Genomic DNA, 72,089 nt, shown 5'->3' with positions numbered 1-72,089 from the left:
CTCTCCTCTTATGTAACACAACCAAATCTGAGGTGTGTTAACGTGGCAATGTAATCTGAGTTTGAATTTGCAGTTTTGCAGTCTAGTTGGAACAGGGAGTAAAGCATGACCAGTATCCTGGAACACATATTCAAGATTTTAACAGAAACTAATACATTGAGTTATTGATACCCTATGCTTCATTCAGAAAATAGGAAATGTAAGAGAAACATAATGACAGAAATATCAAAGGAACAGTTAAAGAATGACATTCACATTTAGCCAGCCAGTACAGTGGGTCAAAGGTTCCAGTTGTCTCTAGCTGAGCCAACCCCAAACAGCAGAATGCAGTGGGGAAATGAAATATGGAGGGGGCAAAGCAGTAGGGTGTGATTGACAAGGTGTAAAACATCCATCCCAGGAATGGAATCCTGAAATGGCTGGATCCAATCCTATGATTATTCCTCAGTTTATATCCTCCTAAACAGGAGAGCTTTGAATACAGCCAGCTACTTCATGGCCTATGTTCACTCAATGTGTGCCAATGGTTAGTCTGTCTAATGAAAGGAGAAATTGTTTACAGCTCATCTGAGGTGTGGTGTGGTGGGGCACAGTCCATCAAGGAATTAGACCCATAGATAGGAATACGTGCTTGTCAGAACAAGACAGGAAAAAGTGCTTTGAGCTCCCCAAGGAAGTGACTTCTGGCAAGGAAATGTTCTTGACAAAAGTAATTTTCTTTTACCTCACACAAATTTAACAGGATTTTAATAACAGCCAAGATAACCTTGATGGTACACTAAAAGAATGATTCACTTGTGCAATCTCCTTGGAGTAAACAGGGCACAAAGTGGAACCCATCTGTGTACCCTTGAGCTGAAACACAGAAATATGCAATTTTCAGGGAGAAGGAAAAGGCCAGATTTATAAGCGTTTGGGTGATATACCCATATAATCTAGATAATTCTGTGTTGTGTTTTGGTCATATCCTGTTTGGGGAAATTGTGTTGCTACGTTGCTGTTGTGTTACATGAAGCTCTTCACAAATTCTTAATACGTAACCGTTTTAAATAAAGAACATATTCAATTTAGACTACTTTTAATATCATTTAAAAAAAATACACCAAGCACTTTTGTTACTGTCCCATGGAATATTAGGGGCCAAAACAGGCATTTCTTTAAACCCATATCTGGCAGCTTGGTCTTCCCCACTCCAATTTTACTCTAGAGCAGGCACAGGGGCCCTGATCTGTATCTGAAAAGCCTCCCCCATCCCTAACCCACTAAAGTCCTGATCAAAACTGGGACCCCTGCGCCTACTGTAGAGGAAAAAAAATATATCAGGGGAGAGGGTGATGTAGCTGCTAGATAGATGTTTCAGCCCCAAACAACATTTTTTACTTAGTAAGCATGATTTTAGAAAGGGTCGTCTAGTATAGAGTTCATCCATCCAGAATATGCAAGAATCCAAGTCACAAGAACAGCATAATACTGGCAAGTATTTTCCTACACACACACACACACACACACACACACACACACACACACACACACCATACTCTTAGGAACATAGGAAGCTGCCCTCTAGCTCATTATTGTCTACATCAAGTGTGAGCGGAAGGTTGTTTTAGACTTCAGCTCCCAGAAGCCCCTGACAGCATGGCTAAAAGTCAGGAATGCTGTGAGATGAAGTCCAAAACATCTGGAGAACTATGTTATACCCATCTCTGGTCTACCATAACTGACAGGGGTCTTTCCCAGGCCTACTTGAAGATGTCACTGATTGAAATTGGGACCTTCCACAACATGGAAAGCCTGTGCTTCACCACTGAGCTACAATCCACAATTTATTTTGATTCCATGCCACAGACAAACTCAACGGCTGAACAGTACATACCATTGGTTACTTCAGTTCATCAATAGTAATGAAAGAATAGGGTATGTGGGGGTTTGGATGTCCCCCCCCTTTAAATTTCATTATCTTTGAAATAAACCTCTACAACAGCAGCAAAGGCTTCAACTTCCTCTGGGTTTAAATTCAGCCTATAATAAGTAATACCTTTTATTAAATTCATTCATATTATGCCTTCTGAAAATTAATTACCACTTGAACTGACTTGATGTATAGTAATTATACATTCTTCCTTTTGTTTCCTGCAACAGCACCTTCGGAAAAAAAATTAATTACAACCAATAGTTTTAATTCAAAGGGGGATAATTATAAGGCAGTGGGGGGGGGGGAGTGAAGGGGGATGATGCCATTTTCTAGTTAACTGAAGCATTTAAAGATTCGCCATCCTGTTCTTCGAGCCTAATTAAGCCTTTCTATTAAAATGCCCATGAAAACCACCATTTATCCATGCAATGATTAAGAGTCTGTGGGGTTTTAATGGTACAAACATGCAGTCAACATTATTCTGAGGACGCATTCCAAGATTTTAGGGATGGATGAGGTATTATTATTATTATTATTATTATTATTATTATTATTATTATTATTATTATTCATCCACCTGATGTCAACACCTCAGCTGCATCTCAAAAATCCTGGGGTTTCTAGGAAAACATTAATATTTTGTTTCATGGCATGAGGGTGCTCAAAGTTCAGGTGATAACTCCCACCCATCCCCCAAATAAACATGCACAAGCAAGGTTCCACTTGTTCTTCTTTTAGTACTCTGACTCAGCAGCCCCAAAATGCAACTAAGCCCTACAGAAACCTTTCCCAACGCGTCCTGTACTCTCTGAGGTAAAATTCAGAGCTTTTTTGGCTGTGTGAAAAGAATTGGAAAAGGGATCTATTTCTACATAGGGTTGACAATTGCTCAGGGGGGAAAATCAATCTGGATAATTGATTTTCTTTGGAGACAGTTGCCATGTTAGAATAAAATGAGGCTAAGGCCTTACCTTTTTTAAAAAAAAAAATGTAAGAGAAACCAAGTCTGTACATCTTAGGTTGAAACTAGAGATGAATTGAAATTTCTCAGAAGATGCTTTCCTGAGAAACGTTGTGAGATTTCTATTTTTCTTACTCCCCTAAAAAAAGAAGGCCACATTGCAGAATTTTCTCCAAATAGTCTCCATCATTTTTTGTGGTGGCTACCATTGCTCCCAAAATGTCATGGAACAATGCTAAGATTGAGGATGCAAAATGGTGGCCATGCTCCAAAACAGAAAGCTGTTTCTTTTCCCCAAAGGAGCATGAAAATCAAACCAGGAGCTTTTCTCTCTCTCTCTACTTAGGGAGAGGGGAGAGAATAATGCATCACCAGTTCAATCTGGCACTTTGAGCCAGCTTGTAGGGGGCCTACTCAGTCCAAACAATGAAATACATTGATACCTCATGAGCCCTTCCTAGTTTGAATTGCCTGTGTTGGTTTTTCATAGCAATCTTCTCTACTGTATGCATCAGCATATAGTAGTTTCTTTCCATTATAACCCCCTGCAGTGGGAAACAACAGCAATATACAGGAATTTTATTACATGCTGTACATGTAGTGCTGCTTGCATTCCTTTGATCCATTTCTTTTCGAGCAAAAGAGGAGTAATCGCTAGGTGCTGACTTTATTTTTTTATATCCAATCTAAGCATATGCTGCCCACATGGCAGAAACCGCTGGGGGTGTGTGTGCATGGAGAGGGGGTAACATCTAAACACTATCTTTCCCAGTGAGTCACCCCTATCCACTTGAATGGTCTCTGGCTGAAAGTAAAAAAGAAAAAAGAAAAAAGCATCCTACCATTATAAAACGGTAATTGGGGGGTGGTCATTCTAATATTCATAAAATCTAAAATGTTTCACCAACCTTCCTGAAATTTACATGTACCCAGAGAGCTTCGGCTGTGGGGCAGTATATAAATGTAATAAATAAATAAATAAATAAAAGAAATGTTGGGTTTACATACCCTGAAAATTTCAAGAAGATTGGTGAAAGGTTCAGAGAAGAAGAGCAGTTTAAAGTAGAAAAAAACCCTCTCTAACTGTGATTACTGAATTTAGGCTGGCAAAATTTGTGCTCATGATTTTTGAAGTGTTTACATGCTTATTAATTAATTCAGTAGTGGTGTCTTTTTCCTCCTTCCTTGTAGTTGGTGGAATAGCTTTTCTTTTTTTTAAATTCCCTTCAGATTATTATTATTAATAATAATAATAATAATAATAATGGGGGAAAAGGTGAACACAATATTGTGACAATCATTTAAGTCTTATTAGATAGTTGACTCAAAAACCAATGTAAGCAAGTTAAAGCTGTGCTAGCAAATGACTGTGATCTGTTCAGAAGCACTGGGTTTATATATTCCCTCTGGCTGCAGGTCCTCCAGTTCATGTTCTCACTTGGATTGGTTTGGAGTAGGGATGTGCTCCGCTTCTCTTCGGTTCAGAGAAGCAGGAGCGAGGCGGCCTAATTCGCCTCCAAAAAAGGCGGAGGCGAAGAGAGTCAGGGGGGCTGCGGATCGAGGCGAAGAGCATCGCCTCAATCTGGACCTTCGCCTGCAGGTAAGTGGGGGGAGGGGGACTAATCTGGCACTGCCGGTGCCACCATCCATGCAGCGGCGGTGGCGGCAGCACCAGGTAAGGGAGCAGGGAGGAGGGACACTTACCTTCCTCCGTCGCGGGCTTCAATTGAGGCCCCAGTTGAAGCCAGAAGTGAAGGCCGAGGGCCCTTCCAGCTTCAACCGGGGCCTCAATTGAAGCCCGCGACGGAGGAAGGTAAGGGGGCGGGGACCTGGTCTACCTGGCGCCGCCATCCATGCGACGGCGCCAGGTAAGGGAGCAGGGAGGAGGGACACTTACGTTCCTCCATCACGGGCTTCAATTGAGGCCCCGGCTGAAGCCGGAAGTGAAGGCCGAGGCCCCTTCTGGCTTCAACCGGGGCCTCAATTGAAGCCCGCGACGGAGGAAGGTAAGAGGGCAGGGGCCTGGCCTACCTGGTGCCGCCCACGAAGCGGATTGGGGGGTTCGTGCACACCCCTAGTTTGGAGCAGAGTCACCTTTGGGGATTTCATTTATTTGTTAACTATTCTATTATTTGCTATTCATTTAGAAAGCTCAGAATAGTCTACATGGGCTATGCTTTTGATAATGCAGGGAGGCGCAAATAACTATTTCAGTGAGTCTCTACCTAACTTGGGCCATTTCCACACCAGCCCAGTGTAGAGGGAGGGAGGGGGGAAGATCTCGTAATATCTTGATTGCGAGATCCTCCCCTTAATCTAAATGCAGGTGCGACATCACCTGCATTTAGATTAAGGAGGGTGTCACGCCTGCCATTTTTTTAAAAGGAGCTGAGTGCAAGTGCGTTCCAATGAAAAGTGAGTTTTTTGTTTGTTTGTTTTTTAAAAAAGCCCCACCCCAATTTCTCCTGGCCCGGTTCCTTCCCTCTACTGATCCCCGCTACTCACGGGGAGGAGGGAAGAAGCCGGACGAGGCAGCCACACCTCCTGCAGTCTCACGACGATCCCGAGACTGCGGGAAGAATTGGATTTTCCCAGGGAGTACTTATCCCTGGGAAAACCCATTCTTGTCCCTCCTTCCTCCTGGGAGTCCCTGTGCATCATTTGGACAGGGACTCGGCCGTGATCAGCCCACATTTTTGGGCTGGTGTAGAAATGGCCATAGTTGAGCAGCCCTAATTTACTAGGTTAAGTCATGGTGGGATCCAATGTTTTTTCCCCCACATTTATATATTTATTTATTACATTTTTATACCGCCAAATAGCCAAAGCTCTCTGGGCGGTTCACAAAAATTAAAACCATAATAAAACAACCAACATGTTAAAAGCACAAATACATGAAAATCCATGCATATTTTTCAAATCTGCACATCAACTGTGCATATCTTTTAAATGTACACATTCTTATCCCATTGATCAAAGCATATTTGTGCACCTTTTTCAGAAGTACACATTCTTTCATGCTTATTTTTCTAAGAGACACGTGTTATCGGATTCTTTTTTCTTTTTGTCCACAAATCACTTTGAAAGCAGTAGAGCACCCTTTCCAAATCTGATGCCCTCCAGATATTTTGGACTACTACTCCCAGCATTCCTGACCATGGCTCATGCTGGCTGGGGCTCATGGGAGCTGAAGTTCAAAACATCTGGAAGCCACCAGGATGGGAAAGGCTGCCGTAAAGTGTTCAAAGTACTTGGAATCCATCATCTCAGTAATCCATTAAACAGCCCTGTAAGGCCATGTGGTAAATAGGAGGCTGAGGCTACAAGAATAATGGTTTGCCTGAAATCATCTAGGATACAATCCTATGCAAGTTTTCAGTTCCCACCCTGCCCCTGGTAAGATTTGAACCAAGGGTATCTTGTCTCACAGCTCATACACTTAGCCATGACAGTATACCAGCTCCATTTCAATTTTTATGGTTTTAATTTTGGGGGGTTTCTCATATCTTATATTATTCCTAGTTCCCATTTTATTGTGAATGACTGATTTTATGGATTCTCCACACACATCCACAGTGAGTGACATTTTAAACCACATCATCTTTTCATTTCATGAAGTGAAATGAGTTTCATATTTTGACGTGACTTATCAGTCCAAGGTTGCTCCAGATATCTATATAGGTCAATTTAATTCTGTTTAAAATGATAACATATTATCAAATCTTAATAAAAAATCACTTGTGGGTGGCTATTGTAGCTATATATCAAAGTCAAAACAAATATTCTGAGTAGTTCTATTCAAGCTAGAATCTCTGTGTTAACATCCCTCCTCCCCAAGAAGCCTGCAGAAATGTCATTACTGTAAACTGAATACTTTCCACTATTTACTCTACAACAAATAAATAGGAGAGAACCATACAGCTCCAGATGTCTTGACAGTGCCTCACCAAATCAATCCTTACTATTTCCTTTTCCTCAGCAATCACAGAATAGTAGGCTCAGAAGGGGCATATAAGGCCATCAAGTCCAACCCCCTACTCAATGCCGTAATCCACTTTAAAGCATACCTGAGCTTGTGTAGCTTTCCACATGTGCTGAGATAGTAGGACTGCTATAATGTGAGAAACTGTCTATAGACAGCCAGAACATAGCTGCTGTAGCAGGATCATGTAGAATATAAATGGCCTTCTGGGTAGGGTCCAGGGAGAGAAAAGGCAACACAAGACAATGACAATCAAAGGAAGGTTGAGTCAGTGAGGCATCAAGCCTCTGCAAACAAGTTTCAGGTCCATTTCCTAATTTTGCAACTTTCTTCCTTTTGTTCTTTCTTCCATTTTAAAGTAAAATATAAGGAGCAGTGAGTGAACTTCATTCCACCCAATTGCTCAATATAAGTGAATGTTGTTCCTGCCTTCCAAGTGTTCTTCTGGCCCACTGGTAAAAAGGTACCGAAATAAATAACAAGCACCAGCTTAATGTTATAAAATGTCCATTTTATTAGGGTGCCATCCTATTGGATCTACCCTGGGTACCCACAAGCCTCCAAACTTGGAGGCTTACAAGTATCCAATGCAAAGTGGCAGGTGCGTCATGCCTCCCATGCTGCATTTTAGCTATTGTGGATGGGCATTTCTGCCCATCTAGTGAAGGCTTCAGGGAGGGAAGGTGGCTGGAGATAGCTGGGGATAGCCTGGGTCCCTGCGCCCCCATTCTCCTCCTCTCCCTCCCCACCAGCTCACCCCTTTCACCCCTCTACAAGGTCACATAGAAGCAACTGCTCTGGTCCTCTCCATGCTAGGTGCGATGGGGCAGAGAGAGGGGGCGGGGAGCTGAGATTCCTGGAACCTACATTGGAGCGCTATCTCCGGTCTTGGATCCAGGCATCTGAAATATCCTATGTCTCCCAAACACAATCTAGGGGGCATAGGATTGCTCTCCCAGGACTTCATACTATTAACATACCTTTAAACACACTAGGCTACCTGTATTTCAGTCCCACCTGTATTTCTGCACTGATTGTGTACCCACACTTGTGTACCCTTTCCCCTCACCCCAAAACCTTTGGCTCTGAGCTTCAACCAAAGAAAACACAAACAAGGATGAGGCACAGGAGAAGTGCTCTAACTGCTAGGGATGCCAATCATCTTGTCAGTAGCCTCTACCAGACTCTTCCTAGAGAGGCTGCTGGGAGGCTGCCACCAAGGCAAGCAGGCAGGCTTGAGCTTCCCTTCTGAGGCAGATCAGAGCACAGGACCTATTCCTGATAAGAGTGTTGAACCTCAGGCCTGCAGGCCAAAGTTTGCCTGCCTGGAGTTCCAATCTGGCCTTCTAGGGTTCCTTAGATGGCCATGCTGCCTTCCCTGTGCCCATCACTTTGCCCTGTCTGCCAATTATTTGGTGGCTTCCTAGCTGTTGCACAGGAACTCCCCACCCAAAGAGCTAAAATGCTAAAATACAAGGCTTAGTAAGCACTTTAATCTACAGCTGCCATTGGGGGAGGGGATATTTTGGCCCTGCCCATTTTGCCTGTGTCTCCATCCATCGCTAGAATGGGTCCTCCACAAGAGATTTTCTGGAGCCCTGGTGCAAGAAGGGATGCTATGTCTCAGCAGTACACCGATGCACAGTGTCAACGTCAAAATGCTCACAAGCACCATGCATAAATGTCATATCACAGAGTAACTGTGATATCTTAGATGCAAAGCAAGCACTCCTCCTCGAAAAAGACCTCAATATGCACATGAACATCTTTGCTTTGATATATGTGGTTATTTGCATCTCAGACCAAATGGGGCTATTTAATATAGCCACTCGTTTACCTAAAGATGCCCAGATGGCATGAAGCTATTCTGTACTTCTGTGAGGGCTTTTCTCCCCTCCACAGTTGCTAATGATATGTATGCAACAACATTTGCCACTTCATTCACCCAGGACTTCTGTTTAATGAAGCTCCTTTTTTGTTTGTATGTTTCCACCAAGCAAGCAATGGGGATGTGCATGAAGAAATATTTGCAGTCCATTTAGAAATGTTAGTGCTCAGATTAATTCTGTAGGAAGCGGCCTTCCCGTGCAACTAGTAATAACCCTTCTATACAAGTCAGCATTCTTCCTCACTATCCTTGACATGGAAGATTCAGATACACTCTTTCCACCCAATAGAGATACTTAATGGAATGGTATCCCACCAACACCCAGTTCATACATCATGATAGCCCAGATATATTTTTTAAACCCTAGGTTGTTGTGAATGAGCACCACCTATTAGTGTCCACTAAAAGTGGGAGGAGCTAAACAACTCTGGGATGCTTTTATCCCTGGGTTGATTAGCATTGTGTGTGAACCAGGGATTCTAGGTTTTGAGGGGTGAGGCAACCCAGTTAATCCCTAGGTTTCAAGTTTGGCTCTTCCTCCCTCAACATCCTAGAATGTCCTGCTTGTTAAACAATCCAGGGATAGAAGTGATCAGGTGGTGGGAGCCGGTATTGTCGTTGCATCTGAATTGGGTCCCTGTCTTCAAAACAAAGCTCTCCTCACCAAAAACTTCACTCTTACACCATGGACCAAACTGTATGCCATCAAACAGTGATAAGATGTGAGAGAAGCCCAAGTCTGGAATGAAAAATTAAGCCACACATCCACTATTCCTTGCCCCTTGGAGTAGGGAGGTGCCATGCAGCACGGATCCTCTCTCCCTGTCTTCTCTGCCAATATATGGGGGGAAACCTAACTGATGGAGTAAGGCTGCATTGGGATTCATAGAATCACAGAACAATAAGAGTTGGAAGGGACCTCTTAGGCCACTGAGTCCAACCCCCTTCTCAATGTAGGAATCCTCAGAGATAGCCTATGTTCTACTTACTTTGCAGCCCAATCCTTGATTTTAATAGAGCTTACTTGCAAGTCAGTATGTATTGGAAACATCTAAATCTTTATGAATATGTAGATGTTTCCAATACAAATTTATGATTCATTTGAGAAAAGGGCCTTGGAAGCAGGAAAAAAAAAGCATAAAAGGAATTTTGTAGTCCAGCCCAATACAATGGCCTCAGTGCCAAAGCATCAAACTTGTAATGATCATGGCATTCATAGATACACAGCTTATATATAGTTATTGAGTTGCAACAGAGCCTATTTGTGGTCTGGGAACAGTGTTTTTCGTATGCTCTGGAAGATCTAGTGACCTACCATATGATACAACTTGCATACTAGCCCCTTATTCAATGATCTCAGTGCTAGTCAAAAGGCTGTCCAATTAGGGATGTACGAGAATTTTATTGCTGTTCACACATCACACGAACATATTTATGTATTTGTTTATTTATTTAACTTGCACCCCACCCTTCTACCAAAGATGGCACTCAAGGCATTTACAACCTCAAGCATGAACAGGAGTGCAATTCTCAGGAATTTTTTGAAATTTCCTGAACTTGCATTCAAATTCGGAAATGTGCACTTCGCAATTGAAAAATGCACACTTTTCCCAATTGGAAAAACAGTGTTTGCATTTGGTATCACAAATGAGCTTTGAAAAAGAATTTGGAGAACCATGAGCTTAAACACTGCATGTTCATCCATCTCTAGACATATTCAGGATTTGTATGTGCTCATGAAATAAATATGGCCCACAGACAGGTTAAATGTGACCATGCATTAAACATGACATATAGTTTGGTTGTGATGTTATTTTCACTGGGGCTTGCGAATTAAAAAAAAGCCTGTAGTTATACCTTGGCACGTGCATTAGAAAATAGCTGACAGTGCATAATAAGGGCAAGAGGAAGTTCTAAATATTAGCATGGATGCTGAAAGCTGAATGGTAAACCCCAGAGTTTAGTTGCTTATCCCTAATATATGACTTGTCAAAATGAGGTGTTATTTATTTATTTATTTATTACATTTTTATACTGCCCAATAGCCGAAGCTCTCTGGGCTAGCCCTACCATTAAGCAGAGCGAGATTACTGCCTCAGGCGGCAGATGCTGAAGGGGGGGCAAGGATGGTGCAAGGTCATCTATATGCCACACAGCCTGCTGCACTCTCCCCAAGCTGCCATCAGGTACCCTGAAGAACACTGTCCTGTTTCCAGTGTAGAAATGAGATTCAAAAACTCTACAGTCAGGTTTTGTGCTTAAAATTGGAACAGGGGGTGGAGAATACCATCTTGTTCTTCAACTCAGGCAGCAAAACATCTTAGATGACCCCTTCTCACTAGTTGAAACTTCACTCTCTTTGAAATCCAAAGAAAGCAAAATGAATCTAACAAATCTAGTAAACAACAACAACAAACACAACAACAAAACAAACAAAACAGAACAAAACAACTCTCGGGGGGGGGGGAGAAAGACACTTGTTTATTTAAGATAGCACAAGGAAACCCTAACAACTGTAGTCTCTGTTTGGTGAATGGTAAATTACCTGCAAAACACGTTAATGTTAATAAAACACACACCAATCCTTAAATTTTACAGGGGAGTTAAAATTATTTTCTGCTAAACATTCAGAAAAATGTTGCTGATCGGGAATTAATGTCCTTTTAAAATGCACAGCCCATTAATATTGACAAAATAATATCCCTGACCAGCTCTGGGATTTTACACTCCTCTTCTAAAGATTGATGAACAGAGGCTATTTAATAGGTATTCTGTCTTATCTCTGCATATTTTCCAAGGTGGTCTAAAGAGATATCTGCCCATGAGTACAACTGATTTGGAGGAAAAACAAACATACCAAGGAAATGAACAGAAATTGCAAAACGCAGCTGGACAAAAGATGAGTGGGAGATGAGCAAAAGTCCCCAGAATACCTTCAAGTATGTAGAATGCACTGCAAATGGAGCTTTTAAAGTCCATGAGTAACAAGCTCAGGAAATAGAAACTGCACTAATATGCAAGATAAAAGAAAAGTGCAGAGCTGATGTACAGACATATCCATGGAAAAGGCAAAAGCATCTCAGTATGTGTGTATGTACACACCCACCCACCCCACACACTGTAAGATTTCTCCATAGGGTATTTTACTTTGTACCCACATACCATCCACTTTCCTCATCTGTATTCTAACAAAGAGAACCTACCCTAAAGTACTGGCAAAGATCATATCCAAATGGTAAAATATGAAATGCTCAGTTACACAGGTTTGTTTATATGTCTGCAGAGCATCAGTGCATGGATGAATGAACCATTACAGATCTTAAATGACTGACAGAACTTCATATAACCTGGCATCACTTTCAGCACAACGTTTTCCCTTGGAGTCAATTCACACATCCCACAGAAAGTCAGCAAGTATAGAGATGTAATCAAGTGCAGCAAAATGAGGTTTGGTAAACATGTGGGAGCAAGTCCATAAGCGATTGAACTCAGTAGGTGGCCTGGAAATTGGAAGATAATCTTCATACAGATGGAGGATAATCTTAATACTAACTAAAAGGAAGTGTTTGGAATTGGATGTACTCAATGGCATTGGTGGTGCCGATGTAAGGATCAGAAAACAGAATTTCTGGAGTTTCGAACCAAGTCTGGAATCTGTCACCAAGTTCCATTTTGGATCCAGAGACTCTAGCCAGAACTACACCAAGCAGGATATTGCACTATGAAACCAGTATGAAAGTGGTATATAAAAGGCAGGAGCCACACCAAGCAGGATATAGCTGTATGAAAGCGGTATATGGTATGCATCAGTGGGCCCCAACAGTTGTCAGTGGACTTCAGTACTGCTATAAAGCAGTAGTGTGGCTCCTCCCTTTTAGATACCACTTTCATAGTGCAATATACTGTTTGATGTTTATCTGGCCTCCGAAGCCTGATTTGGTTGTAAATGGATCCTGTTTGGCCAGCTGTGGCATCTGCAGCTTTCCTAACCTAAGTGAGGCAAGGGTTGGGGAAATTCGTGAAGGCCTCCACTCGCTGGAACCAATGTAATTGTTCCTCTCAGTTAAGACTCTGAACTTTGCCACTAGGGTGTCCAGTGGCAGGACCCAGGGGTGCCACCAAACACTGGAATGACAGCTTATGGCAGCACGAGAACCTGCAGCCTGTGGCCACCAGGAGTCGTCTCCGCTGTTTTCTGCCTTGGCATGTTTTCAAAGGAAAAGAGGGATGAGGAGCTCTCAGCAAATACAAATAGGTGTGGGATCTGTAGCCTCCACATAAAATAATAATAATAATAATAATAATAATAATAATAATAATAATAATAATTCTAGCCCGCCTCTCCGTTCTGATCGAGGTGGGGAACAACAATAAACGATAAAATACATAATAATTAAAACATAAAATACATTTTAAAAACTTACTAAAGAACATTCCTAAAAACATTTTTAAAACATCTTAAAATTCCACTGGATAGGCCTGACATGCTTCTGAGGAATTTGTTTGATCTGAGATCAGTTTTCAATGCTTTCCAAATGAAACTAACCCTTTCTGAACGGCCCCACTCAGAATTGGACATAGGAAGATCTGCCCATGCCAATGTGTTATATTTGGGAGTGGGGGGAAGACATGAAAATGCATATGCAGTACCCTCCCCTCAACATGCTTGCAAGCATGACTATGCAAATACATGAACCAATGGATTTGGATTGACCATAGTTTCCTGCTATGTATAGACGAGTGCTAAGCTGAACTGTGTATGTGTGGAGTGGTTCATGAACATTTTTTCACCCTCTGAAAAGTGCACTCTGTTTTTGGCAAATGTACTCTCTGGCAAGGTAGGGAATCAAAAGGCAATATTACCTTTGTGGGAGGATTTATGGATTTGAAAATAAAAGAATGTAGATGAATGCACAGCAATGGGATTTTACAAAAATCTTGTCTTGATATGCATTAACATGCACATCAGCACATAGCCTAGGAAATAGAGAGTGCAGACAATGTACTTTCCAAGTAAGCTAAATACATAAATAAAGGTAAGTAGCAGTTTGGGGGAGGAATAACTACAACAGGCATGAAAACATATGGTTTCTCCCTGACCTTTTTACATCCTTAAAAATGGCTGTTTTTATACCAAAGGAAGGAAAGGAACCTCTCGTGCAAGCACTGAGTCATTGCTGACTCTTGGAGGGACGCCAGGTTTCGATGAAGTTTTCTTGGCAGGCCTTATAGCTGGGTGGTTTGCCATTGCCTTCCCCGGCCATTATTACCTTTCCCCCAGCTAGCTGGGTACTCATTTTACTGACCTCGGGAGGATGGAAGGCTGAGTCGACTCGAGCCGGCTGCCTGAAACCAGCTTCCGCTGGGATCGAACTCAGGCTGTGGGGAGAGTTTCGGCTGCAGAAACTGCTGCTTGAAAAAATCAATCCAGCAGAAGATTGACCATCCTGTGTTTGTGCCATGTAATGTGAATCCCCCTCCAAACAACTAAGCTTATAAATACAACTGTGAATGATATCATCTCATATTTACCTCATTTTAATGTAGACACATTTAATATTTGTATGTCAATAAAAAGACAGGAACAAAAATCAATAGTCATGACAGCTTCTTTAAAGAATTGGGGGAATGGAAATGGGACAAGAGCATAAAAGGAACAAATGGAAATTTCCTCTCAGACTGTCAGAAGCTAAGAATATGAAAACAGAACATATGGGCAAAGGTGTTCCTTTTAAATTTAGTTTTGCAGCATTCACATCAACAAGGAAGGAAAAACACACACACAAACACCACTTGCTATTCAGAATTGGCGGAGACAAATGATGCTAAGATTTGACAGCCTGAATTTGCTATGCAAGATTGCCTTCTTTTGAAGATTAAGACACTTATCATTCAGTTATCGTTTCCCTTTCCCTGGAAATAGCTCCAGGCTTGATGCATTGGAAACGTATGCACTATTTATAAAGGATTTGCACAGAGACTGAAAATCATTTTATAAAGCTATATTGTATTCCTGGGTGGCTTGTTTCTCCTACCCTTTTTCCATGGTGGCCATGTTTGTTCCAGAAAGTACACAGCAGTACACAGATCAAAAGGGTAGGTGGGGGTGGTGGATGCAAACCCATGAATGTCCATTTAAAAAAATAATGATGCTGCACTCATATTCTATGTGTCACAGTGGAATGGCTTGTTTCTGGACACTCAGCATCCATCAATTAAATGCACTCTTCAGAACAGGAAATACCTACCAAGACATGGTGAATACTGATGTGTCAGTCTTTTATGGTGAATTAAACAACAAGTAGAGACACACACACAAAGGAAGGAGCTGATAACATGGAATGCTTGAACACTTACAATGTACTGCATAAATGTTCAGGTGTCGTCCCCAATCCTCATTACTTTCAACTATGATAATTGGAAAGAAATAGCCTACAAACCTTTACTCAGTCCAGCTGATTTGGTAAGTTCTAACTCGGGCTGGTTCAAATGCATGGTTCTCACAAAACTACAATGGCTTCTTTCAAGGTCTGCACATTATGCGGTTGTCCATGACCCACTGATCTGCTTGACATTGAGATTCATTTCCTTTTTCTGTCTTGATGTTTACTCTAGTTGGGCCTCACTTAACTTCTGTCCTCTAAAAAAAAAAAAAAATGAACCACCTGAAATTCTCATCCATCCCAATCTGAAATCTAATCTCTATTTCTCAGCATCATCTATATCACGGAGAAACTATAAACACAAAATGAAATAGTAACATGAACGCGTGTGACTACGTCACACATTTAAATATTCTAACTAAATAAATATAGTGTCCAGAGTTAATGGGGGTTGGCAGGACCAGTGCTACCATAGAGGCCACTCAGGCAGCCGCCTAGAGTGCCAAGCTAAGAGGGGCACCATGCGCCGCGCAGCACTCATGCGCATTGTTGGCTGTGAGCCGGCCCAAGGGTTCAGCTGGGACTGGGTGGGCAAGATGGCACCCCGCACCCACCCAGCTGAAGCAAAGCCAGGGACGCTGGGGTTGGGAGATGGCTCCATGTTCGGACTTCCGCCTGGAAGCTGCCCTCCCAGAGCCACTCTAGCTGCCTGGAAGCTGCTCTCCCAGAGCCGGGAGGCCGCCGCCGCCGCCAGAAGAAAAAGCACGTGGCAAACTCGACCCTGGCCCAAGCCAGCCTCTGCCTTACTTCTGAGGAAAGGGCACCAGATCGCCTCGCCTCCCTCCTCAAACAGTCCACGATGTCAAGGCAGGCGGGCAAGCGGGATTCCCTCTCCCTTCCCTCAGGAAAGCTAGGGACTTGTGGACTCCTCGCAAGGCAAACACTCCTGCTTCCCGATCCTGCGCACATGGATCAACGGGACTTGCATCCAAGAAAGCGTTGCACCGGGAGGCACCAGTGTGGCCCGATCTGCCTATGCCTCCTTATTCGGAAGCCTTATTCCCCCGAGTAAACATGTGGAGGGGATCGGAACGCCAGGCTGCATAGCGGGTTGCGTTCGCATGGAAGTAAGTCCCCGTGAATTCCAGATGGCTCAGTCCCAAATCGAAGTGAGCCAGTCCCAGCTCTCCACCCGGCACACACGTTCGGACTTCCACGCAATTTGGGGTGTGTGTGCAATTAGCTCACCTTGCCTAGGGCGCAAAATAGTCTGGCACCGGCCCTGGGGGGAGGGAAAGGCAACGTACAAATGTGGAAATGGCTGACTAGTTGTTGGTGCTGATCTTCCTATGCAGAATCCTTCTACTGTCTTTCTACCTCATCACACAATCCACATATGGTTATCCCACAGAGAAGGAATTGTTCATTATTCAGGCATTAGCTATTCACATTCTTCTCAGCTTTCTTTCCTATAAGACCAGAAACCAATCAGCAGACCTTTTTCCCTCACTGTCTACTACACACTAACTTAGATTCATAGAATCATAGAAGAGTTGGAAGGGGCCTACAAGGCCATCTAGTCCAACCCCCTGCTCAATGCAGGAATCCACCCTAAAGTATTCCTGACAGATGGTTGTCCAGCTGCCTCTTGAATGACTCTAGTGTGGGAGAGCCCACAACCACCCTAGGTAAATGGTTCCACTGTCGTACTGCTCTAACAGTCAGGAAGTTTTTTCTGATGTCCAGCCAGAATCTGGCTTCTTGTAACTTGAGCCCATTATTCTATGTCCTGCACTCTGGGATGATCGAGAAGAGATCCTGGCCCTCCTCTGTGTGACAACCTTTTAAGTATTTGAAGAGTGCTTCCTGTCTCCCCTCAGCCTTCTCTTCTCCAGGCTAAACATGCCCAGTTCTTTCAGTCTCTCTTCATAGGGCTTTGTTTCCAGACCCCTGATCATCCTAGTTGCCCTCCTCTGAACACACTCCAGCTTGTCTGCATCCTTCTTGAATTGTGGAGCCCAGAACTGGACACAATACTCTAGATGAGGCCTAACCAGGGCTGAATAGAGAGGAACCAGTACCTCACGTGATTTGGAAGCTATACTTCTATTAACTGACAACTACTTAACTGTCATTTCTCAACCACTCTTTCCCACTTAGAATCAGAATCAAATTTACAAGGCCTCAAGTATCAAAACAGTAAGAAAACAAGGCCTCAAGACTACTCAAATACATTATTGGCTCACAGAGACTACACAAACATTACAGAACAATAGTTATCTACAGACATTTCTTAACACCCTGCCCTGTTCTTAATTTCCTGAACTCTTCTCCTATTTTCCTGTTATTCCTACAGATCACCATTTCATATCTTCCCTTCTTTGGTTTTAATGGCTTAATTATGTTGGCATGCTAATATGTAATTGTTTGTGTAATATTTATTAAAGTAAAAAAGCAAGCACTGATGTGAAAATAGATAGGCAAATTGACAATGATGACTCATTTGACTCTTGTCAATGATGCAATGATATCAGAATCCAAATGAGAAATTGTTACCCTTTATGAACGTGGATGTTAAAATTATTATGCATCTAGACATGTTACAGCTCCTCAAAGGTCTACTTCCTAATGGGTTTATATTGGTAGTGGATGACATCCAGAAGGTCCAGCTGCATTTAGAGTCTTTCTTCTTAGCCTTTTGAATGACTTGATGCCACATGGAAGAGCAAGAAAGGAGCTTGGATCCAGAACTTGACATTAAGGGACAGAAGGGCTACTTCCTTCTTCAGAGAGTTTTTGACTCAGTGGAGGTATTCCATTGGTGGAATGAAGGAGAAGGCAATTTTCAGCAATCCCCCTCTCCTCCTACCTCCCCTATATGCATCTTTAAAACCTGCTCTGGAGTGACTGATGATGCTCCAGAAAAACTTGCGATCTATTAACTTTGGAGGCTTCTCATTGGAGAGATGGGACATATGTTAGGGTTATTCTTCATACGCTTACATGTACTCACTGAAAATGCTCCCTTTGGAATTCATGCCATTCCAAGCTTTTATGACACACAGTTTTGCCTGTGCTTTTCTCCATTCGACAGCCTACTTCCAAGACACATTATTTAAAGAAGTGGGTATGAACAAAACATAAATCAGTATATAATGACAGTGCTTAATGACAAGAGGACAGGCACAGAAGGAGAAATAGGGAGCAAAAATGACAGAAAAACAGCAGAGTACAGAAAATCAAGAATGAAAAGGGAAGCGTGTGGGTGGAGCCATTTCTTCTTTTCTCCCTGGGCTTTGTTAGGACAAAAATCTTGAGTTTAATGCAGTGTGATGTGAACTGTCAAGAAAAGGAAATCTGAAAAATATATAGCCCCTTATCAACATGACACATTTCTTCTTATATATTGTGATCTGCCATTGCCTTTTAAGAGACGCTGTGTGCATGAGTGGGAGGCTCAGCCTCTAATACTGAGCCTAAGCAATACCAAATCCTGGCACAATATGTTCACACCACCCCTCAGAATGCTATTATTATTGCAGATATTACTGACCCTGAGAATTATGAATCATCATGTCAACACACCCTGAATTTCAGTCTAAAAATACTGCTTAAAAACCCAAATAAATCATTAAAATCAATAAATCATATTGCCACGTAAGGAGGGGGAGAACTTCAAGAGTGAGATGCTGATTCATATAAACAAGATGTTTATTTACAGAGCAAGCAGTCTGCAAAGACTTCCAAAGGGAACTCTCCAGATCAGACGCAGAAAGTGTAGCTAGGTCCAATGTGGTGGTGGTGGTGGGGGAAAGCCACCACAGTATGGTAATACCATTCTAGCGATTGGACAAAAAATGGCCAAAGATGTTGAGTGTAAGTAGAAATATATAATGTAAATTGTCATATAATGTAGAGTTATGTGTCATGGGGCAACTGAAGCTCAACTAGGGATGGATGAATCTGTAATTTTTCCCAATCTTAAATTTAGTTTGTCCCACTTCCACAGGGAAATGAAGCTTCAAAACAGGGAAATTTAGGAGGTACACATTAAAATCTGAACTGAAAAAAAAATCCCATCCCCATGCTGAACTGCCTTGAACTGATCTAGGAGGGAAAGCATCCAAGGAATTGCAGCATACCTATAGCTCTTATCATTCACAGCCCATTTGGCACATGTGAAACAATGTAGTCATTACGTTTTTAATTGCAGTGACCACTTGTCATTTCTCTCTTGGAAATAAAGTAATAGTTTTATTCAACTGTGTCCATCCCTGAGTGTCTCCTCCACCCCTCACTTCTTCGGCAAGTGACCACCTGATTATTTTATGATCATAGCAACATGACTTCCTTGCTATTTTCAGAAATGTCAAGCTCTTCACCTTTGGACACAACCACATTATGTCTTAACAGAGTATAATACAATGCTGGCTTTCATCCTTTAAAGACATTTTTCACATCGGTGTAATTTTTCTTTAAGCCCTCAATCACTTAAGCCAAAGCAATTTCAATCCCCAGAGTTCACTATTGAAATGACGCATGCCTCATCTACACTCAATCATTGATTTAATCTGTACCACATGGTTAATGAAGGATGGAGGGTACTGATACTTCAATTAGGTTACTGAAAAGTCAGGGTGCTTTAACATACTCTCCGCCATCTTCAAATAAGCCGCCCGAGAAGACTCTCCAAAATGATTGCTGATTTTTTTTTCTGACCAAAAAAAGCCACATAAAACATGAAGATTGTATTTCTGACTTCTTATGAAGGGAAACTGGATTGAAAGCCCTGCCATTTGAGACTTCAGTGTTTCATATTATCCTGAAACACCCACAAATGTTAATTGGATGGCTCAGGACTTCATCGGGAAATAGAGATCTGAGCAAAGTGATGTGTGAACTAAATGAAATGTCAGGTATTTTAGTGCCAGAGCACATCTTTCTTATGTTATATTCAGGCAGGCATGCTAAGCCTGCTCTCATCAGGCTGGAAATGAATTGGAGCTCCCCAAAAACAAGATAATAGTTTCTGCATGCTTGAGGGACTCCCCAAATATGCATAAGCATTCAATTTTGTAAATTAAAGAAAAGGTAAATAAAAATTGTAAATGAAATCAGATCACAAAAGACTAAGTATGCTCAGTGGCCTACAGGAACCATTAAAAAAAAACAATGGGAAAATTGGATGATCCTGAGGGCTTGACTCCTCCATCAGCAGAGGTTACCTGATGGCAGCAGTCAAGAAGGAGAGCATCACTCCCAGAATAAGGGATGCAGAGCCTTCCATGGACCAGATTAGGTTCATGGCCCTGATGTGCTGGAACTCTGACCTTCAGGCACAAGTAGCATGGTGATGTGTTACTTTTCCTGTTTATGGTACTTTTAAATCAAAGTGAATGGGATGGGGGGGTCTTCCAAGGCAGGTACGAACACTTGCTAGGATGTAGCAAGCCCCCATTACAATCAGTATACCAACATCTATTTTGTGTATGCCTTAATTTAATCAGTAGGATGAATATCAGCTTGCCAGGCCTTTCTGAAAATACTAATAAGGGTGACTGGGTTGCTCATGAGGCTTAAAACTGCCATCATTCGCTTCCTTGAGAGTATAAGGACTTCCCTTAGAAACTGAAAGCAGACCTCCTTGTGGCTCTTGTCCTTTCCTTTCCCTCTTATTCTGTCTAGCCCAGAATCCATAGCAGCATTGCGTCCTGTCACACAATTTATCGGTATCCTCCACCCTACAGTTTTGACTTGTGCAAGCTCAAATAACCCATTTATTGATTTGGGGAGGCTCACTGATCTAAATTTAACCTCATTTAACAACATGTGCTGAGTTTGTTTGTTTTTAATGGACCCCAGAATAGCTGTTTTTATAAGGATACTGATGTTTTTATGCTTTTTATGTTTTTTAAACTTTGTATATTTGTTTTTAATGTTTACTGTTTTTAACTTTTGTAAACTGCCCAGAGAGCTTCAGCTATGGGGCGGTATATAAATGCAATAAATAAATTAAATAAATAAATGGACACTTGTTGTTTTCTTTATAGATGATCCTGTCACCATAGGTGAAACCAGAGAAGGGGAACTCCCCTCCCAGTCAAGTACCTCATTTCCTACAAACTGCTGGACCCTGGTGGTTACTTGAGGAAAAGGCACCCCACATCTTCCCCAAAACAACTAAATCATAAAGCAGAAATTGATATAAGGCTGTATTTATAGTAAGCTTACTTGATGTCAATAGGACTTTCTTCAAGGAACATATGTTTAGTATGGGTGAACAAATGAAATTAGGGTTGGCCAACAGAGACACTTTCTACCAGTAGGCAGAGTGACAGGCAGCAGATGCTGGTAGTGATGGGGTGAAAATCTGCCTGGGCCTGTGAGGGGGCCAGATGCCCCTGCGTCCGGCCCTCTTGGGCCTCAATGGACATACCTAGTGGATTTTCACCCCATGGTTGTTGCGGGACAAAGGAAGTGCAGGTCCAGGTGGAAATCGCTTCTGCCCAGACCTCCTTTTCCCCCACTATATTAAAGGCAGCTTGTTACCATTTACACTGTGGGGGGAAATACACAATTGTGTGACCAGGGGAATCTGTACACTTTCCAGAGGCCTGAAAAGCATGCTTTCCTGTGCCCCTCCCCAACTCTCACCAATTGGGGTCTTTAAGGGCCTCTTTATGCAAACATCAAGAAGCATTTTCAGGCCCTGATTGGCATTGGGGGAGGAAGGGGAACCCTAATGGCATTCCAGGGGAATTGCAGACTTTCCGGAGGCCCTGGACTTGCACATCGCTGAGCGCTCGGCCGGGCTAGCCACCCAGAATAGGGCTGGCCAAGCAGCGCTTCTTCATTGCAGAGATGCTGGTGGACGTGGAGTGCTGGGCGGCAGTTGGAAGACACAGCAATGTGTGCCACTTCTTGGCCTGCAATGCTCAGGTGTGGCAGTAGATGCTGCCCTGTGACTAGGTGTGTTAGTGGATGGTGGCTCCGTCTGGTTTTTACTTGGAAGGGCGTGGTGCCATCTTGTGATTTGCAAAGTGTTTGGGGCCGATCCTGCATGAACTATATGGTGTGTGTTTTTCTTTCAGAAATCAAAGAAATGAGGCAAAGAACCATCCTTGATGGATTTGGCCGCTACTGTGCTCCTCCCCAACTTTTTTTTTCTGGTGCCATCACTGTCTGTCACAACAAAATGCACTAAAGGAGCTGTTCTTCATGACTCTTGTAATGCTATGATTCCCTGATGCATATGAAAAAAACCCATTAAAAGTACTTCCAAATCTAAAACAATATGTCAAGTGTGCTGAGGAAAAAAATGTGCAGAATGATATCAAATGTGCATCTGAGAGAAAAGACCAGTGGTGTATACCACCTCAGAGATGATACCCTTTAAAGAACAACTATGCTATGAAGTATAAAATAGTGTATATCTGGAATGTTCTAGATACTAACATTTAAAGGAGGTGTGCTTATTAAAAAAACCAGCACTTTGACCCATTTCCCCCCCCCCCCTGCTCCTTTGGCTCTGCCCTTGGAAAAAGTGAGCTATTTCAGGCAGGAGAAGATACTTCCACAAGATGAGAGGAAGACAGCTGGGAGGCGGGCTGAGGAAACAGCTGAATCGGCAGTTTTAGAGAGACTAGCGGTTTTTGGAGAGAACAAAACAGCTGCAAGGTGATTCCATGATGTATAAGTAAAGGAGGCTGACAGGTTTAAGCTGAGAACAGCCAACAACTGGCAGCAGGATGCCAGTTGTTAGAACAGGCACCAGGCCACCCTAGGATTTAAAGAATCTGGGGCACACTTCTCAGGGAGAAAAGTCCTGGAGCGAGAGCGAGAGGCGATCCAAGAGAGGCACTTCCAAAGAACACCAGTTCTTAAAGAGGGAATGGTTTACATGATTTTTGAAATGTAAAACATGAAGGGGGGGAGGATGTCTTTGCTACCCCTGCGGGCTTGATAGAAAAACTGATGAGATTGAAGGTGAGGCTTTCGGCTGAGAAATCTAATCTTTAGAAATGGTGTATTCTGCAAGGAAATACAACTTCTGTAGCTCCCAAAGATACAACTTCTGTAGCTCCCAGCATCTCATGAGAGGATGGATTCCAAATACCATCTCTACAGATTGCCTTTCCATTGACCAGAAGCCCCAAAGTAGATTTAACCTGCACTCTTCTGCATGTATGGTTTACTGAAAACTACACCACTCTGAGTTCAATGGGACCTCGTGTGTGTGTGTGTGTGTGTGTGTGTGTGTGTGTGTGTGTGTTTAGGACCATACTGTTTTAGGTCCCTGTCCACTGACTTTGGAGGCCAGGAAACCAAGTCATATATTTTCAAATTTACACATTTATCCAATTCATAGTCTTAAATGTTCTAGAAGGAAAAAAATAAACAAACACATAAATACATATACTTTATCATACTGCTCAGCTTGTGACAATGAAATCATTCAAGGAATCACATATCAGCCACTATGGGTCTCAGACATAATGTATGGCAGATGATATGTCTTCACTGAGAAACCAGGAGCAAAAGCACATGTGACTTTAAAGACATAGCAAGCAGCTATGTCTTTCTTCTTCTTTTTATACTCTAGGGCAGCCTTCCTCAACCTGGGGCGCTCCAGATGTGTTGGACTCCATCTCCCAGAATGCCCCAACCTGGCTGGGGCATTCTGGGAGTTGTAGTCCAACACATCTGGAGCGCCCCAGGTTGAGGAAGGCTGCTCTAGGGTACATGCAGGGGCCTCAATCCAGATGCAAGACCTAGTATGGTGGGGCAGGGGGGTGGTATACTTCTTTCCCTTTGCTGCAGTCCAAATCCCGATTGGGCCACCCACACCTGTCATGGATGTTGCCAAAGAGTGATCCATACTAGGACAGCATTGAAACAGGGGGAAAGAAAGTGCATGTCTTCAAAACCAATACGCAAAAAACCCTGGGCAGAACTATTGTAGCAGGAGAGCCAACTGATCCGAAAGGACTTGATCCAAGATCCCACACACAAAAAAGGCCTAGATCTGACAGAGAAAGAAGGGGAAAAGGGAAGGGGAAAAACTCCATCCAGTCCTTTCCTTGTGTGTCACCACCTGATACACCATTCTGAGTGAGAGATGGCCAAGGAAGCCAGTGGGTTGCTCCACTGCTGTTGTCAGATGTGATTGCCTAACTACTAGGGCTGTGCTCCACTTCACTTTGGAGCGTAGAAGCAATAGTGAAGCGGCCTGATTCACCTCCGACAAAGGCAGAGACGAAGCGGGTCAGGGCAAAGAGGATCGAGAGATCCTTCGCCTCGATCTGGAGCTCTGAAAAAAAAGGTAAGTGGGGGCTTACCTGGCACTGCTACAGTCCATGTGGTGATGGCGGCAGAGCCAGGTAACGGGGCAGAGGGGAGGGGGGCTTACCTGCCTCTGTCACGGTCCAGCAGCGGCTTCAGCTGAGGCTCAAACCAGAAGACCAGGCCACAACTGGCATAGCCTGCCCTTCCGCTTTGAGCCTCAGCCTCAGGTGAAGCTGCTGCCGGAATGCGACAGATGCAAGTAAGAGGGGAGGAGGGAGGGGGCCTTACCTGGTACTGCTGCTGCCACCGCAGTCCGCGCGGTGACGTCGGTAGAGCCACATAAGGGGGCGGGGGGAAGGGTCTTACCTGAGCCCGTCACATTCTGGCAGTGGCTTTACCTGAGCCCGAGGACTCAAACTGGAAGACCAGGCCGCAACCGGCGCAGCCTGCCCTTACGCTTTGAGCCTTGGCCTCAGGTGAAGCCGCTGCCAGAATGCAATGGATGCAGGTAAGGGGGAGGGGGGAGGAGGGAGGGGGCCTTACCTGGCACTGGCGCCGCCACTGCAGTCCATGTGGCAATGGCGACGGAGCCAGTAAGGGGGCAGGGGGGAAGGGTCTTACCTGAGTCTGTTGTGGTCCAGCGGCTGCTTCAACTTTGCCCAAGGACTCAAACCAGAAGACCAGGCTGCAGCTGCGGGCTGGTCTTCCTGAGTCCTCAGGTTCAGTTGAAGCACCCGCTGGACCACGACGGACACAGGTAAGGGAGAAGGAGGGAGGGGGCCTTACCTGGCACCGCCGCTGCCGTGGCGGAGCTCCGATTCGGATCTGGAGCTCTGCAGCAGAGCGGAGTGGACCATAGACGGATCGACACGGGTTGGAACGGGCCTGATCCGGAATTTGTGGATTGGGTGCGGAGCAGATCAGGGTGTCCGTGCACAGCCCTACTAAGTACTAACTTATCCTGCTTTCTTTTCTACCTGCTTTTGCTCACTTTCTCAAAGCCAGAGTACTTTTTTCAGTAATATCCAACAAGACAAGTGCAGGAGAAGCCACATTTTATTTCCCCAGTGCTTTCATATATTTAAATCTAGAAGTGAATTAATTTTGAGTACAGCACAAAGCGACAAGCCAGATCACAATGAAGAATAATCCACTGAGGGCCTTTGTGGCATAGTAGCTGGAATGTTGGTCTGGGACTCGGGGGACCTGGCTTCTTATCCCCACTCGACTATTTAGCTCACTAGGTGACTCTGCACCAGTCACTTTCTCTTACCCTATCCTATCTCACAAGGTAGCTGTGAGGATGAAATGGAGAGCAGGAGGATCACGTATGCCTCCTTGGAGAAAAGACAGAATACAAATGTAACGAACAATTTTTAAAAATGCAACTGCATATTTACCACTGACTCCAACAAGTTGTTGTATCAGTCTTTTATATTTTTCTCTCTTTGATGTTGTAGCAAAGCAAGGATGAGGGATATTATAGAGCAGCACAGGGAAAGGGCTTGTCTCTCTGCGTTCCTGTGGTTCACTCTCACACCTAACAACAGGTATAAATATGATGAAAGCCCTACTCAGGCGTTCTACAACTGAGTAAAATAAATGCATGATGAGGAAGAGGAGCATTCTAGCCTGGGATCTTTCTGTCATGATTTCCAAATTTCCTCTGGAGTTCAAAATGGTATGGAGAGCCTCCAAGCATACATGTTCCTCCGCCCCCCCACCATCAGATAGTCACCTTCCACATGTAGAGTGTTGTGGAACTGGAGATGGTGGGGTTAGCATGTTCCCCTTCGTCACATGTTTATTTACTCAGTTTCAAAAATGCTCGAAAAGGGCTAAAGCAGTGGTTCCCAAACTTGTTCAGGTAACCGCCCCCTTGGTTCCACAAACTCATGCCCAGTGCCCCCTACCCTACCCTATAAAAATCATTATTCAGAATAGTGGTTTTCAACAACCCACTAAGGAAGATAATAACAATAAAATTCAAAACAGTAACAATTAATTGAATCTTTATTCAAAATCCAATTACGTTTTTTTAGTTTATTCAATTAAACCTAATTGATCAACTTGATCCAGTGATATCATCTTTTCAAAGTCTGATAGTCATTTAGCAAGAATATTAGATATCACATTTAGTAACTAGGGTAGAGTACCTCACTATTCTGTAAATTCTTAATGTGATGGATGGGCTTGATGAAGTGATACCAGTTTCCCAATGTCTGGTTTAAAGTCACTTAACATGAGTCTTAAATCACCATGTTTAGTAATCTGGAGTTGATTTCTTTGTTTGGAGAGAAGTAGGCAGACCACACTAAAACCACATTCCACCAAATATGATGTTGGAAATGCAACCAGGAGCTTCTGAAACACTCTCCATAGTGCAGGATAGCAATCAGAAATTTCCTTCTGTAACCCAAACTCCTGGTGCGGAAAAGACCACCTCGAGCGCCCCCCTACCGCCCCTTTGCCTCTTAATACCCCCCTATGCAATCCCACCACCCCCAAGGGGGCAGTACTACCCACTTTGGGAACCACTGGGCTAAAGTGTCAATGTGGTGTTTAGCTTAATGAAAATAACCAGATTCATATCCTTATAAATATCCTTATCCTTATAAACTCAAAGGCTTTTTAAATATTACTTCAAATGGAAGGGGTATGTCCATTTCTGCATCTCCTTGCTCTAATGCCATATAGATTTTCATCATTTATATTCTTTCCCCTATGATCTGCATTTAACACCTAGTTAATAGACATTCTTGTACAACACTTGTAAGATGCAGCGATTCCACTGTTGCCGAATGTAAAATATGAGATATGCCTGCAGTCTGCATTTTGAATGAGAGCAAATGGAGTGTGTAAACTCAGACACTGTGCAGACTCTTGATAACAAAATTTAAGAGGGACCTGAAATGTCGGTGCCTTGCTCTTCATCTTCATGCCATTCAATGGGTTATTGACATCTCTTGGGATTCACTTGGATGCCAGTGGATTGTTTGGCATCTTATGTCAATCAGTGCTGTGGGTCTTTTTTTTCTTTTTTCCTTTTTGGCTGAACAGCAGCAGCTCTTGAATTTATGACAGGGGAAGGATATGTAAAGGCAGGGCTGTAAACAACATTTCCAGAAGTGCCAATGGAAAAAAAAATGCTGCTCCATCCCTACGAAGTGATGGTAGAATAACAAAAGGAACAGGATACATGTGAAACCAGGGGTTTAATCTTTTCAGAACATGCTTTCCCATGCTTTGCATTGAGCTTTGGCTTATACTTGGAAGGTGGTGAATTGGTAAAATCTGAGGTTCTTGAGGTCCTCCGAATTCCACCTCAAAGCTCATCCCAACTTGGGTCTGGCTCATAATGTTTGTCCTCAGCTGTATTTTTGTGTGTATTTTCTCAAATGAATGCAACAAACAAGCACATTTTGGGGGTGCATGCCATTTTTCTCTGTGATTAAAGTGTCTTTGTGCACATTTTTCCAAAGGTACACAGTTCTGGAAGTATCTGCTTTTTGTTCTGCAAATCACACCAAAAGCTTGGAAATGTATGGATTACAGATTGTCCACGTTTGACTTTGGGACTTATGAACTAGGCAAATTATGACCAAAACAACCTGAAATGAACTTCTTATGGCTTAAGGGAACTCAAGGTTACAGCTGGGCATCAAAAAGTACTAGGGTGTGGGTGTATTTGCACACTACGCCACTAAAGGTGTCCACACACTTAAACAATGGGCAGTAACCATCAGGGTCTGTGCCCCCACCGATTCTGTTTCACCCCTGTCTATTCCATTCCACAAGCAAGACTTATCACTTGTGCAACAGAGAGTTCAGCACTACCAGGAGTGGGGGCTACGCTCATTTCTGGAATCAGGCAGGTCAGCAGAGCTTGCATTAGGATGCTCTTCTGACTAGAGCTGTGCAGGGACCTCCCGAACCGCTCTGGATCAATTCAGACCGCTTCCAAACCGATTCGGAGGTCTGGATTTCCTCCCATAGACTTACATTGGAAAAGAAAAATGCCTATAACTTTTTTTGCTTTTCAAGATACACACATGTAACTGGGCACCATGATAGCATCTAAATAGATCCTTATTCATACTAATTTTGAATTAAATTGAATCATACCCTGATTTTTAGAGAATTTTTAAAGCTTCCACCCCATTTACAAAACTGCATTTATCAAGATACACACATGTAACTCAGCACCATGATAGCTTCCAAATAGGACCTTAGGCATGGCCACGTTGAAGGAAATTGGATCATGCCCTGATTTTTAGCGATTTTTTTAATGATTTAACCCTTAACTGTTCCCCCAATTTACAAAACTGCATTCCTCTCCATCATTTTTCAAGATACATACATGTAACTGGGCACCATGATAGCTTCTAAATAGATCCTTATTCGTGCCAACTTTGAAGCAAATTGGATCATCCCCTGATTTTTAAGAAATTTTTAAAGTTAAACCTCAACCACAATATCCTTCAGAAATAAAGTGTATTGGAAAGGAAATAGTGAAAGTGCATCTCAAGACAATATTAGCACTTCAAAGGGAACACAGTGCAAAGGGAACACTTCTCATCGCTGGTTTGGGTGGCGGAGGCGGGAGGCAAAAGTTACTTCAGAGTAACTTTTCCACTTCAGAAATAATTGTATGAATTGAAGTTCAGATACTCAAACCGAAGGCAGAGAATTAGCCCCGGGCCTTTTGTTTTTTACGATTTAGGATTGGGTTTTCAGAGATTAAGCACTCAGCATTAAAACACATAATTTCCCTTTAAAAGGAATACAATTCTAATTGCTGCTGATCTTTGTGAGGTCTAGTGGCAATTGTAAGGATTTAATCAGGAATCCAGGAGAATTGCTATTAGGTTATGCAATATTCATTGCAGAGAATTACACACTTAAACTTCTCCTCCTCTGAATATTTTTTTCCTCCCAGCATCCACTAGTGTAATGCTCTTCATTGTTGTGTTTTTGTTTTTGTTTTAGAATAATCAGTCTTGTGTAGATTGTACTTAAGGGGTCTGAGATGAGAAATTACCTAGTGAAGAGCACAGAGGGCACCCTGGATGGCCGTCTGCCATCACCTTTTGTTCTAACCGAACAAATTCTCGGCACTAGTCCAGCTTTGCTGGTAGAAGTTGTAAGTGTGGCATACTTCACACATTTTGGTCTCATCGATCAAAAAGGAGACATGCTCATTTGCTGAAAGACTACAAATGTGATGCCAAACTTTTCTCCTGTACAGGAAAATTGCTATACCCCTGAAGGAAGTACAGAGGTGCGGTTAGGTAATTTTAGAACCTGGGCCAGCTGTGTGTGTGTAGCTTGAGAGAGCCGTGGGTATTATTTCGGGTGTGAAGTGCACAACTAACATTTCTCTTCTCTCCTTACTACAAATGCCTGCTTTACCATTGTTCAACACTCGGGACATATAAGAGGACCGTCCCCGAACCCTGATTTTAAAAAGGAATGGAGAAATAGCCTGAGCATGTGCAACTTCTCATTTTAAATGCTCTTAAAACACAGCACCATCATTAGTATGGGAGTAAAATTGATCTAGCTTTTGCAGCCCTAATGCTAAACACATTTCCTTGTGAATAAGTACCATTTTGTTGGAGAGAGAGAGAGAGAGAGAGAGAGAGAGAGAGAGAGAGAGAGAGAGAGAGAGAGAGAATTTTAAAGTAAAAATAATAAATTGAGCATCTGTTCCTATATAAGATGTACAGGCCTGGTTGCCCACTCCCAACTATAAAACATTAAAAAATTACAATAAATAAATAAAAAGATGCTGTGGCATGTCCATTCCAGTTCTGGTGCCAATGCCGGGCTTGATTGTTGCTGCCCCATCAGTTTCCACTCTCTAGATGGTCATCTGGGGGGGGGGGGGGGTGGCTCTTGGCCAACCCTAGGGTTCTTCTCTAACTGCACCACTGACTAGGCATCTAACTTGGAAAGTCACTTTTAGCCATCTGGGGAACTCTTCAAAAAAGTATATTCTATCCCTTGCTATCAAAGGCTCTCATAAATGCAGTTATGGTTGTATTTTTTCTAAAACCTTGAATTGAACATTTATTTAATATATATATTTTAGCCTGTGATTTCTAAAGTTTTTAGGAGTTAGTAGTATTACCATTCTTAAAACTCCAGTTAGATGGAGCTCCCACCTAGGAACCACAGATGGTGGCAGCCCATTGAATTTTAAAATTTATTTACCTAAAACATTCCTACCCCTCATTTTAGGGCAAGTTGTCATAAATGCAGTTACAATAAAATACGTTAAAAAACACGCACAGTGCAATAAGAGAACACTGACATCTCATACAAGGAACCCCCAGCAGTGAAGTTTAATAAAATTAAGAAGATAGCAATGGAACAACACAGAGCTCTTAATTTGCCATTTCTGTTTAGGTACCAGCAGACAACTTGTATTGTCTTGCTGCTGTTTTAGCTGCATGTTTTGTTGCTTGTTAAGCATTTTCCTGCTTCTGCACAGCAAGCTACATTCTTTTTTGTCTACTATCATAAATTACTAGCCACGAGAGCGTCATTTCTCCGGGAATAAAAGAATAGGCTTCATGTACCCTTTCGTAACAGAGCATGGCACGTACTTCATTAAAAACGGGGACCGCTATTTCGCATGGCATGGTTTATACTAATAAAAGAAAGCAACTATTTAAATAATGGTGGCGCCTTTGGGGGGGAAATTATCTCAGCAAAAAGATTGCTTTCTCCATTAAAAACAAACTTCCATTCGCCATTATGCACTAAACTACCCACACTAGGCAGGGTCCTTTCCCCTGTGGGGAGAGAAGTAGTTTGTGGGGCGGGGAGTAGACAACTGACATGAGGGAAAAGTAGCATCTCTCTTTCTTTTTCTTACTGGTCATCTGTTCCCGATGTCATCTTCCCACAACTGCTTTTCATTAAAAACAAAATTCAGTAGGAAGACTAAGAGCACAACCTGCCCCCCAAAGGAACTTGTGATAAGGAAACTCTCTGAACATCTTGGGGAAGGGAGCATTGCCCCTATAGGCTATATAAGAGATAAGCAACCTTTTTGACCCTGTGGGCACATTTGATCAATTGTCGGGCTCCATCACAAAATGGCTGCCATGGAGGTGTGGCAAGTTACAAAGGACAAGTAATCTGCCCAAAAGACTGAGTACAAAACACTCAGACCCAATATGCTAAACAGCTCCTTTGATCCTACTGTTTTCAGCACCAACAGAAACCTATTTCACAGAAGGCAAACTCTTTTTCTCTCTCCTGCCTTGGCCAGCCAACTCATTCTCTCCCTGCCTCTTTTTTCCTCTCTCACGCTAGATCACCATCCATGCACACACATTTTCTCACATCCTCTCACATTCCAATTCACCACACATAGATGCTCTATTGCTTTCACACACACCCACCCACACCGCACAGGAGGTAAAGTGGGAGGGGAAGGACACCTTGTCCAGTGCCAAGGAAGGTGTGGGTGGGTACACTGGTGCACATGGGCACCATGTTGCCTCTCGCTGGGCTAGGGAGACAGGACTGGGGCAGGGAGCAAGGAAGTGAAGAAAAGTAATGCAAAAGCTTTTGAGGCACATAGGAGGGGAAAGTAGGACCAGCTGTTGGAGCCATGCCACCAAGCACATTGTGCAGGTGAGTCTCTGTTTTCTCAATAACACAGATTGTCCTCAGGGTTGCCTAGTAGGACTCACTCTTCAAACCAATTTCCATGGGGATGGGTATCTGTGAAGACAAGCTGTAGAATAAAAAGAACTGTGGGTGAACTCCTAGAACTAGGACTTTGGTGTTTCTACTTCCCAGTAACAAGATGATACCAGTAGAATGCACCCACTGGTTCTTTCTAAGTAATATGAATGAGAGGGGAGGAAGCACAAAAATATTTCAGATTTTGAAAGAGCAATTTGGCTCATAAATTACTATTTGCCTCTTCTATGTCACCTAAGGAGTATAGAAGTTATGTTTGTAACTGAGTTATGCTCACAGGGTGGAGACATGCTTATACAGTGATTCCTTGTCACCATGCCTGACAGGAAACACTCTCCATATAATGGGCAGTGCCAGTAAAACATTGGCTGTAAATAACATCATAATCATCACCAACAACAAAAGGATCAGAAAAGGGGGCTGCAAGGGGAATAAAAGGAGGAGAAACTCCTGCTTGGTTGGATTCTGCCCTCAGTTCATAGAAAAGGGGGAAAGGTTAAATAAAATTTAGATCCAGAGGGAATCTACACGTAGTACTGAAGGCACTTGCGTGCGCCTCCAGTGCGCCGTCAAAACGATGGTGTATACGGCGAAAGAAGAGACGGAGGAGGAGGCGGCTGGGGAACCGGCCGCGTCCTTGCCGCTGCCGCCTCCCCGCCGGCCTCCTGCTGCCGGGGTAAGAGCCACCCGGGGCGGAGAGCTCGGCTTCCGCTTCCGCCAAGCTCTCCATCCTGGGTGGCTCTTAGCCCGACAGCAGGAGGCCGGCGGGGAGGCAGCGGCGGCAGCAGCAGCAAGGACGCGGCCGGTTCCCCAGCCTCCTCCTCCTCCGTCTCTTCTTTCGCCGTCTACACCATCGTTTTGACGGCGCACTGGAGGCGCACGCAAGCACCTTCAGTACTATGTGTAGATTTGCTCACAGTTGCCATTAGCCATTGGATCCCTTTCCATCATTAACTTCAGTCCAGCTAGGAAATGTCATCAGGGAGGGCCAGTTTTAACACAGCACCTGAACAACTCGGCCCTGTATTAGGTCTTTTAATAATATACCACCCAATTTTATTTATGGCCACAGATAAATCAGAAATGGAAAGAAACTATAATGGCAATGTTCGGACCACAAGCCGCCATTACGAAAGCATTAGTGCATTATATCTTACTATATCCTCCAGCAATTTATTGAGCTCAATATCGAAGGCAATGTGGCTCTTTGCTTCAATGACTATTCTAGGAAGAGTATCAAGAATTTAATTTCTACCTAGTGTTTGTTTCCCTAAGCTGACACTGAGCCTCCACAGGACAGGTGGATCCTGAGCTTAAATCTGGAGAGCAGTAATGAGTCTGTTGGAAAATATGCACATTTCCATGGAGATTAGTTATTACAACTGACAGAACAACTCGTACTTCCTGCTGGCATAACTACCACAAAGAGAATACAGCAAAAGTGTGGAATCGTGTTTGTTTGTTTTACTATACAGCAGAGGTTTTTTTAAAATCCTCTTTTTTAATTGGCTATTTCCCAGATATTAATAGTGGAACATTCCATGGATTGAGTGTATGGAGCCTTCTATCAACATTTATAATATTGGAGGAAGATTTAAAGAGGGTGATCCAGTGGATTGGGGAGTCCCAAATTCAATAGCATTCCCAGCCCAGGAACTCATTGACCCTGTTCAGACAACACAATAAGCCATGGCTGGTTAAGCATTTTGAGCTGAACATTATGGGTTAGTGTGTCGTGTGAACCATGGTGGCTACATAGCCATGGCTTAAACAAGCTTACTAACCATTTTCTGCAAAAATGTTATTGGCCTAACTATGGTTTAACATGGCATCTGAACTGGCCCAGAGGTTGGGCAGCTTTGGACAAGTCGTATCACACTCACTCAGTATAATTTACTTCATGGGGAAATTTTGAAGATAATCGAGAAGAACTGTACAGCATTTTTCACGTCGAAATGTGCTACAAAATTAGAAATAATTAAATAATGTCAGTTCCAAATACTGCAATATTGAACAAGTTTGTGTCAAAGTTCTTCTGGACAATATATGCAGAATTGCCAAAATCAGTTCAGCTATGTCTTTAACGGTAACAGCCTGTGAAAAGAGGCAGACGCAACATGTGCACCACTAAAAGGCATTTACATAATTCCATAGTACAGTTTTGGATTATTATTATTATTTATTTATTTATTTATATAGCACCATCAATGTACATGGTGCTGTACAGAGTAAAACAATAAATAGCAAGACCCTGCCGCATAGGCTTACATTCTAATAAAATCATAATAAAACAATAAGGAGGGGAAGAGAATGCACCAAACAGGCAGTATAAAAGTCAGAGCAAAATCAAGTTTTAAAAGCTTTAGGAAAAAGAGTCTCAGTTATTTCATTGGTTATGAAATAACCAATTTCATTGGTTATGAAATAACCATCAGTTATCAGGCCTCTCCTACTATATATGTTGTATATATCTGAAACTCTCAATAATACTTCATGCATTTTATGAAATAGACTGTAGAACACAGGAGCCAGAATGTATCTGTTAGTCTTTAAGGTACCACATTTTATATCAATGTTCTCTCTCTCTCTCTCTCTCTCTCACTCTCTCTCTCTCTCACACACACACTTAGTAAGATTTCAAGGAAGGCTGCATACATAAAGCACCATTAAATAATTTTGTAGAACAATCATCACAGCACAAAAAGATATAGATATAAATAATAGTACTGTCAGCCAGCAAGTCTATAAAAAAAATAAGCTTATCTCATAAGAGCTGTTCCTGGGGAGGCAATCTCTGTAAACTGGGAAACCACCAAAGTCAAAACTGTATCTCAGAGTTGGCACTTTCTGAAATATGCTATCACTGGATTTGGAAGGATCCATCCACCACCACCCCCGACCAGGTTGAAATGTCTGCCAGCAATCAAAAAGAAGAAGAAAGAAGATCAAAATGGCCCCAAGCTCTCTGACTGGAGCTATCACTGGGTTCAAAAATTGCCCTAGGGACATAATCAGACACGGAAACGCTGGATTGATTTTTCAGATGTATAGTATCCATTAGACTAATTAACGTAGATTCCCCCCAATTTGGAAGGGGAAGACTCACCCAACACTACTTACTTTGCGTTGCCCTCAGCCTAACCCACAATGGAGAGACATGCAGATACCAAACTTAAGGTCCATCATCCAAACAATGTCTTTAGATGATGGGCCTTAAGTTTGGTGTGTAGGAAAAGAGGGAACCATATTTCTGTTTAAAACACTTGATATGATTTAAACAGAAATATGGTTCCCTCTTTTCCTAAAATTCCAGTGGAATTTTAAGATGTTTTTGAAATGCTTTTAAAATGTTTTTCAAAATGTTTTAAGGATGTTTTTTTTAGGATGTTTTTAACAATGTATATTATGTTTAAATTGAGTATTATGTATTTTATCGTTTATTGTTGTTCCCTGCCTCGATCAAAATGGAGAGGTGGGTAAGAAATAATTTATTATTATTATTATTATTATTATTATTATTATTATTATGTTAATAGATTGCAATGGACAGAGGAAAAGCCCTCTATGCTTCAACAAAGGAGACATGCAAGATACACAAACACACACCCTACAATAACCGTCCTCACTTACTGACATGCATGGTTTCAATTCCCAATGAAATCTTCGTCATACCTTCCCCCCACTCAGGCACTTAATCAAGATGCATTAGCAGCCAACAGCATAATTCCTATCCAAAAGATGTGCATGCAAGAATAAAAGGGGGAGGTGGAGCACTGCCGACGTGACCAGTGGCTGAGATAATTGTGCAGAACTGTTGACAGGCTTTCCATTAGCAGCAGATTGCCCCTATTTAACTGGCAGCTGTGGTGGAGCCAAGGTTCCTGCTGCTTGCAAGGGGTTATTTGAATATACAATGCCAATTACATAGGCTGAACTCTTCAGGACTTTGACAGGTACCCTAGAGAGTTTGGCAATTAATTTTTATTATGCACTTTCTGCTTGGAATGCCCTTGGAAGTGGGGGAAAAGTTGCCCAGTGTACATATCTCAAAGGTGTGTGCATTCGAGAAAATAGGGTGATAAGGTGCTGGAGTTCATTTGGAGACTTGGGCTCTTTCTACACCTAAGGGTTATCCCAGGAAAATCAAGGGAACGTCCCTGTCTGCTCCTGGGATCCCCTGTGTGGCATTTGGATGCACAGGGACAATCCCAGGATATAGGGCTGGTGTAGACATGCCCTTGGAGTGGTAAAGCACTGCAGAAAGTACTCGAGCTAGTCATTGGCTGCATTGCATTTAAAATGGCAAGAGATATGTGGCCAGGAGCATATAATCCCCAATAGACCTGAAGTACTTTTGGAAACATGACAGAGGCATGGATTTACATTGAGCATTCACAAAAGTTGTTTTAATTATGCCATGTATCCCACAACAACAGGTTTGCTTCTGTAGTTCCAAGAGACGAAGAGACAAGCTGAATTTCACATTATCTTATGGATTTAACATTACCTTAAAATTGGCCCAAACCAAACATAAAACATAAGTATAACTCCACCTGACCATCTTCCCGTCTCTGTTACATGGGCACAAAGTTGTCTGGCAACTGTATACAATTCTCTGATACCATTTCCATATTTTTTTAACCTCACAGTTCCGTATATTTCAAATTGCCCATTGGTTAAGGCCAATGTCAGACTCCGAGCAATTGCCACATGACCAGTACTCCTCTATAACACCCAGAATCCCATGTGCCTGTCACTAGAAGTGATTCTGCAAGTTTTTGCTTCCTTCTACATCTGAATTGATTTAAATCTCAAGTTCTTTCTCTCCCAAATAAGAGCTTTGAAAGGTTTTTGTAAATCCTTATCGAAAGTGCGCCGAAACAAAATTCTCACCTATCTGCCCCAACCAAATTCATCAGGTTCAGCTATTCCCAGCCTGGATAGGGCCATGATGTAGCTGTTAAAAGGAGCATGTCAGAACAAAGAGGTGGCAACCCTAACTCAGCACTAACATGACTGAATACACAGGGATTCAAGCCCAGATACATAAGAGCAAAGCACTCAATACCCTGCCCCTGGATGGACAAACGTATCAGTTTCAGTTTCTCCCCATATACCTTTGTCCTTGATATGAAGAATTTTGTCTTTGTCCTTCATATGGAGACAGTTATGAAAGTTAGTAAATTCTTATCTAAACTGAAATGAAATTCTCACCATCCCTACCTGCCACAATGTGAGAGAGGATTGGATCCAATTGGGGCCTTCATTGCATGGCCAGCTCCCCCAGCCCCAGTCTACATGCACCCAGCCCCACTGACCCTGGTCTGCAGTTGGCCACAATGTAGCACTTTCGGGAGGGGAGGGAAGCCCCAAAACGATCACAAATGCTCCCCAACCCAGAGAATGGTCCCTGTAGATACCATAGAAGGTTATTTTTGTAAAAAGTACATCAGCAGGCAAGCTGATGGGGGGTGGGGAGTACTAGGCTGTGTGCAATATTTGTGGGTGGCAGCAGCAGTATGTTGAAGAAGGCAAAACGCCAGAGTACAGACGCCTAACAGAAATTCTTCAAGGATGTATCTCACGAAGATATTTTTATTCTGTCAAATTTTGTAACCTCTTTTTACTACATCGGAACCAAAAACAATTTAAATTCTATTGATACCCACAGACACAGGGGGAAGCAAAATCAAACATTGTTTACATCCTATATGCGACCATATCAACCTTTCCCATCCTATAACTGAAGCCATAATAAAAGTGGTTCTGAAACTCAGTTTGATTTGGGGCCAGTTCAAAGGTAATTATCACTATTTGAACACCCTGACAGATAACCCTTTAGTTCTGCCATATTTGTGTCCATATGGAAAACTGTTCTAGTTCAAACCACATTGAGGATGGTGCAAAAAACATTTTTGGTTGCTGAGATATTCAAACATAATTGCTGGATGCAAATCTCACTCACAAAAAGAAGGGGAAAGCGATACTTGATAAATGTGAGCATGATTTGCATAGCTTGGTTAATTTGTCATCCTTTTCAGGTAAGATTTAAACATTTATGGAGTCAACAAGGAATAGATAATAAATAGCCTGCACAGACATAATGTACCATATGAGAAGTACAGATTTAGAATCCACCCTTAAGCTGCCACTGAAAAATGAAAGCTTTGAATAAAAACAGGCTTTTAGATAACAGAGATTTATTTGCATCCCTAAAAGGAATTATTCCTTGTAAGATGAGACATTCATCACACATGTTTATATCCAGGCACTACAGGTTCTGAAAATAAAGCCCCCGCCCACAAGGTCAAACACATTGAAAGAGATGGAAGTTCTAATGAATGAACAAAAAAGAGTCCTGTGCGTTTCTGTGGATTCATATCTGAGACAACGTTGTTCTCAGTTATTTACATCAATTCAGAAACATGCAATTATTGTGTGCACCAGTGGATGACTTCACATAAAATGGCTGAAAGGATTTCAGACTACTGTAGATGTGGCTACTACATGATGAGCAAGACTTATCGCAGGGCAGCATTATTGCCTCTTTATGCGTTTGCTTTGCTTTTAACATTGATCCAAACTTTTTGAGTAAGACAGAGTACAAAGTCTATGTGAGCTTACCGTAAAGCAAATTTGTGTCCTCTTCATTCAAACTGGAGAACGACTCACAAGAAGCACAACTGTGTGGCTTGAGACATTTTTCCAAAAGGATTTCCTGTTAGGAAACAAAGAAATCATACAAATTCATCCCAGAACACTTGTTTTCTTTAAGAAAAATAATAACTCATATTTCATTAGTAGTAATTCATTTCTCAGATCAAACAATTAATAAATTTACTTCTAAGCTCAGGATGAACCAAATCAAAAGATCACCTCAGTGGCCTGCTCCATGCCTAAGGACGTTCCTTTGCCATTAATGTATTGAGGAAGAAGAAGTTTGACAAAGGCCATGACTACAGCATTGTCAGTTCATGAACTGTGCCACGCCCCTCAGCTATTAAGGGGAGTGGACTCTCCCCCCATCCAATAGGCCAGGAATAGTCACAGTTAGCAAACAAGACAATGAGACAGAAATCTTCAGATCTCAAATCCAAATAATTCTATATTCCTTTAGGTAAAGGTAGGGATGGGTGAATCTGCTAGTTTTACTTTCTTCCACATTTCAATCTTTTAAAAAGCTGAGATTCTCTCTTTCCCCAATAAGAACAACTTTGTGAATTTTGGTAAGAGTTTGTCAAAAATGGACTGAAACTAAATTCTCACTCATCCGCACCAGCCAAATTCAATAGGTACAGCTATTACCAGTGTGAATAATCCTGGGGGAGATCTACAGTAACCTGGATATACCGTTTATAAACTTTTTTCTATTGTGTATTGAGTCTTATCTTGCCACATGATGCTTGTCTTGTAACGTATGTCGTTCTGTCGTTCTATTTTCTGATCTTATCCGTATAAGTCGTTGTATTTTCTCTTATGTGGCTGATTGCATTGTAAGAAACCTTCCTTTTTTATATGCTTTTCTTTAGCCAATCACCTTCCTTGGGGCGTGTTTCTTGTGTTTTTGCGCCCAAAGTAGCAGCTGTTTTTCCTCTTTCATGCCTCGTGTTCCTCTTTGCAGCCACAACCTCCCTCCCCACTTCCATGATCTGCATGTCTATGGGCATTGTTCTATATGAGTTTACATATAGTAAGACTCTCCTTGTTCAATGGGCTTTCCCCAAAGGTAAGCCAGCATGTGATGTTACCAGTTGAAATCAATGGGATTTACTTTTGAGTAAGGGAACCAGCACACCTGTAGTTCATGAACTTGAAGATGCAAGCAAGCAGGGAGGGAGACTCCAGGCAGGGTTAGTGGATTTACTTTACTCAAAAGTAAATCCCATTGATTTCAACTGCTAACATGACCTGCTGCCCCTTGGTCTGTGCTTAGGAAAAGAGTGCAGAAAGAGGGGAAATCTTTCCAGCCCCCCTTCTCTCCCCTCCATGCACAGACCAAGGGGCAGCAGGTCACATTAGCAGTTGAAATCAATGGGATTTACTTTTGAGTAAAGTAAACCCTTAACCCTACCTGGAGGCTCCCTCCCTCCCTGGCTCCTGCTTAGGAAAAGCTCCCAGGTATGGAAAGAGGTGAAATCTTTCCACCACCACCCTTCACCATTTCTCTCAGAGGAGGGACAATGGAAGAAAAGAGGAAGTGGGAGGAACAACAAGCAGACGGCGAATTGTAAAAAAAAAAAAAAGTAAAAAAGTCACAACATACACGGTGTGGCCCAGAGTGCTGCATTCCTACCAGAGAGAAAAATGGTAAGAAACGTCTTAATGCCTACGTGTGCCCAGCGACGTTTTAAATCAGTATAACATATTACGTTTACTGACTAACAAAACGACGTTATATATACCAGTGTAGATCTCCCTCTAGTAGACAACATCCACACCAGCATGGAGAGGACCATGATGGGCCTGCCAATGAAACATCTCTAAAAGATGAGAAGGTTGTCAGAAGGAAAGAGGTGGCAATCCTGATTCAGCATGAACATGGTTGAACACTCAGGGATTCAAATCCCAGACTTTTAAGAGCAATGTACTCAAAGCCCTGGGCCTGGATGGATGCATCTGTGAGTTTTGGTTTCTCCCATATCCCAATTCTTTTAATCTCTTGTTCTGTTTGTCCCAAGTATGGAGAACTTCACAAATGTTGTGAAATTCTTGTTAATATACAGTAGCTTACTTGCTGGGAATAGTTGTAACAACTAGATTTGGCTGGAGCAGAATTTTGTTCCAATTTGTTTTTGAAAAGAATTTACCAATATATAGGAATGGGTGAGAGAGCAAAATAGACTCACCCACCCCTAGCTAGAGTAGGGTGACCAACTGTCAGGATTTCCCCGGATTTGTCCTGGTTTTTGTTCTTTCCATGGTGTCAGGGGGGATTTTCTATAATTTTCAATAATGTCCTGGAATGACACACCTTCCCCTTTAAGGCTGCCATTAGCATGGCAGGAGGGAATGACATGCTTTCTTGAGGCACATCATTCCCCCACCCCGAGCTCCAATTGAGGTCTTAAAGGGGAAAGTGGGTCATTCGTGGACATTATAGAAAAGGCCCCAATTGGAGTGGATGGTGGTGGTGCAGAATGAAATCCTTTCCCCTCCTCCACTCCAATCGGGTTCTTTAAGGTGGCGGGGGAATAACGTACTTTCTGCAGGACTCAGAAAGCTGCTTCCCCACACACACACTAGGTGTCCTATTTTTTGGTATCCCAAATATGGTCACCCTAAGCTAGAGTAACCTTCCCAATACATGCCCTCCAGATATGGCCTGTAAAAAAAAAGAAAAAAGGTGTCAAGAATCCCAATTTTCTTTTTAATCTCTTGTTGTCTGCATGACCCATTTGGCCAGGGCGAAGTTGCTCATAGTGATTCTACCACCTGGGTGGGGTTATCTCAAGATGTCTCTAATTCCAAGGCCAGAGCAAGACTCAATTAATTAATTGCACTGAATTATCTCAGCTGCATTCATGTGGGAGCAGTGACCCACTCCTCAGGGCTTGCGACCACCATTCCAGCCAGCCTGTGATTGGCTAACAGAGATTTCTTTAGAGTTGTCAGGTGCTTGAGGATAAAAAGGGGGCTGAAACTATCTTTTGTGTCTGTTTTTATTTATTTATAATTTATTTATTTACATTCTAATGATTCTATTAGAATGTAAGCCTATGCCGCAGGGTTTTGCTATTTTATTGTTTTACTCTGTACAGCACCATGTACACTGATTGTGCTATATAAATAAATAAAAATATTTTATTTTATTTATTTATTAAATTTATATACCACCCCATAGCCGAAGCTCTCTGGGCATTTTACAAAAGTTAAAAACAGTGGAAATTAAAAAGTATACAAAATTTAAAATATATAAAAATAACAGTATAAAACAGTATCCATTTAAAACACAACAGTTCTGGGGTCAATTAAAAAACAAAAACAAAAACAAACTTAGCATATGTTGTTAAATGCTGTTAAACGCCTGGGAGAAGAGAATGGTCTTGACCTGGCGCCGAAAAGATAACAATGTTGGCGCCAGGCGAGCCTCGTCGGGGAGATCATTCCATAATTGGGGGGCCACCACTGAAAAGGCCCTCTCCCTTGTTGCCATCCTCCGAGCTGCAGTGTATGGGTAGGTTCATGTTGGCGGAGGTGTTTCATCAGGTATTGTGGTCCCAAGCCATGTAAGGCTTTATAGGTTAAAACCAGCACCTTGAATTGAGCTCGGAAACGTATAGGCAGCCAATGCAAGTGGGCCAGAATCTTGCTTTTGGCTTGTGACTTTGAGCATCCCTTTTTGGGGGCCTGTCTTACCAAAGACCCATGCCTAAGTACGTGCAGACAGGTGTAGCTCATGTTCTGCATGAAGTACTGTTTCCCAACATTACTCTGGTTCTTGTATGCCACTTTTTATTCCCCTTTTCCTGTGTAAGAGTTATGTGTGCTTCTTTCCAAGTAAGCCTTAGTACTAAATTCAAAGCCTTCTGCTTGGGCTATTGCTACTGTTTAAAGTCTCAGGCCTAAGGCTTAAAACAGGGTGCTGGCTTGGTCCCTCATTTCTTAAACCCTAGGAGCTTCTTGTAAGGTCAGAGAGTCCCCTGGTTCAGGATGAGATGTACGTAAGGGATGGTGGCAGCCTACTTTATTTATTTATTTATTTATTTATTTATTTATTACATTTATATCCCACCTTGGCTAATTGTTGCCCCTACACTGAGAGGAGATAGAGCAACTCCCTACCTACCTTCACATAAGGAATAATAATAAAAATAAAAATAAATAACAAAAATAACAACTATTGTTGTTGTTTTGCTGTTATTTCTATCATTATTATCTGACAAATGCCAGGTACCACGCTTAAGAGCTTTACTATTTTGGCTCACTTTTTCTGTCCTATTCGAGGTTTGCTAGCCCGTTTCTAGTTCACAGTAAATTTCTTATGCTTCCAGCACGTTGTCTTTTTATTCCCATTAGCATACAAGTTTCAAAACCAGATTTCACAGGCTCCCCCCCCTCGCAACCCATATAGTTAATTAGAACCATGTCTCTGAATGCCCTTGCCACGACTCTAATCAGTATTTATTCTCCTTAAGATTCTTTCAGCCTAATGTGTATTTTAGGGAGCGGGGGAGCTGAAATGAAAAAACTGTGCTGGACTATAACAGCTATCCATTAACTTCCCTGTTTCAGCAACCTAAAGCCTTTTATATCTGACAGCAGAGTTCCTCATTAAGCATGTCTCTGTCTTCAGTGTATGCAAATAAATGAAATTCTCACTCCCTCATAAGCCAATTAATTTATAGTGATTAGAGGAGCACACTTAACACTGGTCTTCCTTGATACGTGGCTGTTCATATGCATTGCATACTTGCTTTCCCCTTCAATTAAAAGCTGCTGGCCACTTTGCTGAAGGCATCATATGTGCATGCATAACTAACTTGCTAACTCAGTTTAAACTATAGATGCTTAGAACACCCTTACAAAACTTTGCTTGTGCCCTTGAAATTCCTCACAGCTTTGTCCCAAACTCTAAATTTGCCTGGAAAAGTTGCTCTAGGTGAAACTTTCTGGCAACTCTAATCACAAATTGAGCCACTTCTTAGAGAATTTATCTGCCAATCTGGGGCTCATGTCTAGACCATGCCTTATCCTGGGGATCATCCTTGTGTGTCCACATGACACACAGGGGATCCCGGGAGCAGGGAGGGAAGATCCCTCCATTTCTCCGGGATAACCAGCACGGCTTTTAGCCCGATTTTTCCTTTCTCGGGATCGTCCCAAGACCACGAGAAGTGTGGGCAGCTATCCCGGTTTCATCCCGGCTCCTCACAAGTAAACTTCAGGTTCGCTTTAGGATTTCTCTTTGGGATAAATGTGAAACTGACTTTTCTAATATAGGAATGGAGTTCACTTACAACAATTTCAGAAACTATCCAGGTTGAGGCTAAATTATCTTTGAAAAATAACATTGTTTGCCCCGCCAATTAAGTATTTGATTCCTACTGACCTAAAAGACCTTGGACAGATTGCATTCCAGTTAAGCTTGCACTGGCTTTGTGGGAAAATGTTTATAAATATATGCAATATCTTCATAATCTTGTCCTCAGGGCCAGTTCAACACATTTTTCTGCCTGAAGCAAAGAACAAGATGGCACCCCCTCCCATTCCATGTACAAAAGGTAACTGGACCAGCAGTTAAATCTTTCTTTAACATTGGTGATGGGACAGCATCCTCCACTGCATCTGAAGGCAGCAGACTAACTTAGGGGCAAGGGCAGGCCACATGGCACACAAATTTCTCCTCCAACGCCTTGCTGCCTGCTCCCACAATCTCATACCTGTGGGAACTGCTTCTGCCTAATGATAGGGGCATCCTGTTTGCCCACACCTATTTCTGAATTCTCCTTATGTATCTCTTATTTGCTATGATCTCTCCAATGTAATATTCCGGTTAGACCTCCTATGTCCTTGGCACTCTCTTCTATTTGTTCATTTGCTTTAACCTCTCCCCATGCTTGGAACTCTTAATATTGGTCTTGACTACCCTCCCCCTTTTTTGCTTTAAAGTTTCAAGTGTTTCGCACTGTAGTTCCTTGATTAATCTCTGAAACCATTATACATCTTGGATCATAACCCATTCTTTCATATTTGATCCTTTGATTCCTTTCTTCCCTGTACCATACATTCACTTGACTTTCCTATTATGTCAGCCAATTTCAAATGGTAAAGCTGCACATACAAAATCATCTTCCTTAAAAAAAATACGTGCCGTACAGTGCTAACAATTTAAAGCCCTTTATACATGGCTTTTTAATTTATTTGAACCTTGGAGAAGCCATAAGCCCATTGCTTCTCTGGCACATCCTAGCCTCAGACATAGTTCGATGTACAGATGCACATGTCACTTACTTATACCATCACCAAACTTTCTTTGATCTACATCCTCTAACTTCTTTTTGATGTAGGGAGTTTTCCTTCTAGCGAGGTGAGTAAACAGGCTCCAGGACTCTGAAAGTAGCCTCGTCTCCAGTTCCTGACCCCAGCTGAGCCCTAAATTGGATCCTTTTTCCAATTTCCTAGACTGCTGCCTATTAATTACAACTCGCTGCAGGAGGACAAAACTTCAAGGGACCATTCCCAATCAGTTAGGACCAAAATCGCATGTGTACTTAAACTTTGAAATGGAGAAAAGCAAGCTGGGGTTAGACTAAAATCTCCTCACTCATTAAAACTAGATATGTCATAGAAATCCACAACAGATTCAAATGAATTCAAATTTCTGTGAATCCAACGTGCAGATTCCACAGTGGACTGGCTTCTTCCAAGTTGCAGGGACTTGTGGACATCATCATCATCATCATCATCATCATCATCATCATCATTATATTCCAGCATGTATGCAAATTTTTCCCCACAAAAATGCAAACATTACTGAAAAATGTGGTAAAATATACACCATTTTAAAAAATAAATAAATAACTCACAATATTTTATACATCTCTGATCCCTCTGCTTTGTGCACGCTGCTCATTGTTTGTACACTAAGATAGTACACAAAATGTTATGTACTAGCAAATGTTCCAAAATTGTGTCAGCATTTTTGTGTACTTTTCCAAAGGAGGAAAAAAATCATAATCTGTCAATGAGCAGACAATTGAGTGCAGACTTTATACTGTTAGTTTTACCCTACCCTGTGCCTGCTTACCCTACCCTGTGCCTGTTTGCATTCTCTTCCCCTCCTTATTGTTTTACTATGATTTTATTAGATTGTAAGCCTATGCGGCAGAGTCTTGCTATTTACTGTTTTACTCTGTACAGCACCATGTACATTGATGGTGCTATATAAATAAATAAATAAATAATAATAATAATAATAATAATAATAATAATAATAAAGATTCCTGACAGTCTGTGAAACACAGATGGTATGGATTTAACAAAATCTGTACTTCCCTAGTCAAAATGGAACATGGTTTTTCTTGAAAAACAGAAGACTGGGGGCAGGTATTGTTCAGCTGGTTTCCAAGATATAATTATAGAATGGCCCAGGGTGCTGAAACACAGCTACTGATACCAAATTATAGAAAGCCATATTCAGGCTAGGGGTGGAAAAATCTGTTTCTGTTTCCCTAAATTTATCATTTTCCCAGTCTTTCATTCAGTTGATCTTGAACTATGAGAATTTTCCCAGTCTCCAGTTTAGTTCATTCCCACTTTTGAGAATTTTGTTTTAAAGGTCAGTATGGAAATTTGTAAGCATTTCTTTAAACACATGCATTTTTGTCTGTAGTTGTGTTTAATATACACATTTTTGCAAGCAATTTTCTTAATTGAATGCATTATTACTGCTATTTGCCATAATGTACCAATTCTGTACACTTAATTTTATTTATGTATTTACTTAGGGAGAACTTCATTACAAAATTCAGAGAAGTGTGAATTTTGAAGGATAACTGATGTCACAGAGAAATAGAGCTGGGTGTCATCAGCACCTTGCCCCAAATCTCCTATTAACTGCTCCCAAGGGGTCCATATAAATATAAAGCAACACTGGGGACAAGATGGTGTCCTGTGACATCCCACAGTTCAACTGCAAAAGGGCTATGGCACAATCATCCAATTTTATTCTCTGGAACCGACCCCACAAGCAAGAGGCAAACTACTCTAGATCAGTGATTTATCTGGATTTATCTAGACCAGCAATGTTGAATGTATTAACTTTATTTCTATGTGTGCTTAGCCTAGGAATATATTTCCTGTGCCTTTAGAGGTCTTAAATTCTGTGGGAAAATGTACCCTAGTTATCCCTTAAGTGCTTTAACTGTTCAATCAGCTAATGGTACTAGTCATGTTACACCCTTAATACTTCTCTCCAAGCCAGAAAAGTTTAGAGGAAATAGACTGCTTGAAACTCAATAGCTTAGGCCACTCTATCAAACTCATTTGACTTGGTGCATATTTCTTTAATACTTGTTGCCTGATCCAAAGAACACCTCACATGGGAGCAAGTCTTATTTACTTCAATAGAACTTAAATCACTGAGGCCATAGCTAGACCTAAGGTTTATGATAGCACTCTTCAAATACTTAAAACGATGTCACACAGAGGAGGGCCAGGATCTCTTCTTGATCCTCCCAGAGGGCAGGACACAGAATAATGGGCTTAAGTTACAGGAAGCCAGATTCCAGCTGGACATCAGGAAAAACTTCCTGACTGTTAGAGCAGTATGACAATGGAATCAGTTATCTAGGGAGGTTGTGGGCTCTCCCACACTAGAGGCATTCAAGAGGCAGCTGGACAACCATCTGTCAGGGATGCTTTAGGGTGGATTCCTGCATTGAGCAGGGGGTTGGACACGATGGCCTTGTAGGCCCCTTCCAACTCTGCTATTCTATGATTCTATGATTCGTCCCTGGTTTGTCCCTGCCTGAGCGCTGGATGCCCTGGATGCCCTGCATGGGATAAACCTTAGGTCTAGCTATGGCCTGAGTTTCACATCTTTCTGGTCTCATAGAATGAGACTGCATCTAGTTAAGCTAATTCACATTCAAAATGAAAGATACACTGTTGGCCTTTCAAGCTCAATGCCAGAGGTAATAAAAGCATGAAAGGCAATTCCCAAAATAGCCAGAAATATTTCTTTGACCTTAGGAACTTTCTCACCAGCCAGGTGAGTTAACCATCATTCTAACAAAAGATTTATTTAGATCAGAAATTTTCAGACTTCCCTTCAAGGAGTAGTCTTCATACTAGCTCACCCATCTAAGAGTTCCTAAATGCTTTCCAGGTGACCCATAACAGTACACTGCAGAAGAGGACAGCTTCCCAAATCTGATGCCCTCCAGATGTTGGACTACAACTCTTACCATCCCTGGAGAGAATGACCATTAGCTCCCATTATTCGGGATGATGGGATCTGTGGTACAACATCTCAGGAGGACTTCACATTATTTATTTATTTATTTAAAACATTTATATCCCACCCTATATCAATAAGATCTCAGGGCGGCATACAGATAAAAGCATACAGTATAAAACAGTAAATATACACAGCTAAAAACAAATTAAACCATGAACAAAGTTAAAACAATATATAATTTAAAAGCAGTAAAACTATTATAACAGTTAAGACAATGTTCCAGCTTAGTGAATTCAACCATTAAAAGCTTTCTTAAAAAGCCATGTTTTCACTTGGCACCAGAATAAAATCAGCGTTGGCACCAGTCATGCCTCCAAGGGGAGGGCATTCCACAGTTGGGGTGCCACAACAGAGAAAGCCCTCTCCCTTGTCCCATCATAGTGAATGTGTTGTGCTGGTGGGAAGTGGAGAAGGGCTCCTCCAACAGATCTCAAGTCTTGGGCAGGCATATATAAGGGGAGGCGCTCCCTCAAGTATCGAGGTCCCAAGCCGTTTAGGGTTTTAAATATCATTACCAACACCTTGAATTCCGACAGGAAGCGTATAGGCAGCCAGTGCAATTCCTTTAAGACCTGTGTTATGTGGTTTCTGTAAGATGTACTCGCCAGTGCTGCTCTAGGCACTGTTCTTGGACACATAGTTCATGAGGACCAATGGTTAGATTATTTGGGAAACAAAATGTGTCCCACATTGCAAAGAGAGGTTGGTGAACCAGCTATGTTCCAGGCAAGCTTGACTACTGCCTGCCCCAGCTCTATCATAAGAGACTTTCTCTGTTCCTGTCCAAACAACAAGCTAAGCCATGGTGGTTAAGCAATTTGAGCTAAACATTATGGCTTAGCATTTCTTGGGAACCATTCCTAAACATGATGGCTACATTGCCACAGTTTAAACACATTCACTAACCATTTGCTGCAAAAGGGTTAGTGGCTTAACCATGGTTTAGCATGCTATCTGAACAGGCCCACTTTAACCTGCCAGTCAGAAAACTGGGCTACGTGTTGCTTATGTAACCAAGTAAAATAAAGGGATAGGCAAACGAGCAATGTTTCATGTCACCAAGTTTCTCCAAACGTCAGCTCGCTGCTCGCTTCTCCTTGATTTGCATATGAGATCACTGTTTGGCATGAATGGAAAAATTGCAGAAAATGAACAACTATCAAACTAAAGTTGTAAAAAATAAATCCCAAATTGTGCAGATTCTCCTGATAGAGTACAGCACAGGCCAAATAAAATGTGCATATTTTCCGACAGCTGTACATATTTTAAAAAGTTGTGCATTTTTCAAGTACACATTTTGTGGACATGAAGGCAACTTTGGGAATTTGCAAACATTTTCAGAAAAAAATGTATTTCTGTTCACGTTGGAATTGCAAATGGGGGTATTTTCAAGTGATTTGTGAACTGAAAATTTTAATGCATCCCTAGTAAAATACCTCTTAGATATATCTACCTGTTGTTAAGCCCCTTCCCCACCCCCAAACCACCACATTTCTGTACTGTGTCAAATGGATTCTGACACTATATAAAGTTTGATTCCCAAAGACACCAGGATCTGGAGTTCTCATAAATTCAGATATTACCATGTTGGCATTTCATTAAATAGGTTAGACAGGCATGCTACTCTCCCCACAGTACAACATCTTCAGACCCAGTTGCCTGAAAGCCAATTAGCAAAGATGTTGTTCGTTGTGTTCTGGGAGCTAAGGCTATGATCTGAAAAGCAGTCATATAAATATTAATACCTTCAACTTGCTGTTCTGACATTTCACCAGCCTAAAACAATAGGCCTGACATCTTACGCAAGGGAACTCCTTTTAAGTTGAAAGTTCAGTTGATAGATTGGCAAACTAAGTTGACAAGCAAAACCCATTAGTATTCTTGACTTTCAAACACACTTTAATGTTTGAAGAAATCCAGACATGTTATGAGTGAAGCTTGCCCACGTTATGAGTCGCAAAAGAGTACACTGTATGCATGTGCTCCAAGGTATCATAAGTCTGATTCACACAACCATTATCTGGCTCAGGTCTTATCTCATATCTTTCCCACCTCTACTTCTTGTTTTTTTCTTTTTTAAAACAATGGCAATTATGGGATTGGTCCTGGTCCTTCAGCATCATGAAAGGAATATGCTTTGGGCCCTTTTTATAATCCACACAAATTGAGTTGTTCAGTGGGTTCACTTCTGGAATTTTTATAACACATGGGGCTCTGTAAGTGGTGCACACAAAGCTTTGGGGCCTAAAATAGGGGGCTGCTCTACCTCAAAGACTCAGATAGGGTTCAGATGTCTTCAGTTTCAATCTGAAGTGGAAATACCTAGCATCATTTTATTTTCTCAAGCTTTCAGTAACTTCCCCATTGACAATAACGAGGAATTTTTATATATTAAAAAAATGCTATGCTTTTCCTTTATGTTTTGCCAGGAATGGTTGGGATTTGCAAGCATAATAACCCCTTCTGATGGGATGAATCATGGCAGATAGGGGCTAGGGGATTTGTGCAAGTAAAGTCACATTCATTTCATTCATTTCTACACCACCCAATAGCCAAAGCTCTCTGGGTGGTTTACAAAGACTAAAAAACATTATAATTCCTTATAAAACCATTTTCATACAAACATATAAACAAACAACATACACAGAGAAACACACATATGTTTGGTGTTATTTTTAATAGGTTTCCCTCTCCCTCCAGTACGCAGCTTTTTGTGTTATTTCTTGTGTGGGTGACTGTCACACACATACATGCACATATGCACACACATGCACAGCACACACACACACACGTGTGTGTGTTTTAGACAGGGAGGGAGATACAGGGCATGCCCACACCATAAGGGTGTAGACTTACTAGCTTTCGTGATCCTCCCTGGGTGTCTAGATGGCTGTGCAATGTCCCAGAAGGATGTCGTGGCTGCCATTTAAAAACAACAACTATGAGAGGAGTGCACACGTGCTCCAGCACCAAAGGTAAGGGGAAATAACACACGACCCTGCTCCCCACCCCCCGATGGGCAAGGACTGCTGCCATGTACCTCCATGCCCATTTTACAGTCCCTGCTACGGGATGGTCCTGGAACCATGGAAAAGTCAGGTTTTCCAGAGTTTCTGATATCCTGGGGTAAGTCCTTGCTAGTCCCGGGTTGCCTCCGGGATCCCCTGTACATCACGTGGATGCACAGGGATGATCCAAGGACTACCCCAGTTATATAGGCATGGTGTAGATATGCCCACAGTAGTGCTTTGTGAAACTATAAACATGACCTACTCATAAAGCTCTCAAAACACTTGTGCCCTACTTTTCCATGCCCAGAGGGAATGTGGGCCTTTTCTTACTCTTCATTTCTGAGCTGAGAAGCCAAGCTCATTGTGTGGCTCTGCAGTAAAAGCAGCTGTGCAACTGAGCAGCAAACACTAAAACCCTGCCTGCTTGAAAAATCCTCAAGAGCATCCCCCATTTCTTCAGGAACTGAGGAGGTGTCTTGTTGCTCCTTCTGTCAGAGCTGAGAAGGCCAGCTGATCGATGTAGCTTTACCATGAGAAATGAAGCAAGAGGCAGGTGGCAGAATCAGTTCCTTCTCCACATCCACCCCAGCTACTCTACCTGGCTACGGGAAGCTTGTCCCTAGGGATGGATGACTCTCTAAATTTCACTTCCTGTAACATTCACATTTTTTTTCAAGCACAAGTTAGTTTGCTCTCATTTTCATATCACTTCATTTATTTATTTATTTATTTGTTCATTCATGACATTTATATACCTCCTTCTTTCCTCCTTAAGGAACCAAGGTTGTGGACATAATCCTCACAACATTTTACCCTCAACAACAGCCCTGGCCCAAAAGCCAGCCAGTGAGATTCCATGGTCAAATGGGGCCTAGAACCCAGATCTCCTGACTCCCAGTCCAGTGCTCTAACAACTGTACTACATGGGCTCTCACCACAAATTTCTTTCTTGTTTTTAAAAGTCTTCATAGAAATTCCATATGAACTTTCAGGCATATGAAAACCCATATGCATTTTTGTACACTCCCCCGCCCCTGAATACATACTTCCCCCCCTCCAGCACTTTCCCATTCCCTGTGCCTTTTTGTTGGCTATTTCCCTTAAGGTATGCATTTTCATATGAAGTTCTGGTGAGCCGAAAAATGAATCACAACATTTTGGGGAAGTATGAAAATCAAAGTAAAATGCAGACTATGGGCCTTGCTAGACCTACCACCGAATCTGGCGGTGAGGAGGGGCCAGGCCGCACTAGAAGTAGCGCAGCCTGTCGGCCTTGTCTACACCTGAGGCATGACGGGGCCAAGGGAAGCCCCATCGCGTCCCCCATTTCCCCCCGCTTTAAAGCGGCCGTGTGTGCGGGAGCGCACCAATGGCCAGGTAAGTATATATATATATATTAAAAAAGCCCCCCCACCTCCCTTGGCCTTCGATCCCCCCCACTCCCTCCCATGTCCCCACCTGCTATTTGGCGCCGATATCCCCAGCCACTGTGTCCCACCACCGATGAGGACGATGTCCCCAGCCGGCGTTTCCTGCTGTCTGTCCCCCGGCCTGTGATGCCTGCTGGCCGGGGGACATGACAACAGCAGGAAACGCCAGCTGGGGGCATTGTCCTCATCGGTGGCGGCAGCACACAGCGGCTGGGGACATCGGCGGCAAATAGCAGGTGGGGACATGGAGGGGAGAGGGGGGGATCGAAGGGCAGGGGAGGTGGGGGGAATCGGGGACGGGGGGCAGGAGCACTATGGCCCGTCCGCCGCTTTTCCTGGCTACTCGCACGTAAGCCAGGGAAAGCGGCAGAACGGTCCACACGCCCATGGTTCCGGCCTAAGCCGGACCTAAGGCCGGAACGCGGGAAAAACCACCCCCAAAGTGGATCCAGTTATCCCTGGTCAAGGGAGGGTTTAGTCCGGCCTGACCCCGGGATCCCCTGTGCATCATCTGCACGCACAGCAGGGAGCCCGGGCCTCGCACCGGGCTCAACCCTCGTCTAGCAACGGCCTAAGTCGGATCATATTTAAAATGTGAACAAAACAAATTTCAACCCATCGATTCTTTTGCCCCACTTTTACAAGTTACTGGCAGGCCAAGCAGTAGAAAGGTACTGGCAACCAGGAAGAAAGCATTCGGGTTTTCGAAGGGGTTATGGATCAGCTTTTAGAAGAGATTGGCCCAGTTCAGAAGACACCTTAAAACCCTGGCTTTAACCATGGTGGTTAAGCCAGAAAGATGGGCTGTGTTCAGAAGACACCTTAAACCATGGCTTTAACCATGGTGAACAAAGCAAAACGCCTTATTCGCCATGGTTAAAGCCGTGGTTTATGCTTAAGGTGTCTTTTGAACACAGCCTGCCTTTCTGGCTTAACCACCATAGTTAAAGCCATGGATTAAGGTGTCTTCTGAATGGACCCATTCTGTACATCACTTTTCCTATTTACAAGTCCACATCAGCTAGATGCCAAGTAGCTTTTAACCAGCCATGCACTGATTTATTCTGGAAGGAAATATTGGATCAGTAATTTCTCACTGAGAAGCTGGATCTTTGTATCTATCTAGCCACCCATCCATCTATCTTCTATATGTAGTGAGTGTATTTAGAAGAGGACGGCATTAATTTTCCAGGCTTATTACTCTTTACCTATACCAAAGGATTTCAGAAGGGGATGGAATAGCTTTCTACACAAAGAAGGTAGTCCATAATTGGGACCACGGCACTTCTTTGTATTAGAGCTGCCACCATCCATTTCCATTTTGTCTCATCACCCTACAGTCATTCCTGCAGCAATTTCAGTCAATAAGGAGAGGGTTTTTTCAGTGAGCCCATGGAGGGTTACTTCAGCCTGGTGGCATCCTCTAATAAGAGGATGCTTTTAGCGTGGGCTTCAAAGAATTGTACCACTCCCACTGGCAGCAGCAATTGGCCAATTTACAGAAATTGGCCTATTGGAGGTAGAAGAATGAATGAAAGAAAAAAAGTCAGGAAGCAGGAAAAATCTCTAATCATTTATGTCTCATGTAGTATTTTTAGTCCAGGTCAATGTCCAAATTCCCATCAAATGGAACTTAGTGATAATGAAGGAATAGAACTTCTGGGTGTAACCTGGTAATGGTGGAACCCAGGAATTTAACAACTTTTCTTTTTCTTTTTCTGTATATGGAATATATAAGGGATGTATAAGGAATTCACTCCATCAAGGGTTTTTTTTTTAATTAACAGATTTACCCAATTCTCACCTTGCACAATCAAATGTAATATGCAGTAGGAAATTCCAAGCTTGTGATGCATTTCACGCACTCAAAAAAAGTTTTTGACAACATGTGTACACCTGAAAAATGCATACAATTTCAAAATGTCCACAAGCGTGCTTTACTCAATGGATGCATGCTCCCAAAAATGTGTATGTTTAAATATGTGCACAAATCTATACATTATGAAAAAAAAATCTATATGATTTTTCATACAGATTATTTTAAAACAACAATGAAAAGTGGACTATCATAGCCCAAGATTGATAGATTTGTCCTTCTCTATATCTAACTAATTGCTCTCAGGGCAAAATCCTTTGCATATTTAGACAGAAAAAAAGTCCTACAATTCCCAGCATGCCCCAGACAGCCATGTTGGCTGAGGCATGCTGGGAGCTGTAGGACTTTTTCTGTCTAAACATGCATAAGATTGCACCCCCTAGTTATTGTTTTCATGGTAGATCATAACATAAGTAACAACTTTAGTATTAACATACCTTATGCTTGGGCATTCACCCTGGCAAACATTTTAAGAATATAAGAAGTGTCCTGCTGGATCACACCAAGGGTCCATCTAGTCCACCATTCTGTTCCCACAGTGTCTGATTAGCCATTGGCCAGGGATGAACAAGCAGGACATGGTGCAACAGCACCCTCCCACCCATGTTCCCCAGCAACTGGTGCACACAGGCTTACTGCCTCAAATACTGGAGATAGCACACAACCATCAGGGCTAGTAGCTATTGATAACCTTTGCCTCCAGGAATTTATCCAACCCCCCTTTTAAAGCCATCCAAATTGGTGGCCATCACTACATCTTGTGGTAGTGAGTTCCATAATTTAACTATGCACTGTGTGAAAAAGTACTTCCTTTTATTTGTCCTGAATCTCCCACCAATCAGCTTCATGGCCCCAGGTTCTAGTATTTTGAGAGAGGGAGAAAAATGTCTCCCTATCCACATTCTTCATACCGTGCCTAATTTTGTCCACCTCGATCATGTCTCCCCTTAGCCTCCTTTTTTCCAAGCTAAACAATCCCAGTTGATGTAACCTTCCCTCATAGGGGAGATGCTCCAGCCCCTTCATCATTTTAGTAGCCCTTTTCTGCACTTCTTCTAGCTCTATATTATTATTATTTTAGGTGTGGTGATCAGAACTGTACACTTTCTAAAGCAAATTCCAAATGTCTCAAGCATATTTGGGAATCAGGGTGAAAAAATCCTGTAACATCTGTGTAAAGCTGGAGTGATTATTAATTTTCCCTGATGGAGGAATGCAGTTCAGTCTGCTAGGCTTAGGAATTACATTATGGATAAAGAAGATAAACAAAAGGGGCACAAATATGTACCCCTGTTTAAGTCCCCTGGTGATCAGGATACTTAAGACAATATTCCACAGGGGGCATTCTGATGTCTGCAAAGTATCCAATTACTAATCAGAATCCATTGTCAATAAAGGTTTATTACAATTAGTACTTGTCTCTATCGATAGATTCAAAAGCTCCTTGAGGTGAACAATGAGTTTGTGTGGAAGATGTATTAGCCCAATGTGCAACAATTTGTCTGTTGTTGAGAAGCCTGACCTGATGCCTGATAGTTCCTCACTGGTAAGTTTATTCATCTGAACCCAATCCTGTTGTGTGCACAACAGGAACTTAGAGTGCATTTATTTATTTAAAAGAGTTAAATATTTAAATGTTGACCAAGCTGGTTGGTCTGTAAAGGTTAGGGTTGTAAAGGAGTTGTAACAGTAAGGTAGACTTCCATGTTCACTGGGTAGAGTGAGAGGAAAGAGTTAATAGATTTGATGTAGTTTTTACTTTTTATTACCTAGAAGGGGTCAGGAACTGACCAGGAGATTTACCAGCCTGGACACTTGTGGAGGGGAGGTGGAAAGATATCTGGAGGCCTTGGTGCCAGAGGAGTCCTTATCGGACCTCAAGGCAATAAAGGAGGAAAGGAGGCGTCACAGATGAGGAGGTGTGAAACCAGGCTCACCTCATCCTTGGGAAGGTGAGGGGCAGAGCAAGAAGCTGGATGACGTTTCAGGGGGTCCCCAGCTCTTTGTCTTGCCTATCCATGTGGCTTGATGGAGGTGTTCATGGCTAGCACAGATCGCAAGGCCCAACTTTGGAGTAAGATAATAATAATAATAATAATAATAATAATAATAATAATAATAATAATAATAATAATAATAATTTATTTCTTACCCGCCTCTCCACTTGCATAGACAAGCTAGGTTTTTTTTTTTTTAATGTTACTGGGGGCATGGCTAGACCAGGTGGGGGGAGTCTACACTGGATTATACTTTGATTGATTGATTTTTGCATGAAGATTTGTAAATATTTAATGCACGTTTTCCCAAACATATGCAACAATTGTTTACCTCTTTGAAATACACCCATCTTTCTCTCTCTCTCTCACTGACTAAAGCATGGTTGTGAACATTTTTTTAAAATGTGCATTTTTCAAATATAGGCATTATCTGAATGCATATTTCTTTCTTGTGCAGATCATTTCACAAGTTTGCAAATAGTGCAGGCTTCATACCACAGATTGCATTCGGGTCACCGTTTCTACTATGGTAGGTGCAAATGGGATATAATCTGTTCAAAAGCAAATTGAAAAAAAAAATTCTCACCTATCTCTATTCCAGTCTAGTCACTGATTTAAAAGAAAAAGATGCCCCTCCAAAAAACCTAATAATCTCCTTGCTTTCCACTAAGTTCTGCAGTCAGCACTGATACTGTTTGCATAATTTATTACAATATATTATCATTCCACTTTTCGGACACAATTCCACACCTATGAGCTCATAATTTAAACAGCACATCCGACATCCATATTTATATACTGCCACTTGCCTAGCTAGAAATGCTAACAAGCTTATCATTTTTCAGTCTGTTTCAAAGTAGGTGTCAGTATGAATTTCCATTATCAGTGGCAATAAATTCCCCATATGCAATTTCTAAGATAAAACCTTCAAAAACTGCCTCTGTTGATGGGTATAATTTCTAACTTAACTTCTTTTAGCCTTTTACATCCTCCCTCTTCATCAAGTAAATCTTAACTCCAGGGATCAATGAATTGTCAAAAAGATAGAAATATTCTTTTAATTCTTAGGTGTGCATGCAGTCTTCCTAATGTATCAAATAACACTTACACAAATAAGACTCCAGTAATAACCTACATGTCTTTTTAATTTCATCCTGAAGGCCTGAGGAAGTGATTCTCTGGACATGCCTGATTCTTATCCTTTAGCCAACATCTGCCAAGAAACCATGGATTCTCGCAAGTGTTTACTTCCCAGACTGATCCTGACCACGTTAGGCCTAGGGCACGTCTACACCTCCCGGCGGAAGGTCCGCCAGGCGCCTACACTGTACTCCTTCCATCGCCAGCTGAAGACCATTTTATTCTCTCAGTATTTTAACACTTATTTTAACTTAAATTTAGATTTTACTGTTCTAATTCTGTATTTTAATCTTATATCAATTTCTGCTGCATGGTTGCATCCTGGTTGTGCTTTTTATACTGAATTTTGTATTTGTGTTTTAAGACTGTTGGTTGTTTTATTATGGTTTTAATTTTTGTGAACCTCCCAGAGAGCTTCGGCTATTGGGCGGTATAAAAATGTAATAAATAAAATAAAATAAATAGTCAGAATGGAAACAGGGCAGAGAGGAGCCAGGTCGAGCTGGTCTCTCAACTGAGCCAATTGAGGGACCTTGCTTTTGGGCTGTCCCTCTGCTGCAGCAAGGTTGAATGGCCATGGCTAGATGTCAGTTAAGAGGAAGAATCAATTGGAGCTGGACCAAATCTACACCAAGCAGGATATAACACTTTGAAAACAGTATTACAGGAATCACTGTAGTGATTCCTGTTGTTAAGGCTGATGAGTAAGTTGAGCATTCCACCATTATATTTATTTAGCGGGGGGGGGAGGGGAACCTAGGACCCTAAAATGAAAAATATTTCAGGAATCTTTCTGAAACGCGGGTACTGCCAGAAAGAAATGCTGGCTTTACATTCCCTGCGCGTTTCAGGGAGATTCCTGAAATATTGAGGTCTGGGTGGGAGTTTAAAGGAGAAAAAGGGAGAGAAACTCTGTCCGTCACAATCTGCTTTGTTTTTCTCGGGGGGTGGCGACTTTTTTTTTGCGCACTCGTAGCGCAAAAGGGGAAGCCTCCCGGTGGAATCCAAAAACAGGATTAAATTCCCCTATCCATCCGATTGATGGAATGGCCTTTCTTTTTTCAAAAGACCGTTCCATCAATTTTTAATTAATTTTTAAAATCCCCATGTTTCTCAATGGGGAATCTGATAAGCTCACGCATGCGCGTGAGCACCAGAATCCCCAGAGGGAAACGGAGAGCAGGGAGAGCGCGATGGGCCAGGTAAGTGGGGTTAGGGGAGCTTGCCTGGAGCCGCTGCTGCATTCGTGCAGCGGCGGGCCCAGGCGTAGCGGGGGGGGGGAAATCGGGGGGGGGGAAGTCGCCCCCCACCCCCCGGTTTCACCTTGTCCGTCGGCTGCAGCCCGGGGTTTCAATTGAGCGCCCGGCTGCACCCGAAAGCAAGCCGGGCGCTCACTTGAAACCCCGGGCTGCAGTCGACTTGGGCGGAGGGGGGGGAGGAGAGGGGGCCCCGCGTCGCTGGGGTGGGGGTGCGGGGGGACCTTCCCTAGCCTCGCCGCAGCTCGAACTGCGGCGGCGAGGGCAGGGAAGAGCCGCGCCGCTGGTGTGTGTGTGTGTGTGTGTGAGAGAGAGAGAGAGAGAGAGAGAGATTGATTCCCTGGTCTCTGCTGCTGCCAACCGCGGCAGCGGCCGGAGGCTAGGGAGTCAATCACTCACTCACTCACTCACTCACTCTCACACACACACACACACACAGCCGGCTTGCAGCCGACTTGGGCGGGGGAGAGGGGGAAGAAGAGGAAGGACTTCCCTTACCTTCCTCGTTGCTGCTCTGGTGGGGAAATGGGCTTCCCTGACGGAAACAGAAGTGACGTCACTTCTGTTTCCGGCAGGGAAGCCCATTTCCCCACCAGAGCAGCAAGAGGAAGGTAAGGGAAGTCCTTCCTCTCCCATGGCGCGCGCGCGCGCGCGCGCGCGCGTGTGTGTGTGTGTGTGTGTGTGTGGTGTGTGGGGGGGTGTTGGGGGTGTTGTGTGTGTGTGGGTGTGTGGGTGTGTGGGGTGTGTGTGGGGGTGGAGTGTGTGTGGGGTGTGTGTGGGGGTGGAGTGTGTGTGGGGTGTGTGTGTGGGGGGGTGGGGGTGTGTGTGGGTGGGGAGGTGTGTGGGGTGTGTGTGGGTGGAGGTGTGTGTGGGGTGGGGGGGGTGGATGTGTGGGTGTGTGTGGGGGATGTGGGGGGGGTGGGGTGTGTGGGTGGGTGGTGTGTGTGTGTGTGTGGAGTGGGTGTGTGGGTGTGGGGTGTGGGGGGGTGTGTGGGTGGGGGATGTGGGGGGGTGGTGTGTGTGGTGTGTGTGGGTGGAGGTGTGTGTGTGGGTGGGTGGGGTGTGGGTGTGTGTGGAGTGTGTGTGTGGGTGGGGGGTGTGGAGAACCTGGTGAAATCCCCTCTTCCTCACAACAGTTAAAGCTGCAGGAACCCTGCTATCTTGACCAGGTACAAAAGAGGCAAGGCTCCTGCGACTTTAAATGTTGTGTTGAAGAGAGAATTTCACCAGGTGCTACATGCATACAAATGACACCTGCTGAAATTCCCTTTTCTATGCAACTATTAAGCAAACAGGAGCCCTGTACTCTTTTGCATATGGCCTCCCTAGCCACATGAAAAGGAAGACAGGGCTCCTGCATTTTTAACAGTTGCCTAGAAAAGGGGATTTCAGCAGGTGTCATTTGTATATATGGAGAACCTGGTGAAATTCCCTCTTCGTCACAACAGTTAAAGCTGCAGGAACCCTGCCATCTTGACCAGATACAAAAGAGGCAAGGCTCCTGTGACTTTAAACATTGTGATGAAGAGAGAATTTCACCAGGTGCTACATGCATACAAATGACACCTGCTGAAATTCCCTTTTCTATGCAACTGTTAAAGATACAGGAGCCCTGTGCTCCTTTTCATATGGTCACAGGGGCAGGGGGCTGGTGACACCGATGTCGGTGGGGCTATGAATCTGTGGGTACATAAATCCTACAATCCTATGCAAGGTTAGACATAAAATCCTACAATTCTATGCAAATACCCACAGATTCATAGACCCACTGACATCGGAGTCACCAGCCCCACCTTGTGACCATATGCAAAGGAGTACAGGGCTCCTGTATTTTTAATAGTTGCATAGAAAAGGGAATTTCAGCAGGTGTCATTTGTATGCATGTAGCACCTGGTGAAATTCTCTCTTCATCACAATGTTTAAAGTCACAGGAGCCTTGCCTCTTTTGTATCTGGTCAAGATGGCAGGGTTCCTGCAGCTTTAACTGTTGTGACGAAGAGGGAATTTCACCAGGTTCTCCATATATACAAATGACACCTGCTGAAATCCCCTTTTCTAGGCAACTGTTAAAAATGCAGGAGCCCTGTCTTCCTTTTCATGTGGCTAGGGAGGCCATATGCAAAAGAGTACAGGGCTCCTGTTTGCTTAATAGTTGCATAGAAAAGGGAATTTCAGCAGGTGTCATTTGTATGCATGTAGCACCTGGTGAAATTCTCTCTTCAACACAACATTTAAAGTCGCAGGAGCCTTGCCTCTTTTGTACCTGGTCAAGATAGCAGGGTTCCTGCAGCTTTAACTGTTGTGAGGAAGAGGGGATTTCACCAGGTTCTCCACACCCCCCACCCACACACACACTCCACACACACCCACACCCCACCCACCCACACACACACCTCCACCCACACACACCACACACACCACCCCCCCACATCCCCCACCCACACCCACACATCCACCCCCCCACACCCCACCCACCCCACACCCCCCCACACCCACCCACACCCACACCCCACACACCCACCCACACCCACACCCACCCCACCCACACACACCCACACACCCCACCCCCACACCCCACACCCCCACCCACACACCCCACCCACCCACACACACACACACACACACCCCACCCAATGGTGCATTGTGCATTCTTTAATGTTAATTAAGTAAAAAATATAATTTTTTTACAGTTATATTTATAAATATAAATTTCAGCAGATATCATTTGTATATATGGAGAACCTGGTGAAATCCCCTCTTCGTCACAACAGTTAAAGCTGCAGGAGCCTTGCCCCTTTTAAATGGAGTCACTCTAGTACAGCTCCTGCAGCTTTCACTGCTGTGATGAAGAGGGAATTTCACTTGGTGCTGTATGAATACAAGTGACACCTGCTGAAATTCCGTTTTCTATGCAACTGTAAAAGAGGCAGGAGCCCTGTACTCCTTTGCATATGGTCACAAGGTGGGGCTGGTGACTCCGATGTCAGTGGGTCTATGAATCCGTGGGTATATACATAGGATTGTAGGATTTTATGTCTAACCTTGCATAGGATTGTAGGATTTACGTACCCATGGATTCATTCAGCTTGCACTGTTGTGATGAAAAGGGAATTTCACCAGGTGTCATTTGTATATATGGAGAACCTGGTGAAATCTCCTTTTCATCACAACAGTGAAAACTGCAGGAGCCATACTACAGTGACCGCATTTAAAAGAGGGCAGGGCTTTCGTCATCCTTTACAAAAAGCCATGAAATTCAATGAACAAAAAACCTACGGTTTATAAAACAACGTTAAGGCCGTACAGTTTCCCACCAAGCACCAAAAAGCGGGGAAATTGGGAGTTAAGGCTCGCCAGCCTTAACGCCACATCCTCCCTAAGGAGGCAGAAAGTACCAGTGAAATTCTCATTCTGCCAAAGCAGATAAACCATGAGGACAGGATGGAGAATAGGATATGCAGAGGTGACTGTGGGGTTGTGGAAAACTGATGACGAACAACTTAGAGCCACCTACTTCTTTTTTTGTTTAGAGCAGCCCTTCCCCAACCTGGTGCCCTCCAAAGGTGTTGGACTGCAACGATGGAGCAGGTAAGAAACCCCACCCCATCCTGCCTGGCCCTGCTGCCAGGTAAGCCCCAACCCACTTACGTGTTCCATCGTCACTGGGCCCGGGCTTGAACTGAGCACCCTGGTCCATCAGGAAACTCAATTCAAGCCTGGGCCCGGGGACGACGGAGCAGGTAAGCACCCCCCTCCTGCCTGGGCCCTTACCTAGACCCACTGCCACTGCTGTGCAAACTGCAGCAACGGCTCCAGGCAAGCCCCCACCCCAGCCCACCCCACTTACCTGCTCCGTTGTTGCTGGGCCCCAGCTTGAATCGAGTGCACTGGTCCACCCGGAAGCAAGTCCGCATCTGCAGCCTTGCTTCTGGTTGGACTCAGGGGCTTGATTCAAGCACGGGTCAGGCCATGACGGAGAAGGTAAGTGGGGTGGGCTGGGGTGGGCTTGCCTGGAGCTGCCACTGCAACAGTTTGTGCAGTGGCAGCTCCAGGTAAGGGGCCAGGCAGGAGGGGGGTTGGCTGGAGCTGCCACACTTTGTGCAGCGGTGGCAGCAGGTCCAGGTAAGGGGCCAGGTGTGTGTGGGGTGTGTGTTCTTACCTGCTCTGTCATCGGCTGGCCCTGACTTGAATTGAGCCCCTGGGTCCACCCAGAAGCAAGGCTGCAAGTGTGGCCTTGCTTCCAGGTGCACCAGGGCGCTCAGTTCAAGCCCGGGCCCAACGGTGACAGAGCAGGTAAGCGGGGTGGGGTAGGGGGGGGGCTTGCCTGGAGGCGCCGCCCTACGTTCCCCATCCTGCTGTCCCAGCATTCCTGACCATGGGACATACTGACTTGCAATGATAGATCGTTGCAGTCCAACACCTTTGGAGGGCACCAGGTTGGGGAAGGGCTGCTCTAAACAAAAAAAGAAGTAGGTGGCTCTAAGTTGTTCGTCATCAGTTTTCCACAACCCCACAGTCACCTCTGCATATCCTATTCTCCATCCTGTCCTCATGGTTTATCTGCTTTGGCAGAATGAGAATTTCACTGGTACTTTCTGCCTCCTTAGGGAGGATGTGGCGTTAAGGCTGGCGAGCCTTAACTCCCAATTTCCCCGCTTTTTGGTGCTTGGTGGGAAACTGTACGGCCTTAACGTTGTTTTATAAACCGTAGGTTTTTTGTTCATTGAATATATAATGTGTCCTGGGCCCAAACAGTTGTCAAAACACTTATAAAGCAGTAGTATAGATCCTGCCCTGGGCCAGATCTACACTAAGCAGGATATGACACTTTGAAAACGTTTTGAAGACTGTATATAGAGTGTCCTGGGCCCCAACAGTTGTCACTACTGTTATAAACCATTTTAAAGCAGTAGTGTAGATCCTGCCTTGGTCTCTTAGCTGAGCCAGTACAGTGAGTCATGTTATCCAACACCACCTCTGCTGCAGCCAGGTGCAATAAAAAGAATGACTAAGCCATCTGTAGGTTCCCCCCCCCAATCCATATGATTATGCATCTAATTCAATGCCATTAACCTAAATCGTGTAACCCTAGGTGCCAGAAAACTGAACACAGGTTTTCATTTCCCTTATGTCTCCTGGTAGGATCTGAAACTACAAAGGTAAGTTGAGATGCTAGGCTTGCTCTCTTCGTACGGGAAAATGCCAGCATGTGACTGAGTTATTGCTGAAGTTATTATTCCATCCGACTAGAAATCAGTCTGCAGGCATCTAGAGGGAGCAACGAAACTGTGGGAGTCAGCATAAGGAACTTGTGTTCCATTGCCTGAAGTACATGTGAAAACAAGGAAAGTGAATTAAGTTTGACAGAACATTCTTTTACATTTCACTCACCATTCCTTCCACACTAGGGGCCCAAGCAATACTGGCAAAACATGTTATTACTTCTCAAATATCAGAGTTTAGCTAGTTACCCCTGCTCATATACACGACCTGTAGCAGTGATTTGATAATTCACATGAGTTGCCCTTAGAATTCTATGGAACTTATTTGCACAAACTTTCCTTTATTTTCTGAGTCAAAATCCCATTTGCCCTGCATGAGGGGCATTTTCGAAGAGTTTCAAGGGGTTAGGAGAAATTACTTACAATTTTTAGTGGGGGAAAGAAGTGTGATAGACATGAGATAGTTATCAGTCTCTCTTGGTGGCGAACTGGTTTCATGCTTAGAGTACTGGACTGGGACTGGGACTGGGAAAACCCAGTTCCCTATTCAGCCATGAAGCTCACTGGGTGACTTTGGACCAGTCAGTGACTCTCAGGCCCTTTCTACACCTAAAGATTATCCCAGGAAAATTGAGGGATCATCCCTGCCTGCTCCCAGGATCCCCTGTGTGTCATTTGGATGCTCAGGGATGATCCCAGGATATAGGCATGGTGTAGACATGCCCCTAGTCTAATCTTCCTCACAGAGAGGATAAAATGAGCCAATGGGAACCACACTACATCATGCTGTAGAATGGCCCAATATGCTTCTGTCACAAAACACAGAAAAATTCAGGAGCTGTTTTCAATCACCCTAAAATACCAAAGAAGTTCTGGCTGAATGTTTCTGCTCAGCACTATCGGTTTTATGAATTTGGTCTTCCATTAAAGCACACACAGTCTATGCCTGATTTTGTCCTCAGTGCAGACTTCGGCAACTTCATAGGAGTTCTGTAGATACAGATTGAATTTAAAAAAACCCCAAAAGAGTTTCAGAACATAATAATCTGTCTTGTTTAGAGCAAGTGCGTCTTCTGGGCCAAGTGCACCTTCTAGGGCGGGAGACATATAGAAATATAGCAAATAGCTGTACCTATTGAATTTGACTGGTAACGATGTGTGAGAATTTCATATCAGTTCAGTTTTTGTAAGAATTTACCCAAATGCATGTCTTTCATCGCATTTGGGACGGAAAGAATTTGACATTTAAGAAACTCAAATATGGGAAGAATCAAAACTGACAGATCCATCCACACTGAACATTAAACGATGGAACAGGTAGTGAAACTAGATGTAGGATAGAGAAGTTGCAAATTTAACAGATGTAAGCTACACAGGCAAGCCTGATCAGGAAATAGTCTAGCCAATTAAGAGAACAGCCAAGCACAAGGGTAGAAGCTCAGGTATTCAATCCAGATTCATCACAGGATTGAGTAGACTCCCATCATGTCAATTACTTTCACTGTTTTTATCTTTGCCTAACTGTCACCCATTTTTTAAAAAACTCTCCTGCAGATTCCTGTCTGCCATTTAAAAGCAATGCATTAAACTCCTTCCTTCATGAATGTGTACGTACTCAACTAGAAGTAAATCAATAATTCCATTTACTGTTTCTGCCCAGGATTGCATGCTGAAGACATCCATTAGAGACTATCTGTAGAGGCAGGATAATTTGGGAATTTATGCTTTTGGCAACCTAATGAATTCCAAATTTAAAACACCATGCCCCACTACCCCCAATAGAGAGGAGAAATATCTTTAATGGACAAAGATTGTACCATGCATTAAAAAAGAAAAAAAGAACGTTATTTACAGTTGTAAATATAGTTTGATAAGGCTGCAAACGCTAAATGTCTACCTGCAGCTGATATCACCAAGCAGAAATGTGCTGTCTCTTTCTGCAAATCTTATTTGCTTTTCAATGGATATACAATGGATATTCAGTATCAAAAATCAGAAAGGATTGTTTGGAGAAGTAAATTTAATTTCATATTTATAGGGGTGTGCTGAGTGGGTCTGCTCCTCCCCAAAATTCAGGGTGAGGCTCTGATGAAGTGATTGGGGCAGCTCTGTTTCCCCACAAAATCAGATTGCCTAGTGGAAAACTGCTCCATTTTTGGAGAACCGTTCTATTAGCGTCAATGGGAATTAAATAACGAAAATGCTTATAACTCAGTCATTTTTAAAGATAAAGAGATGAAACTTGGCACCCTAGTAGCTTTTAAGACAGGCTTTAGCCATGTCAAGTTGGATACAGATCCCTTCATGCCTTGATTTTTAGATTATTATTTTTTTAAGAAAAATGTCCCTTCTCCAACCATTCCCCACCCCATACACATACACACACTTCAGATGCACTTCATCTTCTTTCAAGAGAGCTTGCAGAACTTTCAGAAACTAGAAATCTACTACAAAAGTTGGAGTCCCCTATCTCCATGTGTGGAAAAGGAACACACACACACAAAGAGGAGTGTGGGGTGGTGCTACAAGAAGAAGCAAATAAAAGCAGACGGACACACAGAGAGAAAAGAAAACCCAGCAAAGAAAGCTGGCTATGATCGTTGAGGGAGAGGGAGAGGTGTTTCCTCTACTTCCCCCTACCCCAAATTAGGCACACTCATTTCTCTGCTGCTGCTGGTCTTACTGAAGTGCAGAAGAAGAAGTCAGGTGTGGGTGGTCTTGAGGCTCCACCTGAACCCTCTCCTGCAAAACGCATGTCTAGCTCCTGGGATCATTTTTCTTTGATGGTGGAGGACCTCAGGCATGCTAGATCTTAAGAGGCTGCACCCCCTTCAAGCCAGTGGTCAGTCTCAGGCTGGCAGCAGCGGAAGTGCTGTGGGCATGGCTCCCCCCCCCCACCGCCCATAGGTAGGCCATGCTGGACCAGTGGGAATGGGCAGAGGGGGTTTCAAAATGCCCCCAGATAGGAAAGTGGTAGGGAAAGCTGATGGAACTTTCCCATTTCAAGGACGTTTAATGAGCCTGAGCCGCATTTGTGAAAGAGCACTACGGGATCTTTCTATTTATATCATTTACAATCCCTCCCCCTAAACAATGTGATTGGAGGGGGGGCAGGGAGGAGACTGTGGCTATTGGATAGCCACAGATGTCAATCTCAAAACTACTCCCTTCCTCACCCCTCACCACCTTCCTAATATGGAAGTGTTCATTTAGTTGTCCATCACCAACATGTAATGAGCCCTCATGTCGCCTAAAAAGCCTTCAGATACTGATCTCTTTGGGGTTCCAAATGATCTTCTAACCTCACCATGGATTTCCATCATTTTTTGAACCACCCCCTAACCACACTACAAGTTCAGAGGTCCATCGAATCCCGAAGTTTCAGCACAGAGCGCACATCCCTACATGTTTAGCTGTACTTCAGATTACCCAATACGGTGGGGAAAGACAGGACGTCATACCTTGGTGAAGGTGTCCCATGACACCTGTTGGCCATGGCTGGAGACAGAACGTTGGGATACATGAACCTAGGTGTGAAGGAGCAGGTCAGTCCCTTCAGTTTAGCATTTGATCATGCATTATAAGAAATGCCACTTGACCAACACATTTAGTTTATTTATTAATTTAAGGGGTTTATAGTGATTAATTGCATGGCTCTGAACTCACCCTTCCATGGGTTCCCAGGGCCAGTTACAAAAAGCTTAAATGTCAATAAAGCAGATTTAAAATAAAACACCTAAAACACAACAATATAGATGTGTGGCATATAAAATCAATAAACAGAAGTAAAACAACAACACACACAAACACACACACACACAATGGCAGAAAATCTATTTCCAGAAGGTTATAATAAATCAAAATATAAATGGATTAACACACTACTACTCCAAATATATGCATTTCTGTATGCATTTTTCAATTGGAGAACTTCATTGTAAAATTTGGAGACGAATGAACTTTAAAAGATAACTTGAGTTTAGATTTGTGCATTGGTTCAAAAGTATGAAATTAGGTAAATTAAAATGCCAATTTCTCCCTCATTTCCCCCTACATGGAAGCCAGTATGTATCCCTTCTCTGCTCACGATATAGGTGGAACTCACAGCACCACCCCAGTACAGCTTAATATTGCTCAGTGGTCAAGAAGGCAGGAAAACATGCCATGAGCTCCAGACATTCTCCCTGCAGCTCAAAAAATTATCACCAAGCTGGCAGAAAGCCCTTGGGCAATTCATAGTCAGGGCAAGGTAGGAAGGAAGGTGTGCCAGGCCAATAACCACCAGTCAACTCCGTAGACAAGTTGTTAGAAGTCAATGCATAAAAGCTCAGAAGCCACAAAGAAGGGTGCAAGTTCCACAGTTATCAGTGCTAGTAACACTGCACACAAGAAATCTGTATTGATGGAAACATCCCCCCTCCAAATTCTCATTTGCACAAATCCACATTTGCAAAAAAAAAGTGCACACACCCCATGTGCATTTTCAAGCTTTACCCTACAGGAGGAATGTGCATTTTCAATTGGTGGGAGATATATTATATTGCGACTCAGGGAAAGCTGGTCTGCTGTGGAATTCAGGGTTCATATTCATAGGCCTTAGCTAGACCTAAGGATTATTCCAGGCAAATGGAGGGGTCATCCCTGCCTGCTCCCAGGATCCCCTGTGTGTCATTTGGATGCATAGGGATGATCCCAGGACAATCCTGGGATATAGGCCGGGTCTAGCCATGGCCATAGATATCTGAACTCACCTGAGTCCATTGCCAATTACTCCAACATCCCTATAAGAGAATGTTTGGCCCTTCCATAGGGCCAAAACGGACATTACTCTGTGTGTGTGTGTGTTGCAGCGTTGCTGCGGTCCTGTTCTGGGTCAGGACTATAATGGACATGGGGTGGGGGCTTTTGAGTTCTGGACTGGGGAGCCTGCACCTATTCTAGAGTAAAAGTGAAAAAAGGCATAGCAATGGTTGGTTTTGGCCAATAGTTTAGCTTGATAGGTGGGGAGCGCGCTATTTCAAGAATCCTGTCCATTCCTCCTCTGCAACATCCTCACCTCCATCCTCTTTAAATGAGGTTGGATGAAAGTTACAATGACCGAATGCCATTGTAATAAGAGTCCTGCTAGCCACAGAGGAATTAGTTGCAATACTATTGTTGTCTAGCTGGCATAACCTAAGGGTAAGTTTGCAGTGTTAGGAAAGGTCAAGATCCTTCTAGCTCAGACCCCCAGAGGTAAATGGTCTGTGGCCTGCCGTGCTGATGGTAAATGTCTTAGAAAAGTAAAGTAACGATTTAACAATATGCCCCCCACAGCTTTCTTTCAGATAACCAATTTAAAACATAATTCCCATTTGACACCATGGGCTGAAAGTCTTCCATTTTCCTTCAGTTTTATACCACTACTATAAGTAACCTGAAAGGCTTATCTGGGAAATATCGCCTTGGCAGAGAGCGATAAAAACACGCACACAACAAGGACAAGTTTTACTTGAATGTTCAGAGTAAAAACTAGACGTTACCACACAGTCCAATTCAAAATGCCAACGTCAACAGAATGTGAGACCCACAACAAAATGTTGTAGTGTTCCTTCAGTTATAACAAGAGTGCTCCTCCTCAGGGTTGAAGCCAGTTGTCCTGCCATGGCTTCCTCCAGGGTGCTATATAAGCTTTAAGGAGCTGAAGTGGAGCATTCTCCCTCCTCACATTTTCTATTTTCCTTTTTCTAAGCAGCTTTCAACAAACCCAACAAACTCATTCACCAACAGGTCAGGGGTGAGGTTTTGGGAAACAGGAATGCTCAGGGTGGTTGGGCAGGTGTGCATTGCAGCAGCTAAATTAGGCTGCCATCAAAAAGTGGAATAGATTTTGGGAAGAAAGAATAGCCCTGGACAGGCATCCAGCAAAAGGGCAGAGGGCATCTACATAAACCCCATTCCAATGTCCCCATGGTTTATCTCTTGCAGGTGAACCTTTTCTGTAAGTCTAGTTATACTACCTATGTGACAAACCTCCTTGATTTTTAGTCACTCTTTTTTTCAATGGCAGTGCAGTTGATTGCCGTTATGCCACTACTAATTTTTGCAGAGATTATTACATTTGCTACTAGAATCCAATGTCTTAAGCACACATTCTTAAAATAGCCCAATAAAGTACAAAGAGGGTCCACTGAAAAAGTATATCCAACCATCTCATTTATATGTGAAATAATATTTTCCCCCTATAAGTATTAATTTCTTTGCATTCCCGTGTGTAATACCTTGCATAAAATATGCATAAAATCAGCCAAGGTTTACCACATTTCCAACATTTATCACAAGCATCAGGGTATATTCTAGCCAATTTATGTGTAGTTATACGAATGACATAACTTTTTTAAAAATACTTTTCTTATAAATTTTATTTATTTATTTATTTATTTATTACATTTTTATACCGCCCAATAGCCGAAGCTCTCTGGGCGGTTCACAGAGTTCTTAATGTTCACAGAGTTCTTAATGTTCTCTGTGTTATAAATACTTCCCCTTAATACTGTGGGAGGGGCAGGTTGCCACTTGCTGGCTGGAAAGGAAAATGCAATCTGCTGAAATTCAGAGGAAGTTTTACTGTATCCTTCCTGGCTAGTAGAAATAATGTTTGGCTGGACAATATTTGTGGCTCCCTGTTTCCAACTAATAATCAATATCCACTGCCTACTGTGCATGCCTCAATCTAGACTACTGTAGTGATGAACAAAGTAACAAATTGGAAATTGCTGTTGAATGGCTGCATGAACTCGGCAGGGATGTTAAAGTAACAACTGAGTTCTGTTTATTAATTGAGGCCTTACAACCATGCCCGGCTTGCCTGGGCATGGGGAGGCAATTACAGGGGAGGGGAGGGAGACGAGCAGAGGCTTGCCATCGGCTGCCTCCGTTTTGGCAACACCGATGCGGGGAGGGGACTGGAAGCCCTGTTTAACAAGTGCTTCCCCTCCCCAGCCTTCTCTTCATTTATTTATTTATTTATTTATTTATTTATTTATTTATTACATTTCTATACCGCCCAATAGCCGAAGCTCTCTGGGCGGTTCACAAAAATTAAAATCATAGTAAAACAATCAACAGGTCAAAAGCCCAAATACACAATACAATATAAAAAGCACAACCAGAATAAAAACTACGCAGCAAAATTGATATAAAATTAAAATACAGAGTTAAAACAGTATAATTTAAATTTAAGTTAAAATTAAGTGTTAAAATACTGGGAGAATAAAAAGGTCTTCAGCTGGCGACGAAAGGAGTACAGTGTAGGCGCCAGGCGGACCTCTCTGGGGAGCTCATTCCACAACCGGGGTGCCACAGCGGAGAAAGCCCTCCTCCTAGTAGCCACCTGCCTCACTTCCTTTGGCAGGGGCTCACGGAGGAGGGCCCCTGAAGATGATCTTAAGGTCCGGGCAGGTACATATGGGAGGAGGCTTTCCTTCAAATAACCTGGCCCCAAACCATTTAGGGCTTTAAATGTCAATACCAGCACTTTGAATCGGGCCCGGACCTGAACTGGCAGCCAATGAAGTTATAAAAGGACTGGCATAATATGATCTCACCGGCCAGTCCCCGTTAGTAAACGGGCTGCCCTGTTTTGTACCAGCTGAAGCTTCCGAACCATTTTCAAAGGCAGCCCCACGTATAATGCATTGCAGTAATCCAAACGAGAGGTTATCAGAGCATGGATAACTGTAGCTAGGCTATCTCTGTCCAGATAAGGGTGTAGTTGGTATATCAACCTAAGCTGATAAAAGGTGCTCTTTTGCAGCTCCATCCCTCCCTCTCTGTAGACAGTGTGGGTTCGCTCTCAATCATTATTTTTTTTGGGGGGGGGAGATTTTTAACCTACTGCACACTGTAAGACAGCAGGGGAGCATTAACTAGGCTAATTGGTTGAGTTGGTGAGCATTCTTAGGCACCATTGTGGTGATTGGTAACACCTGAGGTGCTCAGCTGGGATTCCTGTGGCACCAGAAGATGGGATAAGGTTTACCTCTTAGGCTAAGTTTACTCACTCACTCAGAGTTTTGCAA

Source organism: Elgaria multicarinata, chromosome 6 (genome assembly GCF_023053635.1).
Source record: "Elgaria multicarinata webbii isolate HBS135686 ecotype San Diego chromosome 6, rElgMul1.1.pri, whole genome shotgun sequence".
Taxonomy (NCBI): Eukaryota; Metazoa; Chordata; class Lepidosauria; order Squamata; family Anguidae; genus Elgaria; species Elgaria multicarinata.
This window is presented reverse-complemented; position numbering follows the sequence as displayed.